The 72,089-nt window shown below is 36.4% G+C and overlaps 1 protein-coding gene across 2 annotated transcripts; it reads right to left on the minus strand.

Moving 5' to 3' along the window:
* Positions 1-17,421: 17,421 nt before the first annotated feature.
* LOC131063446 (pyruvate dehydrogenase E1 component subunit alpha-3, chloroplastic) lies at positions 17,422-21,559 on the minus strand. 2 transcript variants are annotated; one of them, XM_057997250.2, is made up of 3 exons: positions 20,926-21,559; positions 19,014-19,794; positions 17,422-17,994 (listed from the first exon to the last, which is right to left on the minus strand). In XM_057997250.2, the coding sequence occupies exons 1-3, from the start codon at positions 21,178-21,180 to the stop codon at positions 17,717-17,719; spliced, it is 1,314 nt and encodes a 437-aa protein (XP_057853233.1). In that variant the 5' UTR covers positions 21,181-21,559; the 3' UTR covers positions 17,422-17,716. The 2 variants fall into 2 exon arrangements, with proteins under 2 accessions (XP_057853233.1, XP_057853234.1); XM_057997251.2 differs by lacking the exon at positions 20,926-21,559 and adding an exon at positions 20,011-20,140.
* Positions 21,560-72,089: the final 50,530 nt, after the last annotated feature.

Consider the following 72,089-nt stretch of genomic DNA (forward strand, 5'->3'; position numbering starts at 1 on the left):
TTTATGAAAATGTTTCAAGAGAAACTAGTTTATGAGTACATAATGCATACACATAGAGCTCGATGGTTAGATGAGCAATTCAAGTTGTGTAAGGACACATTTCCTCTTGGCACCATTGTCTCTATCATTGATTTCACTGAATATTATACTCTACAACCTCAAAATGAAGTGCAATCCATGTATTATCACTCTACACAAGTTTCTATTTTTGTACACATAGCATTCATGCATGCAGATGATAGCACAGAGGAGGATAGAAAGGTTGTAAGAGAGTATCACTTCTACATAAGTGATGATCGTACTCATTCATCGGAGTTTGTACAAGGATGCTTTAAAGTTTTCTATGATAGTTTAAGGGAAAGGAACATACGATACAACCGACACTTAATATGGTTAGATAATTGTACCGCACAATTCAAGAATGCAAGGATGTTTTATTGGCTGACAAGGATGCATGTGACAAGCGGTGTACAACATTTTTGGAATTTCACTGAGGCTGGACATGGTAAGGGAGAGCACGATGGTGCAGGAGCATGTGTGAAAAGAGCCCTAGCCAGGGAAGAATTGAAGTACGAAGGTGGTGCTGAGTTGGTAGATGCAGAAACAATTGTGCGATGGTGTAAGTCTACGATAGGTCTAGGTAATCTAGGTACGTCATTGGTTCGTAGATATTTTTGGTTGATTACTGAATCTAACATTGAAAACTATCTAGATTGTTGTACAGTTGCAGAATCGAGTGACATGCACTCATTTATGAGTTCAAATTCAAGTTCACTGGTAATTTATATGAGACAGATGGTATGTTTTTGCTCTTCATGCATGTATTATTTGTGAGAAGAATGTGAATCACAAGAGTGGGTTGACAAATGGTCTTGTAGATTGTTGGTTCCCGTTGATTCATATCAAATTCCCAAAGCACTATGATTGAGCCAGATGGAGACATTAGTGGATTTTGACCATGTATCCGACCTAGTGGATTCAGGTGATTTTTTGAGTTAATTTTTTTGCAAGTATTCTTTTTGGTTCATTTTGTTGTACATCATACTTTATTTTTGGTATTAATTAACACTTTATAAAATGCAGGTCATGTGTATGCAGTTGTTGCAGAAGAGAACAATGAAGAAGGAACAGATTACTATTTGTGTCATTGTGTTGAGCCTAAAAGAAAATTGACAACCATAATCATTGACGGAGAGGGTATTGAATACCTAATAGGGTCTATTGTCATGACAGGAACATGGCTTCGGAGATACCCTATCAAGAATTTTGATGTTTGGTTGTTCGAGGAATTTGAAACACACAGACATATTCTTCATTTCTCTAACCTTGTTGTTGCAACAAATATTCATTTGATGAAGTATCGTGGTAGAACTCATAACAAGATTTTATGCAAAGTTCGTGAATTTGACCAAGAGGCAATACTTGACACAATACGGGTTAGAGCCGATCCTGAAGGCTCACTTGATTGATTATACAGTTCAGAGTAGAATGATTTTGAGAATTTTGTATAAATCGTCGACGAATTGTTCTATATTCGTTTTTTGTATATATAAATTCCCATGAGCTGATTTTTACATGTTTAGGGGCATAATTTTGTATATTTAAGTGGCAATGAGCTGATTTGTACATATGTACATGCCAAATTTTGTATATTAAAATGGCGATGAGCTGAATCGCACATATTGTAATGCCAAATTTTGTATAAAAGCCCATGAGATGATTTGTATATTAAAATGGCGATGAGCTGAATTGCATAAATTGTAATGCCAAATTTTGTATAAAATCCCATGAGATTATTTGTAAGACAATTTTTTGTATAATCAAATAGCCAAGAGCTAATTTGAATAATATGTGACAATGTTTTGTGACTATTTTGTGTGTCAATGTTTTGTGACTATGTTTTGAGTATATGTGATGTGTCCCTGGTCAATCATGAGCATTCTTGATTCTTGTATAATCATGGATAATTATTTGAGTTATTATCGAGTCATAGGGGTGATAGATTGAGACTAGATACAATTTGAGCAAAAATTGTCATTGTTGTCAAAAAAATTGTCAAAAAAGTTGTCAAGCAACTTCTACATTGCGTCGGTAGGGTATGACTCTAGACATTCTGGTGCTTTGGGATGCACAACAGAGGCATGCCTAGCATAAACATGCCCACCCAGATGCGCTCATGATGTCGGTTTGTGCACACGAGGAACATAATCAATTCTAGCCAATCTTGCAACTTTTCCTTGCAAGCAACTGACAATTTTTTGAGCAAGTGAAAAAATGCTACTAATTGAAAATGGCTTCAAGTCGTCAAAAACCGAGATAGGCCATTGTAGAGGAGCCTCACGCAACCCCACAGGATCAAATAGATCGACTGTATGTGTCGTGGATTGGAAGAAACATTCCATCAAATTTTGACAATTTTTTAGACTCAAGGCACTTGAGAGATCTCATTAGTAAGGTTTTACTCTCGACGTTCTAGTGCATTGGGATGCACAACAGGGGCATGCCTAGCATAAACATGCCCACCCGGACACGCTCGCGATGTCGGTTTGTGCACACGAGGAACATAATCAATTCTAGCCAATCTTGGAACTTTTCCTTGCAAGCAATTGACGGTTTTCTGAGCAGGCGAAAAAATGCTACTAATTGAAAATGGCTTCGAGTCATCAAAAACCGAGATAGACCATTGTAGAGGAGCCTCACGCAACCCCACGGGATCAAACAGATCGACCGTATGAGTCATGGATTGGAAGAAACAGTCCGTCAAATTTTGACAATTTTTTGGACTCAGGGTACTTAAGAGATCTCACCGGTAGGGTATGACTCTCGATGTTTTGGTGCTTTGGGATGCATGACAGGGGCATGCATAGCGTAAACATGCCCACCCAGACGCGCTCACAATGTCGGTTTGTGCACACGAGGAACATAATCAATTCTAGCCAATCTTGCAACTTTTCCTTGCAAGCAACTGACGATTTTTTGAGCAGGCGAAAAAATGCTACTAATTGAAAATGGCTTCGAGTCGTCAAAAACCAAGATAGGCCATTGTAGACGAGCCTCACGCGACCCCACGAGATCAAACAGATCGACCGTATGTGTCGTGGATTGGAAGAAACAGTCCGTCAAATTTTGACATTTTTTTGGACTAAGGGCACTTGAGAGATCTCACCGGGAGGGTATGACTCTTGACGTTTTGGTGCTTTGGGATGCACGACAGGGGCATGCCTAGCGTAAACATGCCCACCCGGACACGCTCGCGATGTCGGTTTGTGCACACGAGGAACATAATCAATTCTAGTCAATCTTGCAACTTTTCCTCGCAAGCAACTGACGGTTTTTTGAGCAGGCAAAAAAATGCTACTAATTGAAAATGGCTTCGAGTCGTCGAAAACCGAGATAGGCCATTGTAGAGGAGCCTCACGCAACTCCATGGGATCAAACAGATCAACCATATGTGTCGTGGATTGGAAGAAACAGTCCATCAACTTTTGACAATTTTTTGGACTTAGGGCACTTGAGAGATCTCATCGGTAGGGTATGAGTCTCGACGTTTTGGTGCTTTGGGATGCACGACAGGGGCATGCCTAGCGTAAACATGCCCACCCGGATGCGCTCGTGATGTCGGTTTGTATACACGAGGAATAAAATTTGACCATTGCGAGCGTGAGGGTGCTCTCGCACCAAACACATTGTTGTTTAAATTCATATTGTCGATTTTTGTTGTTTATATTCATATTGTTAATTGCATATGCAAATATTCATTTAAATTTATAAAAGGGCAGACACCAAATACAACGAATACACAATAATGAACTGAATACAAGGAGTTTTGTAGGGTTAATTCAACATTTTAGAAATTTTATCAAATCATATTCCACGATTGCAATGCTTTATATCATATATTTTTGTTGTTTATATTCATATTGTTGATTACATATGCAAATATTCATTTAAATTTATAAAAGGACAACCACAAAATACAACGAATACAAAATAATGAACTCATTACACATTTATTGGATCGAATATCGATATTTATATATATAAAAAAAGGCATGTCTGCCAAGTCAATACAAGTATTACAAAAATGTGGCATATGCCATGTCCAAATCGATATACAATAAAAATGTAGAATATATCTACATGTATTGGTCACTCTATGACCAAAACTAACACTATATGATCCTAAACTTGTGGTGGATCATCAAAATCAAAATTACCTCATAACTATGCATTTAACTTTAATTCCTTTGCAATTGAAATGTAGATTACCTCATCGGTTGATCCAGGAGCTAATGTCTTTGCTCTCCTCTCCTTGTCACTCTTAGGAGTTTTCTTGAAGACATACTTAAATTGATCCACGTTATGGCCGTACCGCGGAGTCTATTGTAGATTAAATGTACAATTAATACAATGTACTAACATAAATATATCAAAAACACTTAAAAGCTATAATATAGAGAACAATGACGTACCTGTGCCTGAGATGCTTCTCCAATGGACTGAGGATGGCTCACCATCGATGTAGAAACTGACGCTATTACCTATACAAAAAATGTACAAAGATTAAATACAATTAATATAATGATAAGTATTGAAGGTTGAAAACAAATAATTTTACATATCAAACAAAAGTGTACCGGATCATGAGATGCTTCTCCAGTGCAAGGAGGAAGGTTCGCCATTGACGAAATAGGTATGGATATTTCCTATATGAAAAAATTATAAGATTATAATATATCACAAGTTCACATGTACGTGTGCATATAATCATGAAATCAAGAAAATAAAGTAGAGATACATACCTCCGCCCTCTTTTGATCCGCGGGCGAATCAGGTGCATTCAACATATCCACAAAGCTCAATGGCCGTTGTACATGTAAAATAGACAAAAAACACTAATCAATCTACAAACCCCAACTAATACTTGATTTCAACATTTTCAAACAATTGTACAACTAAAAATGTGTTCAATTACCTTCTTCACACGTTTTGGCATCTTCGAGATATTCTTTTTCTTCAGACGAGCCCTAGACGCGGAGGGGGTGCCCTAAAAACAGAAAATTAACATGAGATATTAGTACAGATAATAAATTAAACATAATTTTAAAAATCTAAAATGAAATGACTTGCATATTCCATCAAAACAATACATAAAAAGAGTTGTACAAAATATGATACCGTATAGCCTTGTAGGCCAAAATCGATCACCGACAGCGTGATGTCATCAATCTGGGACATTTCGTCCCCTGTCAACACCTACAAACTAGAAATTGGACCAAGCATTAAAGATAGTTAGTATATCTTGTATTTTTTTGAATTCAAAGTGTACTATTCTATTTTAACATGTTACAAAATTTATACCTCGGGCGTCGAAGTTGCAGTTGTGGTAACTGGGGGAGGTGTATGGGATACCGTTGCTGCATCCTGAAATGCATATTATTTGTCTCAATTTAAATCGATGTATAAATGAAAATTCATTTATGTAATTACAAAATTAAAGTGACTGATAAATAAAATGTTATGAATTCAAATCAACACACCTATGTCTGTGGCTCATGGGCAAACACCATGTCCATCAACTCATCTGTCAGCGTGACATCCTCAACCGTGTGAGCCTGACATCTACAACCACAATCGTGCATAGATGATATGAGTATCCATCTGCACCATCTGCATCATCTATCCCCGAGCAACTGACACACATATGCTCGATGGGCTCTCTGTCACCCTCTAACGGCTCATCATCCAATACAATAGGGTGTGCTAATGATGTCCCATGCTGGATGATGGCACCAGTCAATGTTGTGGTTGCCTGAAGAGTCTGTAGCTCCATCGACTCTTTCAGCTCTAATGGGACAGCCTGATGCACCTTGGGTTTGGGTGCTAGGGGGCGGCAACTCTCCGCGGCTAATTGCCTACGGGCTCCAGGTCTATCTTGGGCAGAGCCACCACCTCTACCATGAAACTCTCTCATGTCAAAATAATTTGGGCGCACATTGAGCACAAACTCACAATATATTTTTCTCAAAAAATATAATGGCACCTCATAATTATTACAAGGTGGATCATCAAAGACCATCCACCACCTTTGCCAAAAAAGATTCTTCATCTACACATTGGTACACCAATGTATGGGAAACCTCTTTGCATTAGGAGGTAATGACTGACCAGTTTTGGGGTCAACATAAAGGGCACATATTTTTTGTTTAGAAATATTTTTGTTTTTAACTCCATCGTATGATAGCCCATTGGCATAGAATTGATGACACCTATCCCTAAAGCTTCCCCATTTGGTAATTTCAGTGGAAACAGCTATGGCACCACTAGCTAATGTTTCTAGGCTAGTGGCGAGGGATTGATGATGGTCAAGTTTAGAAGTTTTCAATTTTACAATCAGTCTATTGATTTTGGATGTATTTTGCCCTAACTGATTAATTAATTCTTCCTATGTTTCGGTTGTGCGGTCAAAAGGAGGAATTGGGGGTTGTTCTTGTGTGTTTTCAGGAGGTGCATTTGGTTGTTCTTGTGGGTTTTGAGGAGGTGGATTTGGTTGTTCTTGTTCTGGATTAGAAGAATCTGGTTTTTGAAACAAAAAATGAAAAAACCTAATCAAAATTAATGAAATTAAATTCAAAACATAAAACAAATTGCATAAACCAGAAAGAAAGACAAAAAAACCAAAAAACTAACCTTGATCCATAGCCTGAGGACAAATTTCGTACCCCATTCGTGGTTTAGCTTTAAAAATGGGGAAAAAAGAAAGTAAAAAATGCGTTTTTCGGGTAAATGAGGACCCAATTTTTTTTAAAAACTTTTTTCATCAGGCACCGCGTACGCGGTTTTACTAGGATTATTAGCGCGTACGCGCTCATTTTCCTATAAGCAACACGCATGCGCTAATTTTCCTAGGCGTAGCGCGTACGCGCTCAGTTTCCTAAGCTTAGTCCGTACGCGCTACCTTTTCTAAGCTCGGGAAGAACAAACCTAAGCACGTACGCGGGAATTTGAAATTTTAAAACCACGTACGCACTGCCTGTTTTTCCAAGTTTTTTTTGGGTGGTGTCCACTTTTCTGACCACCATCTTTGTGCACATGCCCATAACTGTAAAGTATGCACACATTCAATTAGTTGAACTTCGGGTACAAATGCCTTAGGAAGCATGGCCTTAGCAAGTAAAGCTAAAACTTACATACCTGGTGATTCCACTAATGGAACTCTTCTATATCATCCTCCAAGTGTATAATTGTGTCAACGTGCTAAGCAAGTGAATCTTACGGAGTTGCATTACTTACCACCACTTTTCACTCTTCTTTCCTCCTTTATATTAATGTTGTTGGGAAAAAAGGTGTCTTAACCTTGCAATTACAAAAGGTTAGTAGTTATAGTAAGATTACAAATGAACATAAATGAGTCCATATTTTTTTCGAAGCTATGGAATTATCAAATAAACATGCTGGTAAATTTTAAGTCTACAAATGAACACAAATGAGTCCATTTTTTTTTCAAAGCTATGGAATTATCAAATAAACATGCTAGTAAATTTTCAACCAATATGGCTTCTTCCCATAGTGTGTTGATTAAGTGATGTTGTTGTTGTTGTAGCCACCAATGTTCAAACCCCCATTGGCCATTGTGATCACAGGCTTCTGTCATCACTAATCCAATGGACTCATAGGTTTGAGCTTTTGCATTGTTGTATGGGTATGAAGTCCCTTGTTTGTGACCTCACTTGTTCATAGCTCTAGGTCAAAAATGTTCCATGTGGAGCTAGAGGACATGTTGTGCCAACATCATTGGTCATGTTAAAAAGTTTACACAACACTTAGAAAACAAAATCGATCCAAGATCATGTTAAAAGTTTCAAAGTCAAGTTTGAAGTATTTAGTGGTCATTTTTGGGCCAGAAAGTGGTCATAATTGATGAAGTTGGTTATATCTATATTGATAGAGCACTTCACAAGATTTCAAAAAATTCAAAAGGTTTGTCAATCAACCTTATGGATCAAAAGTTATGTACTTCAAAAGTAGGATCGCCCAAATTGAAAAATGTGAAAATGTGTTGAACACAAAAATGAGTTGTAAGGAGTTACATGTGTTGATGTGTCTTTAACTCATCATAGAGCATCTTTAGTTAGAGATAAGTTGGGAACCTATTTTTTTTTACTCATGGTTTTGTAAATATAATTGATCGTTTTATGTACCGTATCTCTCCTATATAATAGATGCTTGAGATGGAGGTTATTTGTGATAGTCTTATTGGTATTGAGTTGTCTTTGGATATCTAGTTGGTGATACTCTTTGAAAGCTTAGTCTACAATTATATTGTAATTTGGTTAATTTTTTAATAACGTATTGGATAGCTTTTAGGGTGAAGGGTTTTCTCCCAAAAGAATTTTCCACATATAAGCTACTATGTTGTGGGATGTGATATTTATGTTTAATTTTTGTAACTGATGTAAAAATCTTTTTTTTTTTTCAAGATTAGTACGGGAAGTTCAACTACCTTAACTTCCTTACAACAATCAATTAGAAAGTTATAATACCACCCTACCATCATTGAAATCATGGTACACACCATGAATACTCCACGTCACCTTATCAATTACATAAGATTCTTAGAGAGATTGGTGAAGAGGATAACAATCAATTCCTTTCACTCATTTCCTTGGAGGAGGTTTGTTTGGCAGTCTTTGCGATGGGTGCTTACAAGACCCCAGGTCCAGATGGCTTCCCTCTGGCCTTTTTCCAGGAATTTCTGAGACATTGTCAGCTTTGATGTCACCGGAGCTGTGAAGGATTTCTTTAGGACTGGTAAATTTTTGAAAAAGTTGAATAGCGCCTACATTGTTCTCGTTCCCAAGTCTCAGGACCCTAAATGCATGATGGATTTTTGGCCTATAAACCTCTGCAATACTATTTATAAGATCATCTCTAAGGTTTTAGTGAACAGAATCAAACCGTTGCTTCCTATGTTTATCAGCCCTTCTCAAAAAGGCTTTGTCCTAGGTCCTCAAATCTTGGATGTGGCCATTGCCACTCACAAAATTATCCATTCCATGAACAAGAGCAGATCCCCAGGAATGGATTTTAATCCGGACATCTCAAAACCTTATGATAAAGTCAATTGGTGTTTCTTGTTTAAAACTCTCTCAAAACTAGGCTTTAATCCAAAAATTGTTGATATGATACGAGAGTGTGTGTCTATTGTTTAGTTTTTTGTCTTGATCAATGGGGTTCCTAGGGGTTACTTCAAAGATGAAAAGGGTATCAGACAAGGGGACCCCCTGTCCCCATATATTTTTATTATGATTGCAGAGGTTTTGGGCAGGAATTTCCTGGATATGATGGTCAATGGGAGATTACAGGGTGTCAAAGTTGCTTCTACTATCCCCCTTTTGTGATCCAGCAATTTGTGGATGACACCTTCCTGTTTGGTAAATCCTCTGTGATAGAAGCTAAACATTGGAAGAACCTACTTTTTGACTAAGCCTCTGCTTCAAGTCAATGTATCAACTATAATAAAAGTAATCTTTACTTTTTCAACACCCCTATTGACTTACAAACTAAAATTTTTAATATTCTTGGGTGTCATTCTGCCAATTTACCTAGGACTTACTTGGGTCTCCCTCTCACTGTCAAAGAGGTGACTCCAATGTTCTAGAATACTATCATTGAAAGAATACATAAGAAACTTGCGGGATGGAAGGGTAAATTCCTTAGTAGTGCGGGGAAGCTCCAGCTCCTTGCTGCTTCCCTTCAGGGTATCCCTGTTTATTTCCTTTCCCTGTTCAAAATTTCGAGCTCTATGGGGGAGAAGCTTAAGAAGATTCAAATATCTTTCCTCTAGATGGGTATGGAAGAAAAGAAACGCCTCTCACTGGTTAATTGGGATGTTGTATGCTTGCCTAAGACTATGGGTGGTCTAGGTATTAGAAAGATAAATATCTTGAACACGGCCTTAATTGCCAAAGTGGGTTGGAACTTAGCTGAAGGGGAGGCAAATTGGTGTAACATTATCAGGGCTAAGTACCTGGAAAGGGAACAGTTTTGTTTCAACTTGAATTCCTTTGGCCTACCTCCTGGATCTAAATTATGGAACAACATACTCAAGCTTAGACCTACTATCAGAGAGGGACTGAAGTGGCAGATTGGAAATGGAAGAAAGATAAGATTTTAGGAGGATACATGGCTGGAAGATAAACCTCTAGCTGAAACCCGCTTCTTCCAATTAATAAACATCCTAAAGGACCATTTTGGTGATTATATTGTTGACTACATTATGTCAGGAAGAGGAAAGTGGAAAAAAATCTCTTTAATCTTCATTGATTGGTCTGACCTATTGCCTAATGCCCTAGAACTCCAGGACCTCATGCACACATCGCGGATACCTCTGTCTTCCCATGAGGATAAATTTATCTAGAAGGGGACTCAATTTGGGGAGTTCTCGGTCAGGTCTTCTTATAGACAACTCTTGAGATTCAATGGGGATATGGAATGCTGGAAAAAGATTTGGAACCCGCAACTTATACCAAAGATGATTTTTTTATGTTGGACCCTCATGCATGGAAAAGTATTAACTTGAGATAACTTGAGAAGAAGGGGCTTCCAATTACCTAACAGGTGTATCCTTTGTAAATTAGAGGAGGAATCTATCAACCATATTTTTATCCGTTGCCCTTTTGCTAGACACTTGTGGACCATTACCCTTGAAAAATGTGGTCTCCAATGGGTTTTCCATGGTGACATACACCAGTTTGTGAATGATTGGTCATCACATTCCCACCACCCCCTAGTTATACAGTTGTGGAAGCAGATCCCTCCTCATATATGCTGGAGTGTTTGGAAAGAAAGAAATAACAAAATCTTAAGGGATGCTGAAAACTCCAGAAATATGACCAAATGGGAAGCCCCAAGTCCCTCAAGGCACAAATTAAACTTTGATGGGGCAGCCCACAATAATTGGCAAGTGGGAGGTGGTGTTATAAGAGATCATTAGGGTGGTCTTATCGCCACCTTTGCTAGAAGCCTGAGGAATCATATTGTCAACCAAGCCAAGGGAATGGCCCTTTTATGGGGAATGAAGTTCGCCATTGCTATAGGTATCAGACAACTTGAAATTGAAGGTGATTCAAAAATAATTGTGGAGGTTGTCAGTGGAAGAACTGCGGCGGGTTGGGAAGTGGAAGTGATATTGAGGGATGTAAGAATGCTTCTAGATAACCTTGATAGTTTCACTATTTGCCACATTTACAGAGAAGGGAATGTGGTTGCCGACTCCATGGCTATTGTCGACATGCTGCAAGAAGGCTTACGGTGTTGGAGGAATACTAATCCGCTATCAATGATCACCAAGGAGATCTTGGAGAAAGAAAAGACTAAGTTCTAATTATGACTCCCCTCCCTCTATTTTACCTTTTAATCAGTTGTAATCCAATGAGGATCATAAATTACCAAATTTGGAATCTGAAGTTGGAGCCCGCCAATTGTGGGGTGGATATGCCACGTAGCTGCATATGGCCTAGTTATCATTCCCAAAATAATTTAAGGGGGTTAAATAATGATTTTATCTACTTGCGGAGTACCGATATCGGGAAAGGCAGTATTTTTTTAATCATCTAGACGAATGACATTGGTGGTGATGAGGGCAACAACTTGTCTCGACTAAGAAACATTGGGTGGATTGATGGTTCACATGAGCGGAATAGATCTCAGTCCTAGGAGATTTGTTTAAACACGACTTGCAATAATCACAGCGATTATTGCATTGATTTATATCAGAATTTGCTAGGTCTGTTTCTAGACTGCTTTGAGCGGCTCTGTATTTCCATTGCACTGCTTCTCATTACTACCGCTAAGCTGGTGGAAGTGATTATTGGGGGTGACAGACTGAGACTTGAACCAGATAAAACGGATGATTTCAAAGCCAGACCGACGGTTTGGTTTGTGTGCATGGAAGGAGGAATAGATAAGTTCATGGAGAGTATGAAAGGTAATGACAAGAGATTGTCTAAATAGTTTGTGGCTTCTTGGGAAGATAGAAGGGTCACTATGGGTGGCATTTCGTTTGAAGTGAATGAGGAGGTTATTGCTCAGGCGATGGGCCTTTCCATGGAAGGCCAAAAATGGAAAAAGCAGAGTCATATCTCGAACACCACTAGTCTAAATCAATTCTTCCACAGTGGTGAGTACCCTATGAAGTGGGCTGGTGGATTCAATCATGAGGAGTTTCCGCCGCCATGGGACGAGGTGTGCTACATCATTATGAAATATTTTACTCTCGAAGGGCGGTATGGGGTTTTCTATTACTACCACCTCCCTTTTCTTAATTATCTTAGGTATAGGGATCTTATTTCTATTTCGCTTTATCTATTGCATTCTATGGCTACTAATGTGAGAGATGTTGTTGAAGATAAGAAGAAAAATAAGGATTATACTATTCTCCATCAAGGCCTTATCTTTCACCTGTATAATTTCCACCTGGCTCTTTTCCCTCCCTGCACGAGTACGGGCCAAAATGTGCCTAAAAACCAGTCCCCGTCCATGGCCACTACCAACCCTGAAGAAAACTGTACTCTTCTGCTCAAACCTGGCTCCTCCAGCAAGAAAAACAAAAAGCGTGTCTACCATTCGGAAGACTCAAAACCCTTCGAGTCCAAGAAAGTGAAAATCCAGCAAATTGACTCTGATGTGGATATCACTGATGAACCTCCCTGTCGCTCTGTGAGACTAGTGTCCAAACCCCCTGAAAAAGAGAAACCCTTAAAGGACCCCTCCTCATCCCATGACACGAGTGATTTTGAGGATGCGAAGGAGGATACCAACCCCTCGGGTAAAGTGGCCCCGTCTCATTCCACCTCGGCCACTCATCCTGGTAGCTCTACCCATGTCTCTGAAAGGCCTAACAACTCTGTGAACCCGGATTTTGAACCCAAGTCTCGGGCCAATTCTCCGTCCCCTACCCTTAGGTTTGAGAAAATGGTTATTATGGATTATGGAGGAAGCTAGCAGTATTAAGGAGGAAGCGAAGGGCAAGCTGCTGGATTTGGAGAAGTGGATGCCTTGAACGAGAAAATGCGAGAAATTGTTAGTAGAGTGAATTTCACCAAAAAAAGGTTGCATGAGGTCACCAGGTTCTCGTTGAAAGCCATGCACAGCTCTGCGACCACCCTGTGTCTTTTGCAGGAGAACACCCATAAAGGAAAACAGAAGGAGGAAGAGGACTACAAAGACCTCTTTAAATTTCTCACCAAAGATTGGGCTAGGAGGCTCCTACCCAAGATGAGTCATGGTAAAAAGAAGTAGGGATGTTAGCTACTTGGTGTTTTTTTGAGTTTTTGGATGGCCTTGGTGGCCTTACTGTTTCTAGTTATAATTATAATCCTTGCTGGTTAATCTTGGACTTGGTTATCTTTAGCCTTGTGTTGCATATTTTACTGTTTACTATGACTCTTTTAAACTCTATTAATATGGGTAGTATGTTTAAAATTTTCGATAGAGGAAAGTTTTAGGAGGCTATGATTTTGTTGTTTTTCAGCTAACAGTTGTTCTTCTGTTGTTAATGTGAGTTGTATCTGAGTCAGCCCCCTAGTTTTGGCTGCTTTTAATATCAAAAACATGAATTTTTATCTTCTTGTTATCATAAAATGAATCTCTAAGCAATTAATAGATTCTTCTTATGAAAGTTGTTTTATAGCAATCTCTCTATATCGATGAAGTGAAAGTTGTTTTATGGCAATTACAATTTTTTTTTATCCTTGTTGAGAGTGTTGAGAGGGTGGTCATTAATGCTTCTATGGGCTTTTTATTATTCCCTTAAAATATTTAAGCAAAATGTTGATGGTTCGCCCTCATTTTCAACTCCCAAAATCTTTTTTTTTTTTTAAATGCTTGGCAATTTGGTATACATCTTCAAAATTGGGTTCATGGAGATTGTATGACTTCTCCATCAACAAAGCAACAACTTGCTTCATACTTTCATGATCAAACTTCTCCCTCCCAAACCATTGCCTAAGAAGACACTCCTCACTCTTTCCGATCCTCTTGAGAAGGGTGAGGGATGTTCATAGGTTGGTCTTCCCAACACCTTACAAGCTCTCTAGCCAAGGCACCTCAAAAAGGTAAAAGAGAATAGGCAAGAGCAAAGTCACTCATAAGGAAGGTTGTCTAACCTAAGTAAGATCCTCAAAAGTTGAAATTCGACTATCTTGAAAAACTCAACTTTTGGGGTGACTAAACAATCCCTAGGGAGTGGACACATGGCTAAAATTGACCTTCATTAATAGGTACATTGGATACATCATATGGCCCATTAAAAATGCCCTAACTTGACCTTAGGAGTTAGTTTAACCTTATAAAAACTCACCCAAAGTTTACCTACAGGTCAACCCTAAGTTGACCTTACTAATGGCTCCCTATCCAAGACTTTCTTGGGACCATACTAGGAGATTTGAAAAATACATTGGTAAAACAATTTCCTTCCAAAGGACATGTCACTGCCAACTCACTTTACAACATGTGTCAAATGACACCACAAAATTACACATCACTTGAATACACATGGCAATGTCCCTTTTTTTAGAATTAATAAATTAAACACACATCCAAGCATAAACATTTACAAATTAAAACACATTTACAAACGAGGTGTTATCTCTCCAAATAGACAACTCTTGGCTTCACAAACACACATAAATTTAAGCTTGATTCTCCGAATAGTTTCCATGGTCACATGGATTAGTTTTCCTCCAAATCTTCATCTTACTTTTACTTTTACTTTTATACTTGTGGCTTTGCATTTTAACTTAGGTTTCTCCTAGCCTTATAAAGTATTGTCTTTTTATTACTTGTGGCTTTGCATTTTAACTTAGGTTTCTCCTGGCCTTATAAAGTATTGTCTTTTTATTACTTGTGGCTTTGCATTTTAACTTAGGTTTCTCCTGGCCTTATAAAGTATTGTCTTTTTATTCAGTTTTGACCTAATGATCTAAAGTTAATATAAAAAGTTTATATAAAGTTTATATGTTGCTTAACTTAGGTTTCTCCTAGCCTTGGGCTTATAAAGTATTGTCTTTTTATTTAGTTTTGACCTAATGATCTAAAGTTAATATAAAAAGTTTATATAAAATTTATATGTTGCTTAACTTAGGTTTTTCCTAGCCTTATAAAGTATTGTCTTTTTATTCAGTTTTGACCTAATGGTTAACTTAGGTTTCTCCTAGCCTTATAAAGTATTGTCTTTTTATTTAGTTTTGACCTAATGATCTAAAGTTAATATAAAAAGTTTATATAAAATTTATATGTTGCTTAACTTAGGTTTCTCCTAGCCTTATAAAGTATTGTCTTTTTATTCAGTTTTGACCTAATGGTTAACTTAGGTTTCTCCTAGCCTTATAAAGTATTGTCTTTTTATTTAGTTTTGACCTAATGATCTAAAGTTAATATAAAAAGTTTATATAAAATTTATATGTTGCTTAACTTAGGTTTCTCCTAGCCTTATAAAGTATTGTCTTTTTATTCAGTTTTGACCAGGTTTCTCCTAGCCTTATAAAGTATTGTCTTTTTATTCAGTTTTGACCTAATGGTCTAAAGTTAATATAAAAAGTTTATATAGTTAATATAAAAAGTTTATATAAAATTTATATGTTGCTTAACTTAGGTTTATTGTCTTTTTATTACTTACTTAGGTTTCTCCTAGCCTTAAAAAGTATTGTCTTTTTATTACCCTATGGCTTTGCATTTTAACTTAGGTTTCTATTGGCCTTATAAAGTATTGTCTTTTTATTCAGTTTTGACCTAAAGTTAATATAAAAAGTTTATATAAAGTTTATATGTTGCTTAGTGTTTGTGGTTTAAGGCTGGTCCAAAAATCAAAATCAAAATCAAAACTTAGTGTGTCCTAGCCTTAAAAAGTATTGTCTTTTTATTACCCTATGGCTTTGCATTTTAACTTAGGTTTCTATTGGCCTTATAAAGTATTGTCTTTTTATTCAGTTTTGACCTAAAGTTAATATAAAAAGTTTATATAAAGTTTATATGTTGCTTAGTGTTTGTGGTTTAAGGCTGGTCCAAAAATCAAAATCAAAATCAAAACTTAGTGTGATATTTAAGCCATCTGCTCTAGGGTAGTGACTTAGTGTGATATTTAAGCCATCTGCTCTAGGGTAGTGCATAGTTAATAAAAATCAAATTAGTGTGATATTTAAGCCATCTGCTCTAGGGTAGTGCATAGTTAATAAAAATCAAAACTTAGTGTGTGATATTTAAGCCATCTGCACTACCTTTTAAGGCTGGCCTAAAAATCAAAACTTAGTGTGATATTTAAGTCATCTGCTCTAGGGTAGTGCATAGTTAATAAAAATCAAAACTTAAGTGTGTGATATTTAAGCCATCTGCTCTAGGATAGTGCATAGTTATATAGCGCATAGTCAATACAAGATCTCTTTGTTCAAACAACTAATTGCCTAACATGCTTGCGAACACTCATAAGAAACAAAGACTTTCACAGGAAAGCTCTGGACCATGTGCATTGTTCTCAGGTTGACTCGTTCAATTATAAAGTGGGTAAGTGGGTAATTGCTTGTTTGACCATACATGTTTTGCTTCATTGCCGGTATATACCAAATGAGCTGCCCAGGGGCCTTATAGATCATTTTCTAGATTGTAAAGGCTGGGGCCTTATAAATCATTTTCTAGATTGTGCTGTAGCTTTAAGCTCTTTCGAGCATGCGACAGTGCTTTTATGATTTGCACAATATGTATCTACATAGAATAAGGCTCTCAACCTGCTGAGATGTGAACTCCCAATACATGTAGGGAACTAATGGTTTTATATAATCATTTTTAACATACTGGGAGATATGTTGGAAGAAATATTTTATGGAGTTGGCAATGTTTTTCATTTTTTGTAGATTTAAAAATTTGTTAAAATTAGGGCTACAAAAACTTAAAAAATCATTTTTGAAATCAGTTTACATCGGGAGAAATGTTGGAAGAAATATTTTATGGAGTTGCTAATGTTTTCAATTTTTATAGATTTAAAATTTTGTTGATTTCTAATATACCAATATATACAGTACTCTTTGTATAAGGTGAAAGGACTGCAACATCAAGGTCAATTTTAGAAATGACAATTCATTAACCAGACAATGAAAAAAAGAGGAAAGAAAAGTATTGCAACATCAATAACCATTAAAAAAAGAAACTTATTTTAGGTGTCTAAAAGATATGAAAGTCCAATTATGATTCGAGAACACTCCGAAACCAGTTTATTAAATCTGAAGTTAGTTGAAGGAATATAGATTACATGATAATGATCATAGAGCTTGATTAATATAAATAAATGTTGCATGCGAATCTATTCAGATTAAACCATCCCATATCTCAAGAATGAAATATTTGGTACACATTAAAAAGCATAAACCGTTGATAAAATAATGCAATACTGCTATTTATTCTGGAACAGAGCTAGAACTATTGAATAACTTAATTTTTGTTAGAGCTGCATGTCTACAATGTCATATTGTCACTCCAAACTTAAGCTAAAAACAAAATCAATCAAAAAAATGCTGTTCGAACAGATAACAACCATCATTTAGCTCATGGAGAAAGTTCATTTACATACCAATGATCATTGAGATCACCATTTAAGTATTGAAAGTCTCCATCCTGAACAATCTTTATGCTTAATCAAATAATTAAAAAACATAGTCATCCAAATTTAAACCTGAGCTGTGCCTTGAGTAAACCCTGGTTCCTCACATCTATACCTCCCATCTGGGCCAATCCCAAATCCTTTGGGATCTGCAAACACATTTTCCAGAAGCTGACCACGCTCGGGGAGAGGACTTGCATCTGCAAATTCAACAGCCTCTTCAACCAGCTCATCAATTTTCTTTTCAATTGACTTAAGATCTGATTCATTGGCAAGATTGTTCTCAATTAGGTAACTCTTCAAAGCCACAATTGGGTCTCTTGCTGCATAGTGAGCCTTCTCCGCTGCAAATACAAGACATAAATAATCATTTGTCGATAGTCTTAACCAGACAAAAAAGATACACAATTGCAAAAACTCGTATCTAACAATTAGTAGCAAAACCTAACTTGAGCTTCAACACTGCATCTTACATCTGAAAGGAGCTTCTAACTTAATACTTGTGGATATGAACTCTTAAGGCTCAAGCTGGTTATGAGTCAGTCTTTAACAAGAACAACAAACCAGAGTCATTGTTCAGGTGCCCAATTTCCTTGTTACTCATATTTGACTTGGGATGAACTTGCCACAGTTAATTTTTGTGATGATGAACATCACATGCATATATACAAGTTACAACTAATTAATCCTGGGAATTGTGTTGATAGTTTGAAAAAGCTAGAAAATCTCAGTAGACTTGCAACACACATCTACTCACCCTATTCATTAATACTCATTTGTCAACAGCCTTAACCAGACAAAAAAACTAACTTGAGCTGCAATATTGTCTCTCGCATCTGAAAGAAATTCATAATTTCATAGTTCTAACTTACATGAACTCTCAAGGCCCAAGTTGGTCACCAGTTCTCAACAAAAAGACTAAATCAGAGACTTTATTAAGGTACCTACTTACCTTATTCACACGCAGACTTGGGATGGACAAGTAAACACTTTTGTGATGAGTTGCGTGTATACAATCAATTGATCCTAGGAACGATGCTACGAGTTTAAAGCAGCTAGAATGTGTAGATCCACAACTGATAACAGATGCGATCCATTGCAAAACGAGTGCATAAAAAAGCAAAAGGAATAATGTTTGTGTGCTGACACCCAGAATCCTAACTTTCTAATTAGAACAAGTGTTCAAATATGTGGGATTAAAATCCAACTAGACTGTTAGAAATACCCAGACAGTAAAACACTTTTACATTCTGTTCTTGTGCATCTTTATGGCCTACCATCTTATGTAACAAACAAAGAATGGACATGGATTTGTGCAGATAGAAAGTGCATATCATCCACAGAAGACTGCTAAATTCCTTACCAGGATTACGAAGCTCATCTGGATCGGCAAGAGAATGTCCTCTAAACCTATATGTCTCGCATTCAACCAGAGTAGGTCCATCACCCCTTCTTGCTCTGGCTATAGCCTCCTTGGCTACCTCTCTAACTTTCAACACATCCATACCATCCACATGAATTCCTGGCATCCCAAATGCTGGTCCTTTCTTCCAGATTTCTGGATCAGAAGTAGCTCTAATATGAGACATTCCAATAGCCCATAGATTGTTCTCCACCACAAAAATAATAGGAAGCTTCCAAAGGGCAGCCATATTCAAGCATTCAAAGAACTGGCCATTGTTACAGGTACCATCTCCAAAAAATGCAACAGTGACATTATCAGATTTATCATCCTTCATAACTTCTCTTTTATACTTTGACATAAAAGCAGCTCCAGTGGCAACAGGAATTCCTTCGCCAATAAATGCAAAACCACCCAATACACCATGTTCTTTAGAGAACATATGCATAGAGCCTCCTTGCCCTCTACAGCAACCAGTAGTCTTGCCAAAAAGCTCACTCATTACTGCACGTGCAGATACGCCCTTGCTGAGAGCGTGCACATGATCTCTGTAAGTACTGCAAACAAAGTCATGGGATTCAAGAGCCTTAATAAATCCAGTGGAGACTGCCTCCTGCCCATTGTAAAGATGTACGAACCCAAACATCTTTCCTCTGTAATACATTTGAGCACACATGTCTTCAAATGATCTTCCCAAAATCATATCCTCGTACAGCACCAAGCCCTCCTCCCTCGTGATTAACTGTATTAAAAGCAATAAACTTAATAAGCACTCTCTTCTGGCAATTAACTTGAATTGTATTCAGCAAGTATACTGTAACTTTTTATTTTCCAGGCATATACTTGATTCAATGCTGTGCATAACTTATGAAGACAATGATTATGAATCATCCCGTGAATAATAGAAATTGGAACAACGTGCCTAAGAAGCCACAATAAATAGATAAATAGCCCATACAAATGGAAGGTTATTTTTCCCAGAAGATGAGGACATCCAGATCTTTGCCCTGCTTTGCCTGAAAATGGCTTGCAAAGAAGTACAGATCTTCACCATGACTTGCATAAACATGACACTACTGTGCATGAAGATCTGTAGCAAAGAAACCAAGATCAGCTTCTAATGCTTGCCATCGAGAGGCCAGATCTTCAATATGATTTGCACAAAATGTCAGCTGAGGCATGAGCATATATTTTCTATGACAAATAAAAACATATAGGGCATAGAACTTTTTCCAGCTACACTGTACAACAGGCAGGCAAAAGATTCGAACTAAGATATCAACTTGGGCATGGCGATTGGCAACACAGATATACAAATATATTGGAACATGAATCCCCACAATCTCCATAGCCCAAAAAGTAAAACAAAAAAAGCATCACGATTTTGGCCATTGGCTAATAAGGAATTATGTTCATCTTTTAGCTCCAGAGCAGAAATCGCACTTGAAGACAACGGTAGAAATTCAAATCCAAGCAGCACAGAGGATTATGAATCTACGATGCAGAGTATCAACAAAAAGCACGAATGGCAAGAAAAAATATCCTATATTCTACACAAGGTGAAATATATATGTGAAGAAAGTTCAGAAAGAGGATCTGTAATAGAGAACCCAAATCTATGAAATGCCCACATACATATAATCATATCAATCTACCATTCGAGACCTACAAACGCATATTACAGATCCAAATCAAATAAGGCAATATATAACACACTGCCTAAAAAGCCACTTGAGTACATATTCAAATGCCATACAAGCCCAAATGCCATTTAAAATTCCAACAGAGATTTTTCCTTTTTTTCACTAGAAATACCTAACATCAAAACGCAACAAAACTATTCAAATCCGGAAAACTGAAATATGGAGCTTACCGGGTCTGACTTGCTTTGCACCTTCTCAACAACCGCTGAGGCAGATGCCACTGCAGCGACAGGGGCACGAGGTTTCCTCTTGGCAGAACAAGAAGCCCTCTGCAAAACGCTTTTGGAAACACTCTTAGAAAAATGTGGATTGGAGACATTAAAATCCTTACGAAGCAACCCCACTTTTGGGGACTGTTCCAGCAGCCCACAAGGAGCCTGAGGAGCCCCGATTCTGCAAGCTGCAAATGTAGACATTGTAGACATACTGTAATCAAGTGGGTATGTGTTTAATCCTTCTCCTTACTCTGAAAAATGGAAATGCAGAAGAATTAATAGAGAAGAAGGCGGAGATCACAAATGTGAAGGCCCTGGAAGAGGCCGTCTGCGTGTTGGCTGCATTCAACACTCTTCAACTGCCTTCTCCTCACAATAATCGTCGAAAACAATAAGAATGGGACCCTTTCGACCTCCCTCGCCTATTACAACTCCCTGGCGGAGGGATCAAAGATGAACAATATATTCAAAAAAAGAATTGTTGTTAAATTTTTAAAAAACTACGGCATGCAGATGACATGGGGCGAAATAGTGCGAGGGGAGATCGTTGGCAGGGGAAAAAGCAGGCTCCACGTGGTATGATTCAGCTTTGTTGGCATTTAAGCAGAGCGTGTTGGAACTTTGGCAAATTGGCAGATTACCTAACATCTAATGCAGGGAAATGAGAATTGAAGGCGGCAGCGATGTAAATGGCGGCATTAACTTTTATGTGATGATATAGTTGAGTATGCTACAAAAGTTTGTTGCCATATTAATTTCCTTAGCAGTTCAACTCACCGAAAGGTTAGGTGCTTCTAATTAGTAGCTTGATATATTCAGTTGTTGAAGGTTGAAAATATGGGTGGAGGAATGGAGATAAGTAAGTTTACTAAGACAAGGCTAGACAACCATTGACATTAGTCAACAACATATTAATGAAGTAGTTGGTTCATTTTCTAGTGGATGAAAATTGGGTTGCATAGGGATGTGTCTATTTTGGTTTCAAAACTTTTAATTCTTATTGCATGTTGTTGACAACTTAAAAAATCATGGTCATTTTTTTAAAAATCAACGGTGTATAACGATTAATAACTTGCATGTTATTGACTTCGTATTGCGGTTTTGGAACTAGAATAGCTGCACGCAAATAGAAGAGGGGTGGGGGTTTGTCTGTGACATCATTCCAAACCCTTTTGATGTATGGGGTAAATCAAATGATTGGGATTTCTTTTGTCTTATGTTTATGTTGCTCTCATTGTTTAGTGGTTGTTATTGTTATGGTTGTTTATTTGTTTTTTGGAAACTGCTTGTATGACTCTAAGGAGTGACCTTGTGTCCTACCTTTTTTTTGTGAATGTGTATATTTTATAATCAATAGAATCAAACACACACATTCATCCAAAAGAAAAAATTGCATATCTATTTTTTCTTAATTAATGTTGAGACATATTCTACAATGATAGCAAGGGTTGGCATCATGTAATAGCGTGTGTGTGTTAACAAAAATTCTTATCTTGTCGAAGGGTGCTTGGTGTGATGGTAGAGTCGTGTTGTGGGCACCTATATGACCCTGAGTTTGATTCTCCTCAATACAAAATACATCACAAAAATTACAACCTCGTCTTTTTGTTTAAATTTGACAGTCATTTATATGTCAAAATAGTAATATTTAATAATACACATAATATTTTGAAAATAACTTCAAATTTATGTCTTTTAAGTACTTTTTTAGATAGATGTATTTAAAATATCTAAACTAATTTCGATAGAGTATTTCATATAATAATAAATTCATAAATGAAATATTTTTGCATAAAATATAGTTTATGTCTATTTTATTTCTTCTTTTTTTTAGAAATTGATTTGGATTCTTAGATTCCTTGTTTACAATTTTAGATTAAATATAGATGTTTAGAATTGAGCAAAGTCATTTTTATTATTGGCCTGTTAATGGGCTCCAAAGGGTTAATCCTTCACAACAGAATGTTAGCCAAACAAGACGGATGTCACCAGAGCAGGGATGGATCAAGGTCAATTTTGACGATACGGTGAGAGGCAATCTCAGATCTCGAGCCATCGAGTGTTGGTTGTATTGCAAGAAATTGACAATGTCATATTATTGCTAGGTGCAATCAATGCTTAGGAGTGGAATCTAATAATGATATTGAAGCCAAGGTTGCCCTTCTGGCAGTTCAAATGATTGGAAGGTTGGGAGTGGAAAATTTACATCTTGAAGGAGATTCCTAGATTATTATTCATTATATCCTTAGGGGCAAGGCAGAAAATTGGAAGCTTGATTGTGAAATTTAGTGTATTAAAAATCTTCTCACCATATTCCAAAGATTTAAAGTATTCCATGTTCTAAGAAATAGCAACAAAGAAGCAGATGAATGCGCAAATCAAGCCTTCGATCTCCATGAAGGCGAAATCAACGTGTGCATCCCCCATCCAAACGATCAAATCATTGAACTCTTCTGAAGGCTATGTTGGTTGACATCCATCTGTCGTGGATTGTGGTGGCAGGTGGCAGGTGATGTCAAAATATGTGATGACTAGATTCAAATTCGAATTTGCCGAAGGAGAGGATACATATTCCTTTCAGATGTTATTAATGTTGGGAGTTATCTAAAAGGAGTCTTTTAAATAAGTGTATCCTAGCAAGGTGATCATGTCGTACAGTCGAAAAATGAAGGTGCAATGGTTCGTTGTGGTGGCGGCGGCCATCTCAGGCTCCGTACCAAACTTAACAAGGATCCTGATTAACTGAAGACAATCTCTTTGTTCATTCCCCGAAAAGCTAGGTGCATTTAAAGAAACTCTATCAATTGGAGATTTCGATCATGGGTGAGTTGGTGCGGTCATGTTTATTAGATACAATTTGCTTGCATTTATGTCTTCAGATGACAAAGTGTCCTTTGTGGACGGAAGCTTATGTTCGGTGAATAGAACCCCAAGGCTATTTGTTTTATTTGGAGAAAGATTGATTTTCACTCAGAGGGGAAGGTATTAACTATAGGTATAATGAAAGAAAATTTCTCACTACTAGTGACAAAGCCCATGGTAGCCTTTTGGGGATATATCTTTGACGAGCGCCTATCAAACGTCTTCAAGTTCACAGATAGATATTTCTTGAATCTTGTCAAAATCATCCTTGGAGATGAAGGCACATTTCTGATACGGAACCAATGTTGATAGAGTCTCCATGTTTGTAGCATGGTGTTTCGAATTGGAGTCCAAAGAAATGGTGAAATGGGTGATTAGCAATTGTATCCGAGAGGAATGGTGTGGGGGTTTGGAGAGTTTTATAGGAATGGCGAGGGAAAGTAAAGGCTTTGTTTGTCCCATTGGAAATTGGTTCAATGTGAGTGAGTGAGTTCCTCCTCTGCGACCTTTCCTCTTATGGAGTGTCAACTACAATAAAGAGGTGCACAGAGCTTCAACACAAATAGGAATGAATGGTGTGGAATACTATTTGAGAGCCAAGCAGGAACACAGCATTAGGGAGGAACTAAAAAAAATGGGGACCATATGCAAAGCGTTCAACACCATTATCAACGGCTTCGTCTCCAAAACGCAAATAAGTTAGGCTACGAGGGTCGATAAAGAAGAACAAAACACAAAGACGTCGTAGGTGGTACATATGATATGGCTGGATGAGAGGATGCAACGGGTGACAAAGGCAAAGAAATCATGGTAGTTAATCATGGTAGTGTAGTTGCTTTGTATATTTTGTATGGTTTTAGCAGGATGGGGGTAGTGTGGCATTTTTGTATGACTGTATGGTTTTTGCAGGATGGGGGTGATGTCGTTGTTTTGTATGTTTTTTAAGATCTTAGTAGGATGGGGTTGTGTGTGGATCATATGCATATTTCTTGTAATTTCTATTGATAAAAAAAAGTAATTTTTATTATTACATGAATAAATCATAAACATTAAAAATTCAAATTTCAAATTTAAATTCGAGCTAACTTTTTCTTTATTGTGAGCTAGCTTTGTTGAATTGGTGGTCAAAACCTCCTTCGGGACTTGTGACATGGCTTAACCACCTCTCGTGGGTCGGGTTAAATTTGGCATTTGTATCGAGCGTTGATAGCTCGATCTTTTGGTGCAACGACAAACAGTTCCAACAATTGGTATCATAGTCTTGGGTCATGGGCTTGAGTCTCCCTTCAATGGGAGTTGAAGGCTTAGTTGGTGCTAAATAGGAGTTTGTTGACTTGGTGGTCAGCACCTCCTTAGGGACTCATGACATGGCTTAACCGCCTCTTGTAGGCCGGGTTAAATCTAGCATTTGTATTGAGCATTGATAGCTCGAGCTTTTGGTGCAATGACAAATGATTCCAACAAGCTTAGCACATATTTGTGGATATTTGTGTGTTAAACCCTTGTTTTTTCATTGTTAATAACTGATATGAGAGATCTTTGTGGGTAGTTAGGTCAATTGATCTTCTTTGTTGCCTTCCCTTTGCTTTTCCTTATCCAAAAATAGATTGTAAAATTCTCAAAATTGGTGAAGTACTTGAATATTCTAAGTCTTTCATTTGATATAAAAGTCAAATGGGTGTCTAAAAATGTAAACTTTTACTAAATTTGGATGAAAATTAGCCAAGTTATGGTTGGTCATAGCTTTTGATAGTTCTTGGAACTAGCATCAATGTCCACAACAATTCTAGGAGCTACAAGAACTATCAATGGTTCCTAGTTCCTCACCTTGCCTTGACTACCAACTTAAAAGCATGATTGTGCAAATGGAGAAAGGCGAAAGGGATGACAAAGCAAGTAAATTTTTTCCTAAGGAAAAAGGGAGAAAATGGATAAAAGAAATAAGCTAAGTGTTTTATTGGTGGTTCCCTTGGTTCATAGAACCATGTGATTGCTCAATTTATTTTTGGTTCCTTCTTGGGAACCAACTCCTAATCAAAGAAGTCAAGTAAAGGTTGGAAAGGGTAGAAAATACTAAGTATAAAGATCAAGGGTTTTAGCAGTTCTCAAAACCACCAAAGTTGCAATAATCACCAATAGATTTTGAAGTTGCCCATTTGAGACAAATTAAGGAAATAAAACTACTTTGGAGGCTCCAAATTTCCTTGGACCCCTCAATCCCTAATTAAATCTCTTTAAGAAAAAAAGGAAAAAGGAGATGGGTTTGAGGTTGATAAGGAAGTAAGGAAATTCACAATTAAATTAGACTAAGTATTAAAGGTCAAACGTTTTGGTGGTTCCGAGAACCACTAGAACCCCCAACTGGGTTACGAGTTCCCTTGAAATAGTCGATTGCCAACCAAAAGGGCAAGGTAGACATGGCGGAGGTCAAGCCAAAAGAAGGAAAAGGTAAGGGGAGAAAGAAGGTGAGCCGAGCAAAATTTTATGTTATGATAAATCTATCGAGGCCATTTTGGTCGCCAATAACTATAATAACTTCATTTTTTGTGTATTTTCTCCAGTGACATCTCACTACAACATTTATTGCTTATCGACCTTTCTTCCAATTGCTAAATTAAATCCTTGGTAGCTCTAGGATGATTTAATACCATTTTAATGTAATATTTAGGGAAAGTAGTGCCTGTTGGTATTATGGATGTGTTGCATTGGTTTTGCCATTGATGTCAACACTTATCCTTCTGGAGATCTATATTGTTGATTTGGCACTATGGTTATATTGGCTTACTGTTGAATCAGCACATTGTGTTCACCGGCAAGGTTAATGACTTATGCACAGTCACCGGTATATGCTCACTGACAGGTTATATGGTTCACTGGCACTGATGATGACTTGTTATCACTTGGAGATCGATTGATTATGTCAAAGACATGGTTTGGATACTTGGTTTTGGTGTTTTGGTTATTGGTCTAATCGGGTTCACATATTTGTTGTTACCGGTAGATTGGTCTAGGTTATGGACCGGTATACGTTATCTATTCCAGATCAGCACGACACATTATGGAGATGATTTATTGATTGGATATTATTGCAAATGTATTGAGTCGACATGCTGTATCGCATCAAGACTTATTTGTAATTGATTTAATTGTAATATTCTTAGTGAGCCAACCTACACATTTGGTCTTAGGTTTTGTATAAATGTAAGATCTCATTTGTGAGATGAAGTGTGGAATTATGGTATGATCATGGTATGTGTGAATATTGAAGATCATATGAGCAGATCAAAGAGTGAATCAAGAAGACATCATTTGAAGGTTAAAGAAAGGTTTGAAGGTGTTTATCAGATCTTAACCGATACTGAATCCAGCATTTGAGATGCTATTCTGAGAAGTACATTATTCTAGGATTTAACCATCCTATTGTAGTCATCGCGACTCCCATTTGAGCAGTGTGCTCTAGGTGGTTGGCCTTTCTGCATGTGCAAACCCCATTTGTATACACATACTATCTGCAATAGTATCATCTGATTGTGGGTAAGGTTTCCCATCGTGGTTTTCCCCCTTACAGGATATCCATGTCAAAAATATTTGTGTTATGTGTTGTGGATGTTGTTTCTCTTTCTATTTCATGCATTAAGTTTCATCGGTATTAATATTAATTGCTAATCTATTAACCGACATTAAGTTTGGTTTACCGTTATTAAGTATTAAGTTATAATTGGGTTGAAATTAATTGACAACTAATTCACACCCCCCCCCCACTCTCAGTTGTCCTTCTGGTTCCTAACAGTGTCATGCCTCCATTTATTATTGTAGAGCTTCTTTTCTAGCATCCCTTACCTCACAAGTGTAGTTTTATTGGGTTTCTTGAGCAAATATGATATATTGGTGGACCTTAAATGAAGTTATTTTCTTATGCCTCTTAGTGATTAAATTTTATTGACACATCAATGCTTATTTAGGTGAGTTAATTGCTAGGGTTTCTTCTTAGTTCACCATAATTTCTCCTTTCTAGGTTTCCTTTTTTAGAATAAAATATGATTCATTTCTTATTGTACAAGTTCTTTTTTTTTTATAGAGACATTCTTTTGCAATTTTGATATCATAACATGTTGCATACCTCTAAATCAATGATATTATTGTTCTTTCACCTCTTCTCACACTTTCATATTGTGCAAATATTCTTGTCTCTATGATTATATGGTTGTTTTCAATTTTCAATGCATGTATGTTGTATAGAATCTATTTACATGGATTGTTTATGGATGATTTCTTCTCGTAAAATATTTGTCAAACTCCTCCGGGTAAGTGCACAAAGATGGTGGTCAAAAAAGTGGACACACCAAAAAAAACACATGCAAAACACCAAAATGCGTACGGGGTATTTCAAATTTAAAGAACCCCGTACGCGTTTAGGCTCGTTTTGCCGAGCCTAACCAAAGCTAAACTGCATGCGCGGTTTAAAACATACTAACCGCGTACGCGGTATAAAGAAAACTAAAACCACGTACACGGTTCAAGTAAAAACTAAAACCACGTACGCGGTTCTGTCTGTCAATAAAATGCAATTCACCTAGCATTCCATTAGGTTTTTCAGTAGGATATATACATAAAATATAACATTTAAGTATAAGTGACATTTCTCTTTGTCTTTTATCTTTCTTATACTTTCAGGATGTTTGAGAGTGGTTCCAGATCTCTCAGAGTTATAATGGAGATTCTAGTTTTTTGAGTATTCTTATAAATTTCAGACAATCAAATTTTAGTAATCAGCATGCTCATATCAACATTATGTCTCTCATCTTTTCCCTACATTCCCCCTCTCTCTTCCTTAACCCCTACCTTTTTGTCTCTTAGGCATCTCCCTCTCTACTTTCTTCCCTCTCTCGGGTATCTCTCTGTCTCTTTCTCATCTCCCTCACCCTCTTTCTCTCTTTCATATATCCCTCTCTTTCTTTCCCTCTCTCAAATATCTCTCCTCTTCTATCAAGTCTCTCTCTCTCTCTCTCTCTCTCTCTCTCTCTCTCTCTCTCTCTCTCTCTCTCTCTCTCTCTCTCTCTCTCTCTCTCTATCCATACCCCTTCTTCTCTCCCATTCTTTCTCTCTTAAGTCTCTCTCCCTATCTGCCTCTCTATCTATCTATCTCACTCTCCTCCTCTGTCAAGTGTATCTCTCTCTCTCTCTCTCTCTCTCTCTCTCTCTCTCTCTCTCTCTCTCTCTCTCTCTCTCTCTCTCTCTCTCTCTCTCTCCCTCCCATTCTTTATCTCTTAAGTATCTCCCTCTCATCCTCATTCTCTCTATCTTACTCTCTCCTTCTCTCAAGTGTCTCTCTCTCATTCTCTCCCTCTCCCCTCTCCCTCCCTCTCTCCCTTTCTCATTACCTCTCTTTCTCACTCTCTCCCTCTCTCCCTCTCTTCGCACCTCTCTCTCTCTAGTCTCTTGTAATATCCTTCCACCCCTTCCTCCCTCTCACTCAAACTCTCTCTATCTCTCACCCCCTCTTTCTCTCTCTCTCACCTTTCTCCCCTTCACCTCTTAGGTCTCTCTTTCTCTCCCTATCCCTCTATCCACCTCTCTCTCTCTCTCTCTCTCTCTCTCTCTCTCTCTCTCTCTCTCTCTCTCTCTCTCTCTCTCTCTCTCTCTCTCTCTCACATTTATCTCTTGTCTCTCCCTCTCAGTCTCTATCTCTCTATATCACTCTCCTCCTCTCTTAGGTGTATCTCTCTCCCATTGCCTCCCTCTCCTCCCCCTCTCTCCCTCTCTAGGGTCAAAAGGTATTCTCAGGCGTCATATGGTATCCTAGGGATCCATGCATGTGTCCTAAGGGGTCATAGGACACCATATGACTCCTTAGGACACCATATGACCCATAACGACACATAAGAGGTCATATGGAGTCCTAAGGGTCATAAGATGCCATATGACCCCTTAGCACACCATACGACCCATAATGACACCAAATGGTATCCTAGGGGGTCATAAAACCCTATATGACCTCTTAGGACACCATACAACCGATAACAACACCATATGGAGTCTTAAGGGGTCAAATAGTGTCCTAAGGGGTTGTAGGAGACCATATGACCCCTTAGGACACCATATGACCCCTAATGACACCATATGGTGTCCTAAGTGGTCATAAGGTGTCCTAGGGGTCATACGACACCATAAGACACATAACGATACCATATGGTGTCCAATGGGTCATTGGACACCATATGACCCTTAGAATGCAATACGACCACTAACAACATCTAAGGGGTCATAAGACACTATATGATCCCTTAGAATACCATAGGACCTATAATGATGCCAAATAGTGTCCTAAGGGGTCATAGAACACCATATGACCCTTTTGGGCACCATATGGTGGTGTTATGGGTCGTATGGTACCCTGAGGGGTCATATGGCATCGCATGACCCCTTAGGACACCATATGATGTCGTTATGGGCCGTATGGTGTCTTAAGGGGTCATATGGTGTCCTAAAGGGTCATAGGACACCATATGACCTCTTAGGAAACAATATGACCTCTAATGACACCTAAGGGATCACATCATGTTCTAGGAGGTCATAGAATACCATATGACCCTTTAGGACACCATACGACCCATAATGACACCATATGGAGTCCTAAGGGATCATATGGTGTCCTAAGGGATCATAGAACACCATATGACCCATAATGACACGTAAGAGGTCATATGGAGTCCTAAAGAGTTATAAGAAACCATATGACCCCTTAGCACACCATACAACCCATAATGACACCAAATGGTGTCCCAAGGGGTCATAAAGCACTATATGACCTCTTAGGACACCATACGACCCATAATGACACCATATGGAGTCCTAAGGGGTCAAATAGTGTCCTAAGGGGTCGTAGGAGACCATATGACCCCTTAGGACACCATATGACCCCTAATGACACCATATGGTGTCCTAAGTGGTCATAAGGTGTCCTAGGGGTCATACGACAACATAAGACACATAACGATACCATATGGTGTCCTAATGGCTCATAGGACACCATGTGACCCTTAGAACACAATACGACCCCCCACAACATCTAAGGGGTTATATGGTATCCTAAGGGGTCATATGACACTATATGATCCATTAGAACACCATAGGACCTATAATGATTCCAAATAGTATCCTAAGGGGTCATAGAACACCATATGACCCTTTAGGGCACCATACAGTGTTGTTATGGGTTGCATGGTATCTTGAGGGGTCATATGGCATCCTATGACCCCTTAGGACACCATATGATGTCGTTATAGGTCGTATGGTGTCCTAAGAGGTCATATGGTGTCCTAAGGGGTCATAGGACACCATATGACCTCTCAGGAAATAATATGACCTCTAATGACACCTAAGGGATCATATGGTATCCTAAGAGGTCATAGAATACCATATGACCCTTTAGGACACCATACAACCCATAACGACACCATATGGAGTCCTAAGGGATCATATGGTGTCCTAAGGGATCAAAGAATACCATATGACCCGTTAGGACACCATATGACCCATAATGACACGTAAGAGGTTATATGGAGTCCTAAGGGGTCATAAGACACCATATGACCCCTTAGCACACCATACAACCTATAATGACACCAAATGGTGTCCTAAGGGGTCATAAAACACTATATGACCTCTTAGGACACCATACGACCCATAATGACACCATATGGAGTCCTAAGGGGTCAAATAGTGTCTTAAGGGGTCGTAGGAGACCATATGACCCCTTAGGACACCATATGACCCCTAATGACACCATATGGTGTCCTAAGTGGTCATAAGGTGTCCTAGGGGTCATACGACAACATAAGACACATAACGATACCATATGGTGTCCTAATGGCTCATAGGACACCATATGACCCTTAGAACACAATGCGACCCCTAACAACATTTAAGGGGTCATTTGGTATCCTAAGGGATCATAGGACACTATATGATCCCTTAGCACACCATAGGACCTATAATGATGCCAAATAGTGTCCTAAGGGGTCATAAAACACCAAATGACCCTTTAGGACACCATATGGTGTTGTTATGGGTTGTATGGTGTCCTGAGGGGTCATATGGCATCCTATGACCCCTTATGACACCATATGGTTTCGTTATGGGTCGTATGGTGTGTTAAGGGGTCATATGGTGTTCTAAAGGGTCATAGGACACCATATGACCTCTTAGGAAACAATATGACCTTTAATGACATGTAAGGGATCATATGGTATCCTAAGGGGTCATAGAATACCATATGCCCCTTTAGGACACCATATGACCTAGAACGACACCATATGGAGTCCTAAGGGGTCATATGGTGTCCTAAGGGATCATAGAACACCATATGACCCATAACGACATCTGAGGGGTCATAATACACCATATGACCCCTTAGTACACCATATGGCCCATAAATATTATCCAACCAATACGTTCATTTTCTTCAAATGTTCTACTTTATATCCTATCTTCTTTAAAAAAAACAAAAACCGACCACCTTGTCAATCTTCTTATCACCTTATATATATGCAAACAAAAAGAAGATATATTGGAGGGAGAGAGAGAGAGAGAGAGAGGCACCTTGTACGCTCTTGAGAGGGGGAGAGAGGGAGACAATACACATACATACACACATATGTGTGTATATATATTTAATATATTATATATTATTAAATATACATACATATATATATATAAATATTATATATTTTTTATTTTTTATATTATATATAAATTATATATTATATGTATATACACATATTATATATATATATATATATATACAATAGCATATTATACACACTCCCAAAATTTAAACAAACTTAGCCCGTACGCGCTATTTATAGTAAAAATAGCGCATACGCGCTATTTATAGTAAAAATAGCGCATACACGCTTTTTATAGTACAAATAGCGTGTACACGCTTTTTATAGTACAAATAGCGTGTACACGCTTTTTATAGTACAAATAGTGTGTACGCGCTTTTTATAGTACAAATAGCGTGTACGCGTTTTTTATAGTAAAAATAGCGCGTACGCGCTTTTTATAGTTAACATAGAATGTACGCACTTCTTACACCATAAGTACCCTCGTACGCGCTTTTTATACCATAGGTACCCCCGTACGCGCTTTTGTCTGTTTAGGCTTGGAAATAGGCCTAGATGACAAAGCTACGGTTTGGAAGTTTGATTTCCCTCCACTTCCCTCCTTTTTGGCATGTTTTATTTTATCAATTTGGTTTCTCGACTTTGTCATCATCAGGTTTACACATCATCAAGTGGGTATTTCTAAAATTTCCCCCATATTTTCACCCATATTTTCAGCTTTCTAACCATATATATTTTTTTAAATTTGAACAACAATAACATTATTATTGAATTTCTTTTACCAGTGTCTCCATAGTTCTCACAGACATACGTGCACCATTTTTTTAATAGCTTTTGATATATTTATCCAAATTTTTAAAAAATTATATATTATTGTAGTGAACTTGATTCTTTACAATTTAAAAAAAAAAATTTGCATTTTCAATTTTTTTAGCGCAACTTATGCTTCGTGCACGAACAAGAACCTAATTTTCAGGATGTTCTCTATTGGAAAAATCATAAAAATAAAATACTCAACAAAAAATTACAAAAAAATACACATCTTCTAGTGCTCACTCTTGACTATCTTTTTGCTGAAGGATTTGTCAAAATACTAAATCTAAATATGACTTTTTTGATGCGCACGTCAGACACTATGTTATGTTTTTCTAAAAAAATCAGGGTCTGTTTTTCATGCGCGAAGGATTTGACCCCCTTAATCTTATCCAATTTTGAAAAAGTTTAGTAGTTTGGAAACTAGATTCAAAGTACTACAATATTTGTTCTTTGATTATCTTCATATCTTGAGTGGATGACTTTCAAATTTTGCCTCCAAGTTCAAGTTCACCTGATTTCAGAAAAAAAGTGTCCACTTATACCCCCCTTTTTGACCACCATCTTTGTGCACTTACCCCTCCACATCTATATTTGTTTGCAAAATCCAAGAATAGAGACTTGTGTGAGCTTCCCTTGAATAATTTGATTGATTATCTATGTTGTAGTGGGTATTCCAAGACATCATTTTAATCTAGGTGCATCATGCGCCTTTTCTTTTCATATATTCCTTCTAACAATTTTCCCTGACAATCATTAGAATAGGAGTATTTTGTAGGTTTATTCAATGTTGGCTTGTACCAATGTCATTGCATCTAGGTTAGAGAGGAACCCAACCTTATCTAGAGGTTTGATCTCATCTGCAAGGTCCCACACCTTGAGATCGTCCCCATGTTTCAATAGAATACTAAACAACAAGTTTAGTTGGGTGTGATTCTAATTGACAATAGTTTTTGGCATGCCTAGTAGGACCTACATGATGATCTTTATATCATTTTTCTAAGAGTTGATATGATCTTAGTGGTTGCAGTCGTTAAAAAAATCAACCAAGCACCTGGTGACTCTTCAAGTTCAAATTCTAGTGACTTTATTAGTATGTTCTTAGTTTCTTTACTACTTTTGTTCAATCTTGGTAATGGAAATGGTAGAAGAATTGATAGAGAAGAAGGTGGAGATCAAAAAAACTAAGACCCTAGAAGAGTGTTGGATTATTGGGCAGATTGTTGGATTTGGTTATTCATTGTTGCTGCTAGGATATGTTGTTGTCATTAATGTTAACATATTCTTATGAGTTATTCCGATGAGTTTGGGAAAGATTTTCTGATCCGATTTGCAGTTTTTTTTGTTCACCAGTTCCTGTTAGAATTTCTATCGGTATTTCCTCCAATATATTTTGGTGTGATTAGATCTTCTGCTGAGATTTTGGATTATTGTTTGGGATGATCTTGTGTATCTTCATATCAGATGGTTCATGATTTGGCGTACCACAAGTTATCTTTCTTCGTGATAGTTGTTGATTGGTTGTGTTCTTGAGCTTTGAGACATTGACCGATGAAGATTTGAAAAGAGATGATTGTGCAACTATTCTAGATGATTTTGTTAACAAGTTTTGATTCCAACTAATATAGTGAACCAGAGGAAAACTGAGAGGGGGGGGGTGAATCAGTTTTCCATAAGTTAAACAATTATTACAAACTATAAACCTTCTACCCGAACACAATGAAAACAACATAGTGAAAGATAAAGCATGAAAGTATAGAACACATAACACCAATATTTTTGACGTGGAAAACCCGGTTAAGGGAAAAACCACGATGGGAAACCCTACCCACAATTAGATAATACTTTTGCAGAAGTATGTGAAATATTACAATGGAGATTTCACTTGCAATCAGGCCAACCGCCTAGAGTGCACTGCTCAACACAAAAGGGAAGTCTCACTGACTTACATAAACATCAGATTGCAATCCAGAGGAAATGAACTATGGAAATAAAATCTCCTAATACTTGATACAATTCTAGTTAAGCACAGATGTCTTCCCTACAATACCAAACTCTCCTCAAACCTTTGTTGAATGATATAACCTTGTTCACACACCATACCATACAAATTACATGAATATATCACCTATATATATACATATCATCAACCTTGATAAGCAAGGTCGGCTAAACCCTAAACCCATAACTCATAATTATAAAAAATTACATCACACGATACCACCAGACCAATATTATGATTTACATTACATGGCATGAACCTAATTCAAATTCTCAAACAATTATATCCACCGGAAATTCCGCTAAGACCAAATGCAACACGTTATGGCAACCGGTAGAAGCCCTCAGTGTCAATAACACATAATAACCAACCGGATCCAAATAGGATCACCAAATCATCACGCCTACCAACGTGAAGCCACCAAACAATTAGGACATGATCAAGAACACCTTCAACATGTTATGAACCATTTTTAAAAGCCAGACCAAAACCAATTAACCAATTCATCAAATATCACCAACCGGTACCAAGAATATCAATTGGCAAACAAAAACATAAACGATAGCTTTCAGAGCACCAAATCATGAACCAACTGAATATGACAAGAATATAATCATCCTGAATAACCATCCCAAACCAAATCCAACAATCTGATCATACCAGATTAGAATCTCTGAAAACCTCAGCCAAAACCATGTCCAATTGGAACAGGTCAACAACCAACCAAACTAGTGTTGACATCAATGACAACACATAATCAATTCTTGCATAATGCCAACAGATTCTAACGTTCTTGATGGTGTTTTCTAGTCATGTCCTATTTGTTTGGTGATCCGCATTGATCGTTGAGCGAGTTTTTGGTGATTTCTATGAACCGATTATAATTTGTGTGTTATGTAGTATTTTCGGTGGTGTAACATGTTGCAGTTGATCTTGGCAGGATTTTCAATGGATGTAATCATTTGGGAATTTGAATTAGGTCCATGCTATGTAATGTGAATAATAATATTGGTTCGGTGATTGATCTTTGTATCGTGTAATGTAATTTTTGTAATTATGAGTTAAGGGTTGAGGGTTTAGCCAACCTTGTTATCAAGGTTGATGATTTGTATATATAGGTGAGATGCTTATGTAATTTTGGTATCGATATTGTGTTTGCATTATTAGAAAGAGGTAAATATGTGAACAAGGATAGATCATTCAATGAAGTGTTGTGATGAGTTTGGTGTTGAAGGGCAGACAACTGTGCTTAACCAAAACCGTCATCAGGCATTTGTAGATGATATTATTGCAGTTCATTCCTTCCGGATTGTAGTCCAGATCATTTTTGTAAGTCAGTGAGACTTCCCTGAGGGTTGTAGCCTTCTAGGAGCATATCTTTTAAGTAGTGAGCTCTAGGCAGTGAGCCTGAATGCATGTGCATTCCCCATTGTAATATTTTCACATACTACTACAGAGTATCATCTTATTGTGGGTAGGTTCCCACCATGGTTTTTCCCTTTATCGGGTTTTCCACATCAAAATCTTGGTGTTGTGTGTTGTGTTGTTTATTTGGTTATCTGTTATCGTTGTGGTTTATCAATTAATGTTTTGGACATTTAATTTGTTGTGTATCTAGTGAAGACTGATTCACCCCCCCTCCCGCCCCCTTCTTAGTCTTCCTTCTTGATTGTTGCTAATAGAAGAGGTTGTTTGCATGTTGGCTACATCAAATACTCTTCAAGTGCCTTATCCTCACAATAATTATAAAAAAATAATGGGACCATTTCAACCTCTCTCACCTATTACAATTCTCTAGTAAAGGGATAAAAAATAAGTCATATAATTAGATAATATTATTGTTAAATTTTTAAAAAACTATTGCATTCAAGTGACATGGGCTGAAAATATTATGAGTGGGGATTGTTAGCAACAAAAATAGTAAGCTCCTTATATGGATGATATAGATTTTTTGGCATTTAGACAAAGTGTGTTGGAACTTTGGCGAATTGGAATAGACTACCTAACATCTAATGAAGGGGAAAGTGGAATTGAAGGAAGAAAAAATGTGAATGGTGTTATTAAATTTTATGTGATGATATAGTTGAGTATGCTACAAATATTTGTTGTCATATTAATTTTCCTAGCAGTTCAACTCACCAAAAAGTTAAGTGCTTCTAATCTAGTAGCTTGGTATATTCAAATGAGACAAGGTTCGACATTCATTGACATTAATAAGAAATACTTAGCAACATATTAATTCAAGTGGTTGGTTCATTTGGTAGTGGGTGAAAATTGTATATCTATTTTTGGATAATCAATGTCCAAAGACAAAGTGTATTGGTGTGACCATGTTAACAAAAAATATTTATATTTCATCTTAAATTAACGACTATTACATATAAAAAAATTAATATTTAATAATAAACATAATATTTTCAAAATAAGAAACATATAAACTTTGTCTCCAAGCATATATTCAATAAAATTGTTTAGAAGTAAAACAAAATAACCAAGTTGATATCTCTTAGCATTTTTTAGATATACGTATTTATGTTATTGTAATGGTGAGTAAATGCAATCCAATAGTCTATTTATACAAACTAGGAATCAAACTCACTCACCTCATCAATACATTTAGAGAAATAATCAACATGCCCTACTTCAAACCTATTGAAAGAGGTTGGGCCCTATTGATTGATTAATTTCCTTTTAGTTGAATTTGAATTGATTTGATCATGATGACTTGACTAGGTATAATGAAGGAAAATTGCTAGTAATCAACACGAAAAAAGAGTTTCAAAATAGAAATGCAAACATCAATTATAGATCTGTAAATGGGAAGTGGAGAGGAACCCATGGCTAAAATTTGAGCTTAAAAATGAGTCAATGATGCTAGACAATCTTGACCCGAAAGTGTCAGATGCAAATATTCAAAATAATTTCAAAATTAGGATGTTTCTCTAAGTATCTCCCTAAAATTTGTCGAGAAAGTGCAAGTCACCGATGCTAGGTGACCTTGACCTAGTCTTTTCACTTCTTCAAAATTTGGTTATGTGCATCTTAGCCTACTCTTTCAGATCTATATTTGTTGTCTCTAGAATCTATCACTTGCACACACAAGAGGGAAAAAGGTGTTGGGTTGATAGTGGTTTGTCTAAGTCAAACATTGAGTTTGGAATTAACCCTTAATGAAATAAATGAAAGGAAATCTTTGAAGTAAAATGTTGGATCTGCAATATTATAGCTCAAGCTCTTTGATGTTGATAATGGTGATGATGTAATTCTCTTTGTGTTGGCCATTTGGTGAAATTGATTATGTGTTGCATTGATGTTTTGTCATTGATGCCAACACTAGTTGTTTGGATTCTTTACCGACACCCTTATGGTCCCGGTAGGTTAAGTGGTTTCTGGTTAACTTGGATCCGGCATGATCTGGTAGGCTTCGGTATTGTCTGATGATGGAATCAACTTGTTCATGATACTCATACTCATATTTGGTCAGTTGGTTTTGGTCTGGAGATCGGATGCTATCCTGCTTGCTTAGAAGATTGATTTTTGGTTTCGGCGAGGGTTTCACCGACAGAGCTTTTGATGGAGATCTTTGATGAATTGCATAAGTGGTGTTGGTGCAGCTTCTGATGGAGTTTCAGGATGTTGTTGGTGATCATGTTCGAGACTTGGCAGATGGAGATCATTGCTGAAGCCTATGGACCTATACTTGGTCCCAGTTGATCTAGGTTATGGACCGACTTTAATGTAACATGTGGATAGGACCTATTGATGTATTTCCAGGATGTCTTATGTGTTGATATTATTTGTTTGGTCTAAGGCTGACATGGTTTGTAATTATGTAATCAGTTTATTGTCTGGTGGCCGACCTAATTGTTTATGGTCAAGGGTTTGTATATATAGATATAAGATCTCATTGTAGATCATCATGGCTAATATTAGAGGTCATGGTCAAGGAATGTAATGTGCGAATAATGTAAAATCATTCAGGAAGAGGAGTTGGTCAAACATTGGAGATTGAATTGGGTTTATGTAAGAGGATTTAGTCCTCTGATATTGATCTTAACCGAAAATGTACTCAGGCATTGGAGATGCTATCTTTTGCAGTTCAACTCTTCTCCAGATTGTAGTATGGATTTATATGTAGTCAGTGAGGCTCCTTTTGTGATGAGTAGTGTTCTCTAGGCTGTTGGCCTTCCTGCAAGTGCAGGCCCCTCAATTTTAATTCACATACTTACTGCAAAAGTATTATCTGACCGTGGGTAGGCTTCCCACCATGGTTTTTCCCTTTACCAGTTTTTCCATGTACAAATCTTGGTGTTATGTGGATGGATTTTATTATGTGATTATTGTTTATGCTTAATTGGTTTATCTGCTATTCTGGTATTAATGTTTTGGGTTCCGGTATTCAAGTTTGAATTCTTGATGGTTCTTGTAATCTGTGACAACTGATTCACCCCCCCCTCTCAATTATCTTCTGGTTATTTGAACTATCTAACACTTTGAATATGACCCACAAGTGTTGATACAATAACATGAAACAAAAATACATAAAAAGGATCAATCATGAAAACATGCTTGCATGAATATTGTTGCAACTTGCTTCTCTGTAATGCTTAGATCTGAAAGAATTCAACAATAATGCTTATTGTTGAATAATGCAGGATATGGTGAGATGAAATATTATGTGAGGTCTCTCCAAAATGAATTGAAAAGATGCTTTTATATAGGTTTCCCAAGGTATTTCATAAATTATCTTGACCTCTAACTATCATATTAAAATATCAGGATTTGGAATCAAATGGCGGGAACTACAACATATTTAAAAATAGGCTTATTCTAGAGGGGCAAGTGTGCCTAGCACCCTAGACCTCTAGGCAAGGATACTTAGCACTCTTTACCACCCAAAAAGTGGTAAAACAAAGGTGGCTCAGGTGCACTCAAGCTTAGGACAGAGACCTAGATCACCATATTGATCATATGACTTCAGTTTTATAGTGTAAAGGCCAGAAATAGGCTTGGAAAAGAGCTAGGAGGAAATATACTAAGGCAATGGCACAAAAAGGAGTATAAAATTGTAAGGGGTTACAATTTATGAACACAATTATCTATATTAGTCTTAGTAATGTGGAGAGGAATTCTATAATGGCAACAAGGGGTGGAGTGTAATAGTTGTGTTCACAAAAAACTCCTATTTTAAAAAAATTTAATAGCCATTTACACATTAAAATAGTAATATTTAATGCTACACAATTTTTTTAAATAGTTTGTCATTTTTTAATAGATGTATTTTAGATATTTGTATTAGTTTTGATAGAGCATTTTATACAATAATAGATTTATAAGTGATATTATTTTGTAAAATATGGTTTGTCTTTATTTTATTTTTATTTTGTAATTTTTAGAAATTGATTTGGATTCTTAATTTTTTATTTACAACATTAGATTAAGTTTGGATGTCGATTTGAGAAGCGTGTTGGATTGTAAGTTGGATAAATGCATAAGTGAGACAGATTGTGGATTGTTATGTAAATGTGTACAACTCTCGTGATGTTTTGGTTCGGACTGCACCTTGTTCAATATATTCCAGAAAGCATTCGATACTGGGGGATGTTTTGTGGCACTCGGTATTCTGGACATTACAAGATATTGTATTTTTTGGCATGTTTGAGATTTAAGTCTCGCAACCTTTCTATGTATTTTAGAGAAAGGATCGAAGTTTTTCTTACTGGTTCTTTTCTCCGGGAGCTCTTTGAATCAACTTTATATAAATAAAATATATTAAGTGGCACTGCCACCTTATATATACATATACATATATACATATATATATATATATATATGTATGTATATAGATATATATACATATATATATATATATATACATATATCTATATATATATGTATGTATATGTATATATATATGTATATATATCTATATACATACATATATATATATATGTATATATATGTATATATATGTATATATATGTATGTATATATATATATATGTATGTATATATATATATATATATATATGTATGTATATATATATATATATATATATATATATATATATATATATATATATATATATATATATATATATATATATATATATATATATATATAAGTTTAGAGGTGTAGAATTGAGCTAAGTCCTTTTTATTATTACACAAACAAATCTTAAACTTTAAAAATTCAAAATTCAAATTTAAATCTAGGCTAAGTTTTCACTAGTCATTGTGAGCTTGCTTAACACAAATTTGTAGAGGTTTATATGATAACATTATTCAATTTAAGGTCATTTGATAAAATTCAATTGGAAAGTCTAATGAAAGACTATATAATCATTAAACAAATGATAACACTTAATATAATTGTACAATAGATAGTAAATTTTAATAAGGAACAAAGGTAGAACAATGAACGTTCTACACTATTCTTGAGAGGAGTATACAATATTTTTAAAAAAATCATCTAAACCATTACAAAATGTATATAGAAACATGGAAAACCATAAACAATACAATATAATACATAACACTAGTATTATATGGAGAAAACCCTCTCAAGGGAAAATCCCACACCTCAAAACCTACTCAATGCTTTATCAAACTAGACAAAAGATACAACACACTTGCAAAGAAAGATTTTGCAATAGCTTCACTAGCATCAAATTATCGATTAATTTGGGCAATATTTTGATATCTACAAATTCATACAATATGATATTGCAATTGTAAGCACCCAATTTATAAGCAAATGAACAAAATGGAAACCATGAAAGGTGTTGCAAACTATGTATTATATCCACTAGAGGCATGACACCAATTTTTTTATTGAAAATTCCAACTTCCATCTTGAGATTTCTATATACAAATTATAAATAATAAATAGGAATTGCCTCTAAGAAATGTTATAATCTATAATAAACATCCCCCAACATGGGCACCCAATTTGTAACTCCCACTACCCCAAAAAAGTGCTCCTTGATAAGTGTCCAGACTTATCATGTTTCTAAGTAACTCTCTCTTATTAGCTCTTATATGTCACAATAATTATCATATAATTATAATAGGATCTCATACAAGTAGTGTATAATGTTCCAAGCCACATATTTAGGATATTAACAACCAATATATGACAACATGTTGCACTGCACAACATGTAAACAAGTGTTTTGTGAACACAAGGACACAACCCGACAATAACAAAATGAATGACCTCACCCTTGCTACAAGCAAGGTTGCACCAAAAAAAGACTTACCAATTATGAAATGAATTCACTATAATGGACATACGAGAGAGTGGCATGGCACCCAAACAATAATTAAACACTAATCGAATATCATGGTACCTCACAAACACAAGAGAAGGGTAGTATGAGGGATTCGTCAACCTAAAAATTATACTAAAACACACTCCAATGAACTAGCAACAACAAAGTAAACCTATACCAATTGTAGAATGACTAAGAGATATCACATCTCACGTAAATAACTCGACCACTCGTTTCCTAAACGAGGAGGAGGATAAGGGTAGTAACCTCCTCCAATCCACTCAAGAATGACTCATCAACACCCAAATATAAGGTCAAACATATGTAAGATCTTTTCTTACTAGGAGGTATAATCCCTCCACCAGCTAGAACAATAATCAAGTAATGATATGCTTCCTAATGCAAAAGATTCCATAACTATAAGAGTAGGAAACTTTTCAAGAAAGTGACAAGATGGGAAGACTTTCAAGCTAAGAGTAAAAACTTTCATGTAAAAATTTTCCCCAAGAAACAATCAAAATGTCTTGTTATCCAATGAAATAGGGGACAACGGTGGCTAGAGGACGACAACACCTAAAAAGGATGCTAGCATGCCATAGGGACACTAGCACACCCCTTTTAAGTGTCCAAAAGATGTCTTTGGATCATATAACTATGAAAGTAACCAAAAAATGCATTGGAGTCTAGGATTTATGTTGTAGTCTCGTTTTTTAATTAGAGTCCTAATCACATGTTGTATTCCTAGACATACATTGAACAATTGATTGTATCTAGGTCTCATGCCTAGTGGCAACACTTAAGACTCAAAAAATAAGAATATAATACATGACAACTCCAAGATGGTTGAAAATCACCATGAGACTAAGAGGGACAACCCTATCCAATCTTTACACTTACTAACAAAATATATTCTTCATATATAATGGGAGGCATGCAAGGGACTCCAACACAACTAACAAATAAAAGACAAGGAAAATATTCCCAACACATGCTACTAGTACTTCAAGCAAGAGGAGAAGAAAAATGACATCACCCCATTACAAGTTCTCATACATACACAACCCAAAATTAGGAGACAACCATACAAGAATCCAAAGCCAAGATCAAACATTTTCTAATGCAATTAATTATAATCCCAAATATAAACGTTCTCTAAGTCTAATTTACCAACTTAACTAAAATGATAAAAGGAATATAAGGAATGTAAATATAATTCGACAACAACATTGAGATAACATACAATAAGATAGATCCTTCATCACTTATGTGGGAGGATTATATTCCATCCAATAGGAGATTACATTACACTATATTAAATCTTCACAAAAGTAAGAAACTAAAGGTAAGGGGTTGCATGCTAAGGATAGATCTTCCAAGATGAAGCCTCTAAGAAATTTGATCCCATTGTAATAAGTAAATAAATCATAATTATAATACATATAAATAATTTTTCATTATAGGAATGACAGTCTTAAACTTCATATTTGATGATGAATAGGTGGATGTTGGATATTTAACATTAGGATCTATCGTGGGAGTGCTCATACAATTTTCACTCTATTAAGCTCAACTATTTTTAATCATTATATTTTTGAGTGATATTAGGTAGGTTTTAGTAAAACAATGTTGTTCTGTTTATAGTTAGTGACATCAATTCATACTTATCCCACTATTGATGTCATAATAGAGGTGGGAATTTTTATGATAATTTTGTCTTCAATGCCTTTGACATAGGTATGTGTTGATTGAAAATTTTGTAAACTAGAAAAGTTTACAAAATGTGAGTTCCAACCATAGTGTGTGAGATTAAATCTCTCCTCACAAAGGGGAGATTGCCTTATTATCGCCTTTCCACTTAAGGAATTAGTATCTATTCTAAAATCAACTATCTATTCTATCCAAAGGTATTACAATCATTCAATTCTGTAGATTTCAGAATGAATGTTTTGTTATTCTCTTTTTCAAGAATACAAGGTTTACTTCTCAAAAAACATGAAACTTTCAAGACACTATGTGATAAATAACAACTGATAAAGAGTTAAGCTGAGCTAAAAAACAATCTAACAATGTACCAATGCAATTAATGTTAGATTCAGGGATCACTGAGAGGGGGGTGAATCAGTGATCTACCGGATTTTAAATCCACAAACTTATTTTTTATCCACTGGTTAGAAATGAATAGCAGAAAGGAACATAAACATGCAACAAAGAATTCACAAATCCACAACACCAAAATTTTTACGTGGAAACCCGGAAAGGGAAAAACCACACCGGGGTTGTAACCCACAATATTCATATACTATGGCCAGGAGTACATAAATATTACATAGATGGGGAATGCACTTGCATTCAGGCTCACTGCTTAATCACAATTATCCAAAAGGCTACAACCTTCAGGGAAGTCTCACTGACCTATAATTTGATTACAATGAAGTAGCATCTGACTATGCAAGAATGAGTTCCAATTAAGCATTGAATCTCTAACTGTCTTTGCACTGTTGAATACTCTATTTTTGTCTCAGTCAGCTATCGATTGGTCTGAAAGCAAAGTGCGCATGTAAAACTGCACTCAATTGCACCAAAAAGGATCACCACACCAATAACACACCGAAAACCAATCACCAAATCAATCTTATATATCCAGTCTTAACACAAAAAATAGTCTCCTTCAAGTCAGCTTCGAGAAGTGTAACATGTAGCTTCAAGTCAACTTCAATCTCGAATAAAACATAGCATCAGACCAAAAAAGTTCTTTCACATGTTTCCTAAAGATCTTCCCATTCACCAAGAACATGAATTCAACCACCAAAATTACCGCAATCATCAAAAATTATTCCAGATCAAAATATTGTAGAAATACTTTGTTTTACCGGTTACCTCCTTCTAGATAAGATGAATCACGACTGTCAGATCAAATGATCAAGAAGAGTTGCCATCAATGACAACCTTAAACAAATAAGCAACTATCGAAAGTCACCAACAATCTCCCCCTTTGACATTGATGGCAACACTTGTGAAAAATGGCTAAGTGTTGAAACCTATACATCGGATGAAAGAATGAAAGAATTCTAAGGATCCCCTTAGATCAAAAATCCAAAAATCTACATCATCAAGCTGTACACTCTATACACAATTAGTCTGTACATTTTTCATCTCATCTCTCTCCCTTTGACAACAATACCAAAGATGGGGTGCTACCCAAAATTGATATATAGATGATATATATTTTATAAAATAGTTGAAGATGTCAAGATAAGTAGTCTTCAAAAATCCCAGGTGAGTATCCCACCCACTCTTTAGGTTATCCAAAACTATGATAAATGCATTAAATACGGTAGCATGAATTTCTAATTCTCTCAAATTTGATGGTACATGTTGGGCCATTTCCTCCATACAGTCTGCCTTATTACTTAACATAGTATCTAACCAGATGTCAATCAAGTTCTAGAGCTCACCCACTTTCCTCAAAACTTTCTCCTTACCTACTTGAAGGCTTGAGATCTAATCATTAAGGCTATAATCTGTCCTTCAATATTTCTGGTCAATGTTACATTGGGGTCAAAAGGATGAGAAATACTAGCAAGCTTGCCCTGGATGACTCCTATCTGATTATCAATATCAATAGCGAACTTAGGCAAAATAAGACAAGATTTATACAATCTACCGGCTTCTGACAATGTGTCAGAAATAGTCTGCAATCTCTTATTCAGTGTTGCCTTGTCATCTTCAATCATTTTTAGGAAAGTTTGTTTTCTAACTTCCTTAAACCTGTCCAAAAATTTCTGAGTAGCTGTCTTCTCCTTCGAATCTAACTATACATTGGAAGCCACCTTCTGCAAAACATCTATAGACATCAAAATTAGCTTTTTGTCTTCATTCTCTGATTTCACCAGATCTTGACTGGCTTGTGCCTGAAGAGCACCACCATCTATCATCCTTTCTGTCAGAGACATCTGACTGAAGGGTTTATCAAAACTAATATTGAACTTCGGAAAACTCCATTGGCTTTGAATTTTGGTTGTGTCAATCGTCAGAAGTATCGGAGTCTCAATTGCCTTACCCTTTCCTCTATCTGGTTCTTCCTATTCCTCCTCTTCCCTCATCTTAGTCTCCACCAGTCTGGATTTGACTTATTTAGGTTCCTCCTTTGCACCAGTGTCACCACCTGGTCCACCATCCTCTGCCTCTGCTAATTTATCATTTTCTTTAGTAGGCTCAACTTCTACAATATCCAAAACTTGTTTCTCCGCAACATCTTGAGCATCCTTCTCCTTATTTACATCATTTGTCAAAGGATTTTCTGATTGAGATGTCTTAAGTGCATCTTTGTATAGAGGATCATTTTGAATATTTTTTCTCCATATTTTTTCAGTCTCTTTCCTCACCTCCTCTACATTCCCAATCATTAATTTGTTGATTTGGTTTTTACTTCTAAATTCCTTTTTATTTGCTTCTTCAATTAACCTATTAACTTCATTGTGAGTAATACAGGTACATACATTTGCAAGCTCTCTTTCCTTCATTTCTTTGTTAATTTTTCTTGCATAGATTCTTCTAGCTTTTATTAAACTATACAAGTCCTTTGGAATGGACTTTTCTAATTCAATCAATGTTTTACTAAAATTGTGTAAATAAAGTACAACTACTTCCTCTACTTTTCTCTTGTCACCATCATCAAAATTTACATAACAAACTTCAACATTTTTCAAATTGTCATCTACTATTATTTCATCTATTTACCGATCTGTTGTCAATGAGAGAACAAATTCATATTTACCTTTTTTATCATCAGACTCTAATTGAGTCTTAACCCATCTTCCTCTTGTAGGTCTCCCGGTAGGGTCTGATTTAGCCTTCTTCTCCTTTTCCCTTTTCTTCTCCCACCGGATTAGGATTTCTGGATAACTCTAGCAAATTCTCCTTTCTTTGGTGCCTTGGGAATGCCTATATCTGATTTAGTATCAAGTTGCACCAGATAAACTACCACATATTCCTTTTGAGTCTTCTGCTTCTTCCTCTAAACACCTTTTCTCTTAGATGCATCAGAGGGTTCTGCTTCAACAAGAGGTGTCTTCGCTAGAGCAGGAGAAGGTCCTATCACCTTCACCTTAACTGGAGCAGGTGCAATCTTTTGTTTCTTTTCTTTATCAACTTCATCCCTCACAGCTCTACCAACTTTGACTTTCTCTCGAGGATGTCCTTCTTCAACAATAATGTCTTCTATAATCTTTGCAACTTTCTTCTTTCTTGTCGATTCGGTGAACTTGGGGTGCAACTCCATTGATTTCTCCTTGCAGGTTCTGAACCTTTCCTCCTTGGTGTCTATCAGAGCATTTAGCAAGTGTTGTACATAGGCATCCAAACTAGCTTCATCAACCTCATACCCCATAGGGATTATCCATATTGTCTGGGGTTGAATTGTTTCCATAAGACATTCATCTTTGTTCACCATAAAGAAGATTGTTCCCTCATATTTCCTTACAATTTCTTTGCGGATTTTGATTCTCTGTTTCATTTTGTCCTGAAAAGTTTTAAAGAAAGCCCACAAAGAAGCATTTTGATTATCTTGGTTACCAAGTCTATCAAGTCCCTTCTTTATTTGTTGAGCAACCGGTTTGTCATAAGCCCAGTGTACTCTTCCGGTTCTGAGGATTTGATTCATGAAATAGAGCGCCAGATAGATAATCAAAGAACCAAATTTAAAGATAGGTTTTTTATCTTTCTTGATTTTCTTTAGATTTATCATTAACTCCTCCAATAGCACACTACACAGGTCATAGTGACCATCTTGTAAGTTGCATGGATAGCATTGTTGGATACAGAATTCAGTCTGTTAGACTAATATACCTTGTAGCCAATTACCATTGCAACAAATTTGACATCATCCTCTTTTATTGTGTTCATTGATCACCCATCAAACTCTGCAGCAGTTGATTTGTTCACAGTAGGGTTTGTGACCTTTTGCAACCCTGGCTTTTCACCGGTTTGATTCAAACAGGTTACTACCCTAATCACATTAGTAGTGATCTTGTATGGTTGGTCTAAGCACATAAATTCAATATATTTCCTTATTAGCACATACCTCACCCATTCCTTCTCATCAAATGTCAGAACATTTACAAATTGTGTGAAACCCTTTCTATGCAGCTACTCAAATTCCAGCTTGGGATTGCCAATCTCATCCATGATGATGTCAATATACAAGTCCAAGATATCCTTAGAGTTAGTTTCATTAATTTTATAGTGAATGTAGGCTCGAACATCATCAATGTGCAAAAATCCATGCATAATGAAAGAAAAAGCTCCAATCGGGTTGACTTCCATAGATTTGTAGGGGTGTTTCTTGAATATAGGATGGGTCATGTCCTTGACCTCAACTACCAGTGGAGTAGCAATGGAAGATGCATATGCCATTTCAAATTCTCAAAAAATTGAACTCAGAAAACACTCTTTGAAAAGTACCTCAACCAACTGACGAATGCCCTAGATCGTTCGCCAAATCACTTTTTCTATTTGATCGCTTGAAAACCTTGATTGCCTTATTCTTCAGCTTGAAAAGACTATTCACAAAGTGAAGAATGATTCTCGTATTTTCCCTTTTAACTTTGCAAACCCTAATTTTACTTCAAAATAAATGCACCTCAAGTATTCAACCGGATGTCGAAATCAGTCGTCTGAATTTCAGATATCAATTGAAGCTCAATTCCTAGCATCTGTAATTCATCAAGAGTAACTGCAAGATTTGTATTGGTTTGCCTCCTCCTAAGGCCAAAAGCCCTAGTTACCAGATGAAGATTCTGCATTGGATTCAGGTACAGATCCATTATCTTCCTTGGATTCATCCTTCTTTACCATTTTCTTATGCTGGTCTTTGATCTCATCTAATTTTTCCTTTCCCTTTTCATCTGATTTGTTCTTGTCAACCAGAGCAGTGTTTTTGCTTTTGCAGAATTTTGCAATATGACCAATTTTGTTGCATGCTCGGCAAACACCATTATTCTTCATAGGTCTGAAGTTCATCTAATTCTATCTTGTCCTGCACTGTTTAGAAATATGTCCAAACATTCCAGAAGAATAACATCTTCTGTGTTGAAAGTTATTTATTACTGCTCTACACACATTTGACTTGTGTCCAAAATTATTTCATATGAAACATTGACTGGTAAAGGTAGGGACATTATTCATGTTGTTCATCATATTATTATTGTTCATCATTCCCTTATTCATCATACTTCTACATTGACTCACCATATGACCAAACTTGTTGCAAGTAAAACATCTACCATTGAATTTATGAGCATTGGGTTGTCTTATTGAAGGATTCTTGCTCTTCTTCTAATCAGGTTGTGCATTTCCTTGTCCGAATCTAGAGGATTCACCTTTCTCAAATCCTAGACCTCGCATGTCCTTTCCATGTCTCTGACTTTCCAACATCTCATCAAGCCTTGATGAACTAGCTTTGAATTTGTCTTTGTATTCATCAGCAATAGCAAGTTCATCCCTTAAGGTAGCATTATGTCTTTCAAGTTCTTGACCATTATTCCTTGATTGTGTCAACTCAAGCTTCAACTGATCATTCGCATAGGTAAGCCTGAAGAATTCACCAGCTCTTTCCTTCAATGATTATGCCAGATTCTCTTCATTCTTTTTCCAATCCTTAATTTCCTTAGTTAGTCTCATCACAGTGGATTGCATCTCATTCTTCAAAGAAACATTCTCTCTCTCAAGCTTGTTAGCCTCATCAGCTTTGTCCTGGTATTCCATGATCAGGGATCCCTGATTGGGGGGGTGAATTAGTGATCTACCGGATTTTAAATCCACAAACATTTTTTATCCACCAGTTAGCAATGCATAGCAGAAAGGAACATAAACATGCAACAAAGAATACACAAATCCACAACATCACAAATTTTACGTGGAAACCCAGAAAGGGAAAAACTACGATGGGGCTGGAACCCACAATATTCATATACTATGGCCAGGAGTACATAAATATTACATATATGGGGAATGCACTTGCATTCAGGTTTACTTCCTAGAGCTCACTTCTCAGTCACAATTGCCCAGAAGGCTATTGTTGGCATATGCACACTCCAATGAGACATTGTAGGTGATTGAAGGTTTTTTCATTGATGGCAACCTTACAATCCTATGACACCAGCAAGACATTCCACCGGCACTAGCAAGATCAGACTCTACACTGACACTCAGACTACCGACACCGGTAGTGAAAGGAAGCATACCAACAAAGAGGTCGACAAAATTCTTGTTGTAATATATTTTGTTTATTATTGTAAAATCTTTATAAGCCAACTTGGCAACATTGTAAAATGACTCATATATATAAGAGATCATTGTAGAATATTTAAAAGAAGGAAATTAGGTGAAATAAGGCAGACCTATTATGCGAATTATAGGTTAAGGGTTTATGTAAGAAGCAGAGCAGAAACCGGTACTGGATTTGGCATTATAGATGCTATTCTAAAGCAGTACAAGAAACTGGATTTACATAATCCATTTTGTAAGTCAGTGAGACTTCTATTTTGAGCAGTGTGCTCTAGGCACTTGGCCTTCCTGCATGTGCAGGCCCCTCTTGTAGCAGTAATATTCTCTTATTGGCCAGTAAGTGAATATTGTGGGTCACAAATCCCACCGAGGTTTTTCCCACACCGGGTTTCCTCGTTAAATCTTTGTGTTATGGTGTGTTTTTTATGTGGTTATTTCTATCTTTGTTTATTGCATTAATTTTTGCTTACCGGTACATAGTTTTAATTTGCTCTACATATTTTAAGTTAAGAAATTTAATATACCAGTTAGATACTGATTCACCCCCCCTCTCAGTATATGTGGTAATCCTAACAATTGGTATCAGAGCCTGGTCCTCTATTTTCAGAAGCCTAACATCTTGAGGAAGATCTTGACATCGGTAGAGATGGAAAATCTGATGAAGCAACTAGAAGCATCTCTCTCAGACTATGATACAGAAAAATTGAAAAACATCAAACTTGAAGATGATCTAAAGGCAGCTTAGGATATCATTCAAGCACTTCAAGAAAATCTTACCATTGCAAGAAAAAAGAGAAGAGAACTCTGTGAAAAAATGCAAATTGAGGATGATGAAAAAGAAACTCTTAATGATATGATAAACAAGCTAAAGCTAGAGAACATAACAACAAGGAATGAGATGCAAGATATGACCATGAGATTCTGTAAGGAAATTGAAGATAGGAAGAAGAATGAAGAAGATTTGACTAAAAGACTAAGTGATGCAGCAAATGAGAACACAAGACTTAGCTATGAAAATGACTTATTGAAGACAGATCTAATGCATACACAGAATGACTCCAATGAACTGATGAGACAGAAAGAGATCTTAGAAAGAGAATTGGATATTGCAAATCAACACAAAGAAAAATTCAAGAAAAGCTCAAAAGAACTTGGTGACTTGTTGAATATTCAAAAACCTAATGGTGACACTTGTCGAATTGGCTTTAAGGCAGGAGAATGCTCCAGTACTACAAACACACAGGATCATATAAAACCGGTAACACATGATCATATAAAACCGGTAAGACAACCTACTGCTTACAAATTTAATGGAAAATGCTTTAACTTTAATAAGTACGGTCATAGAGAAAATCAATGTAGATCTAGAAATTATCAAAATATCAACACACCCACTGGTCAATGTTCAAAATGCAACAAAGTTGGTCATAACTCTGAAAATTGCAGAATGAATGTGAGATGTTATGTTTGTGGAAGATTTGGACACCTATCTAATCAATGTAGAACACAAACCAGCATAGGTTATGGGAAAGCTATTTAGAAGAATAATGTGACTTCTTGTGCATGTAACAAGATTGGGCATATTGCAAAATTCTGCAGAAGTAAAGGATCACCGACAGACAACAAAAGTTCTAATTTGAAAGGAAAAGAAAAAGTTGAAGAGGTTAAGCAAGAATTCTCAAAACAATGGATTAGAAAGTCAGACCTAAATAATGTTGGAAATACTCCTCCACCAGTAGAACCAATCAACACTCCACCGGTAGAACAGAGTAGCACTCCACCGGCAGGAAGCTCTTCATCAAATTGAAGAAAGTTTCTTTGAGGGTTTGGCAATCAATGTGAATTATGCTATTATCCCCTTGGTTGATGGTGAAAAGTAGAAACTACTTCTATATCGGCAGACAAAGTTAAGTACTTAACCGACATGCATTAAATGTGGTAGTTGGTGAATTGACATTATAAATTTGTGATTTTGGCTCCATTTTACCTCACTGAGCATTCAAACATTCGAAGAGCGCGAAATCTCCAGAGCTAAGGCAATTCAAGCAAATCATTTTAGCATTCAATCTTTTCAAAGGTAGAAAAAGGTATTTATAATCATGGCATCCTCCTCTGTAGCTGAATTCATACAAAAAACCTACTGTAGTCAAGGTAATCAAACGCCCTAGGCCCATATTTCAGCTAGTTCCTGAGATAGCTAAAAAGGATGACAATATTGGTGCATTCTCCCAAATTCCCAAAGGAGTTATTTTTGTAGAAGATCCTAGAATATACATCCATTACCACATAGAAGAACTAGGAGATGAAGAAATGAAAAACATGTACAAAACTGTTATCTGTGATGATTCTGGTAAAGTAAAACCTAAACACCAAATTATTGAAACCCTAGGATTCACTGAGATCCTTAGCATTCTGGACTTTCCTAAGGAAGTTATTAGGATAGTGTTAAGTAGAGTACATTGTGCATTCTTTTGGCTTGACTTCGTCCATAAAATTACCAAGGAAGCTATGAAAGCTGTAACAGGGTTACCCTCCACTGGTAGCAGACCAGACAAAACAAAGAAGTTCTCAAATGACCTAGTAATGAACTTAACTGGTGCAACATCTGACAAAAGGTCTCTAAGGGTTAATGATGTGACCAACATAAATGTGAGATTTGTTAGCATGATTTTAGGATACAAAGCAACTCATGCAAACAGACTTAACTCAGTTTCCAGTTTATGCATAAAAAGTGCACATGATATGGTTAAGGATTATGTGAAAATTGATGTATGTGAATGGTTAAAGGATGAGTTGATTGATAATTTAGGAAAATTCAAGAAGGATAAGAAAGGGACTTTTAGGTTTGGTAATTTACTTTTATGATTGATGCTACACATAACCAAACAGGTGCCTGGTATAGGCAACAAGAACCTTGGATTTGACATACCGGTAGGGAAACAGTTATCAGACCTATTCAACAACATGGGTGAAAACAAGGAAAAGAATATCAATGAGTATTTTCAAGCACTAAAGGCCAGAATGAACAAAAGAATAAGACTTTCACAGAAAATTGTTAACAAATACAAGGATGATATATGCTTTGTAATTAAAAAGGATGAGATTTGGATGGAAGCAGTTATCCTAAGAACAATTTGGGTTACTAAAATGGGCTATGAGACTAATGACCACATCATTGAGACAAATGCTAAAGCCCTTCTGGAAGCACTGAAGGAACCCAAGGAACAAGTATTTGGTAGTGCAAAAATGATTGAAAGTCAAATTCAATCTAAGAAGAGAGTAAAGAAAGTAGAAGCAACTGTAAGAAGGGGTTCAAGATAGGCAAAGGCCATCAAAGAAGATGTACTAAAACAAACCAACATCACTGAAGATGAGTTGGAAGCATTACAACCTGAAACTCACCTTTCACCGATAGCTACTTCTTCTGAAAGTGATATGTCTACAACATTTAAAAGAGTTGTAAGGAAAAGGGAACCTTCACCGGTATCCACTCCTTCACCGAGAAGAACCGGGCAAAAACAACAGGCAGTGAGGTCTTCTATCAAGAAGACAACCCCAAAGAAAAAGCTAACACCTAAGAAGAAAAGGACTCAACAAAACATTGCCCCAATTGACAGACTGTTAGATGAGATCACAGAAGAAGAAAAACTCAAGAACATAGAAAAATTATATGATACACTATCAGTAGATGAGAAAGAGCAAGTTGAAAACAGTATCATTTTACACTTGGATATCTATAAGAAGTTCTTAATGCAAGTGGTAGATGAACTACCAGATGAATTATTCAAGAGACTGGAAGCAAGAAGACAAGCTGTGGTAGAGCTTGACAAGAAAATCAAAATTGAAAAATTACTTGCTGTTTACCCAGTAAACTCACCAAAAGAAATAAATGACTTAATTGCAGAAGCCAAACCGGTCAGTATTCTCTACTGCACACCAACATATTGCACTAATGGAAGGAAGAGTAAATGAGGTAACAGAAGAAATAGGAAATGGATGGGATATATTCCTTGTGGAGAAGGAAAAGTAGGAAGAGTACAGGAACCCCAAACCTATCAAAGTCTATCAAAAGGACAAAGATAAGGGTAAAGGCAAGGTTGGTGGTCCCCCAAGCTTAAAGACAACTGACAATTTACCCCCACCACCTCAAGATACTCCACCGGTACAAATAACTAAAGACCAACTGGCTGATGACAGTAGGATGTATCACAAGAGGATACTAATCCTAATTTAGAGGTACTAGACATAGTGGATGTTGATACTTAAAAGGTCAATATTGTGGTAGATAAAGACACAACCGGTAAGACTGACATGGCTAGTAAGCCACCGACAACTAACAACATTGATAACACTGAAGGAAAAGTGGAAGATGATAGCACAGGGAAATAGACAGAGACTTAGACAGAGACTAAAATAGATCAATAGATAGAGAGACAAGCAGAGCAACAGGCTCTAGAACAGGAATAGGTTCATATGGAAACAGTGCCACCGGCAACAAGAGAGAAACAATAACCCTTGCTTAAGGAAATGGAAACATAGACTGGCCTACCAGAGGTCACTACAAGCATGGTTACTTCCTCCACTGACAAAATTCAGAATGTTGGTTCCTCCTCAGCAGGTTACAAATCAACCAATGTAATTGAAGTTCTCTTAGATTCTTTGAAGAAAATAACTGATTGTAGTTCACAAGCTTATAAAGCTATAGATGACACAATCCCAATTTTGAAGATCATAGCTCCAAAATGCAACATAGATAATAAGGATTCTTTGAGCCAAATCGATACTTTGTCTAAGTACATTACTAACAACACAGTGACAGCTGAGCAAATAAAGGAAGAGGCATTCAAAGAGAAGTTAGAAAATGAGAAACATAAACTCTTTGAGGATCAAATAAAGAAGTGTACAAGGGAATTTGACACACTTCTACCAGAACTATGCAGCTCATTGAAGGAATTTAAAACTCTATACAGAGACATTTGCATGACAAACTTTCTAACAGTTGACATAGATAAGAAAATGAGCAAGGTACATGATGACATCAATAAACTTGCTGACAATTTTGTTAACTCACCTGATACATTATCAGTTTTTGAACAAAAGATAACAGGTTTTGAGGAAGAATTACTTAAGTTAGAAAGAGAAAAGGAGAGAATAATAAACAAGGCTAAGAATCTAAGACTAAGACTAAGTCCAAGACTGGACTATCTAGCATCCTTGAGGAAGGAAATATCTGAGGCATTAGTACAAGGACAGAAAACACTAGCAGAGCATATGCAGCACCTCACCGATACAGTTCAAAGAACAGAGGCAGCAATAAAAGATAGTAAGAAGTTTATGGAAAGCATAAATTTGGTTTTGGCAGATCTTTTTCAAATTGTAACCACCCAGTTATAAGGTTGAGCCAGAAAACTACAACTCTATTGACACTTTGACAACCTTTGTCATTGATGCCAAAGGGGGAGTAGTAGTATGAGAAAATAATCAGCAAAAGACTTATCTTCTCAGGGGGAGCTCATATATTTTTGGTACACATTTTTGGAAACAATTTTTGGATTACAAGTTTTGGATACACTTTTGAAATTTTCTCATGAGTGTTGCCATCAATGCCAAAGGGGGAGATTGTTGGCATATGCACAATCCAATGAGACATTGTAGGTGATTGAAGGTTTTGTCATTGATGGAAACCTTACAATCCTATGACACCGACAAGACATTCCATCGGCACTAGCAATATCAGACTCTACACCGGCACTCAGACTACCGACACAGGCAGTGAAAGGAAGCATACCGACAAAGTGGCCGACATGATTTTTGTTGTAATATATTTTGTTTATTATTGTAAAATCTTTATAAGCCGACTTGGAAACATTGTAAAATGACTCATATATATAAGAGATCATTGTAGAATATTTAAAAGAAGAAATTAGGTGAAATAAGGAAGACCTATTATGCGAATTATAGGTTAAGGGTTTATGTAAGAAGCAGAGTAGAAACCGGTACTAGATCTTGCATTATAGATGCTATTCTAAAGTAGTACAAGACAGTGGATTTATATAATCCATTTTGTAAGTCAGTGAGACTTCTATTTTGAGCAGTGTGCTCTAGGCACTTGGCCTTCCTACATGTGCAGGTCCCTCTTGTAGTAGTAATATTCTCTTATTGGCCAGTAAGTGAACATTGTGGGTCACAAATCCCACCGAGATTTTTACCACACCGGGTTTCCTCGTTAAATCTTTGTGTTATGGTGTGTTTTTCATATGGTTGTTTCTATCTCTGTTTATTGCATTATTTTCTCCTTACCGGTACACAGTTTTAATTTGCTCTATATATTTTAAGTTAAGAAATTTAATATACTGGTTAGATATTGATTCACCCCCCCTCTCAATATCTGTGGGAATCCTGACAGCTACAACCTTCAGGGAAGTCTCATTGACTTACAATTTGATTATAATGATGAAATACAATGAAATGAACTCTCAAGTAGCATCTGAATATGCAAGAATGAGTTCCGATTAAGCATTGAATCTCTGACTGTCGTTTCTCTGCTGAATACTCTATTTTTGTCTCAGTCAGCTACCAGTTGGTCTGAAAGCAAAGTGCACACGTGAAACTGCGCTCAATCACACCAAAACGGATCACCACACCACTAACACACCGAAAACCAATTGCCAAATCAATCTTATATATCCGATCTTAACACAAAGGCAGTCTCCTTCAAGTCGGCTTCAAGAAGTGTAACATGTAGCTCCAAGTTAGCTTAAATCTTGAATAAAACATAGCACCAGACCAAAAAAGTGTTTTCACGTGTTTCCTAAAGATCTTCCCATTCACCAAGAACACAAATCCGACCATCAAAATTATCGCAATCATCGTAAATTATTTAGGATCAAAACATTATAGAAATACCCTGTTTTACCGGTTACCTCCTTCTTCCGGTTAAGATGAATCATGACTACTAGATCAAATCATCAAGAAGAGTTGCCATCAACAACAACCCTAAACAAATAAGCAACTATCAAAAGTCACTTGAAATCATCGGATGAGTGTCAATTGCCAACAATTAATATAATTTGGAAACTTGTGTAGCACAAAGACTTTCACAATTTCTTATCTAATTCTAATAACAAATATAATACTATATTGAAGCATAAATACTTTTAGATATAATATCACCTAAAACATATGAGAGAGAAATTTTATAGCTCAAAGACTTATTATAATTTTCTATCTCTTGACTCTAACTTCTAATTTCTAAACCTGATATTGTAGCTCAAAGACTTGCAGCTATCAATTTCAAACTTCTTTTAAAACTCGCAACAATAACACTTACTTCAAATAAATTTAAGGTCATTTAATTGCATTGACATAAGAAAATTGCACTCATATGAAATGATGCTTCAACACAAACTTTGAAAGAACAACTACTCCTTTATTCACTTGAAATTTTTTTCACATAATAAGCACAAAGTCTCAAGATGCTATGTAACTCGACAAAGTTTTGTTGCAATGCTAAAAGATCAATATTTACAAAGAGCTCCCTCCTATATTTAGGTGAGGGTCTATGAGAAAAAGGGTGGGAGATTTTTAACTAACTTTGACTTATTCAACATTACAAGTCCTAAACTATTTTGACTTGTAATGTGATTACATGTAATTATAAATTCTAAGTTTACATGTAATATATCAAAACATAACTTCAAAATTACTTCCTATAAAGCATGGAAAAATGACTAAGTACTATGCGATACTTCATCTCAATCTTTATTCTTAGTCATAAGCTCTACAAATTTACATAATGAGGCTTGTATCTCATCATCATTTGGCCCAGAGGTGTGGCTTTCTACAACTGTGACTCTAGTAACATCTTTGTAACTAGTGAAAGACACCTTGTATTTCCTTAGAACATCTTGCATTTTACTCAAGAATACCTAGAGACTTATAAAATTATCAACATAGGTTAAGGAAAAATGACCAGTCTCAATTTATGTATGAACCAATGAATTGAATTTTGAAAGCACTTTATCTTCAGACATCAACTTCTTGTTTTCATCTATTAATCCCTAGGAAACTTTTTCAAATCTGGCAAGAATATCTTGCTCATCTTTAGCACATAACTCAAGGGCTGATTCCATATCTTTAATCAAAACTTTAGTATCCTCAACTATATTTTCCATTAGTTATTTATAATCGACATATTACTTTCTAGAGGATAAGACACCATAGTCACACAATATATCCAATTTGAAGTTTGTAAATTTGAGCCAAGTTTTCAGATCTTCTTTTTGAGATTGCAAGTCTTGAGGCAAAGCCTCATGTGTGTGTTTTAAGATGGATTTAAGTTCTTCCAAATCCCTCAACATTTGAGGAGTTGTCTTCATGACTTGAGCATTTTGTTGCAATAGCTTGTCTACCCAACAATCTGTTGTCTTTGCTTTATTTTCAACACTTTCAGCCTTCTTGATAGATTCCTTGACAATGAAATATGACAATGGATCAACTGTTTCAATGGATTTAGTGATTTTCAAAAGCACTGAAACAAGTTGTTCATTTTGTTCCTTCAATTTATCTTCCTTCTCCTTAAGCACATCATACCTTTGAATCAATGAAGCCATAAACTCTTGTGTGTCATGCTTGGTACTATCACATGTCTATTTACCAAGTTCAACTCTTGTGATTTTATAGTCTATAAGTTGCATCTCCTCATCAGGCTAATCTAAAGTCAACTCTGCCACATCAACATATTTCATCTTATTTTTATCTACCCTGACCCTTGAGATGGTCTTGGCCCTCTTGGTTACCTTAGACTTGGTAAGAACAAGCTGTTTGAAATTAAAATTATCTGGTGAAATCTCTTGCTTCTTCCTTTTAGGAGCGATTGTCCTTAACCATGAAGGAATATTGGAGGAATTAACTTGAGTATATTCAAGTATAGTTTGTGAAGGGGAAAACTATGTTTGCATTATAGTTGACACTATGGGTGGGGCATCAATTTGTACTATAGTAGGGATATGTTTTGTTGATACATGAGACATGAATTTAGTCATGAACTTGTCAAAGTCAATGATAGTGCAATTAGATATATCAACAAAGTTTGGATATGAGATGTAGGAATCAAACACTATCCAAATTATCTTGTGGAGTCTCTAGGATGGACTTGGTGGTTGAGGAAGAAACAATATGAGTAGATACAATAGGTGCTACAAGAGTCACCATTACTATAGAACAAGTATTAACATTGGTATCCAAAGGGAATGCAGGAACACTTACAAGAGAAGAAACTTGAGAAACATCACTGGGGGTAGGTCTTGAACTCAATGCAATTGGAGATTATTGTACTTTTTCTTCTTGATTGTGTTCACCTTGACCATCATATTGTTCTTCAATCTATTCTTTTCCTTTAATAAGTGTTCATTTTTGGGATCTATTCTTGGCTTTTCGAATATTGATCTTAATCTTGGTCCCCTTGGAAGAAGAGGCATCTTCCTTGTTCTTTGTTCTCGATTCAAATTTCTAACCAACTGCCTTGTTGTATCATCCTTTGACCCAGTTTCAAACTTATTCAATTTAATTCCTTTGATTTTCACCTAGGCATTAGTATTGTTCAAAATTGGTTGAAACCTTTCTTTGATAGATATGCACTACTTTTGAGACCTGTGAATAGGAGGAAGAGGATTTTCCACAATCTTTTTGTTGTTCATAGACTAGATCAGCCACCTCTTCATAATATACCATGCCTTCTAGGATATTAGCCAAATCTAGATTAACAATTTTCTCTAAAGTGAGCCTACTATAATCCATTCCTCTGATACCCTCTTGTTGGTAAAGATCAATCTAGATGTCTTCAATGCGGTGCACATGAGTGAAAGCCCTTTTTATCTTACCTTTCATACTTGTGTAGTCAAAATCTCTTCTGATTTTGATTTTTCTCAATTTGATCTCCTGAAGTTCTATTTCCATAGCTTTAGATCTAGTAGCTCGGTTGTCAATGAATACCTCCCAATGACAAGAGGATTTTGAGTAGATATGATAAAACCTGCTTTATGGGCAATCGATTGATTTGCATGAACAACCATTATCTGCCTTCATAGCTCCACCAATATAATCTTCTTGTGGAGTATGTTGGAAGCATACATGGGTGATCATCAATGCAGCCTAATCTCATATAGGTAAAGGTAGGAAACTATAAAAAAAGACACCCATACTCGTTGACCTTCTTCCATGCGTCTTCTAACACTCTTCTCTTCTTAAGTGTTTTGTCAAAGGAACACATGTACAAACCATAGAAGGCATCCCAAACCCTTCTATAATGATGTCAACTTGTATTCATGATTAATTGGTCATAATATGTCCATACCAGTACTTTTGTTCTGTCACCCTCAGTGGTGAGATCGAGAAACTGTTTGAATAAAGTTGCAATACAGATCAAGTATGAACTCATATAAAAGGCGAGAGTAGTGGGCACCTACGAAAGTTTTTCACAAAAGGATTCACTGATCTGTTCACCTCAAAATATCTATTGAACAACCTTTTTCATAATGGATATGTACTTGTACATCCATGTCTCAAATATATTGGATTTCTTCAATCCTTTGATCATACTGAGGAGAGTGATCATATCATTAATATCCTCTTTAAAATCACTCTGGTAGAGATTAGGCCACTTGGTTGTTGTGGTTATTGACTTCAAAAGACAAGTGGTATTGATGTTTCCTTTTAAAGGATTCCTCGTTCTGATTATAGTGAGTTTTAGCTTTCTCTATGGTGATGTTGGCATGTATAGGAGGAGATGGAACCTTGAAAATCTTATCAATAGTTTTTAGATCCAACCTAATAATCATTTTACCAGCATCATCCTTGATGGTTCTTGTTTCTTTATCAAAATGAGATGCGCAAGAAAGAAACAATTCTAGTTCAATAGTAGCCATTGGAAAAGATGACACCAAGTGAATGTGACTATTGAGAAGTTGTTGCATGCTTGGTGATGACAATTGCTCTTCAATTCTCTTAATAAATTTGGACATATCAATATGTCCCATCTCTGTATCCTTGATCTCCTCAATGTTAGAAGCCATTGAAGAAGGTTGGATGATATTTTGGTAATTTTGGTACTTGTATTTCATCTTCTTATCAGGGGTGGAATCTATCTCTTCTGACATTGAAACTAGATCTACAAAGCCATGGTGGAAAGACCATAGTATTAAAACACCTTCACGTGACAAGAAAAGATCCATGACAAATTTTCTAGAATGGGGTTGTTACAACATCAAGACCAACACCTTGATCTATTGAATTTGATAGACCATGTGTGCAAATGTAGATGGTTTACAAAGAGATGAGATTGACAAGTAGGGTCATAGGTTAGGTCTAGGGCTGATGTCATCATCACAAGCAAAAAAGGAAATGTAAGGCTAATGAATAATTTTGGAAAAAACCAATAGAGGCTTGCAATCAGGTTCTTGAAACCTGATTGAGAGTCAGGGGATGTGCACTAATAAAGCAAAGTTTGATATACAAATACAAGGAGGAAAGATACAAATACATTTAATTGGGTCTTTAAGACTTGATCCAATATATATGGAGTGGTACTACCAATTGTAATTGGGTCTTAAATACCCAATTACAAGTAAACTATGTTTGGAAGGACTTCAAAACCTGATTGCAAGGTGGAAAGATGGGCAACTACAAAACTTGTAGTCAGGTTTTGAAGGCCCAACTACAAGGTCATTGTCTCTTATAGTTGGGTATTCAAAACTTGACTATAAGGAAACAAGAGCAAAGGTATCAATAGATTGCAGTCAAAGCTTAGAACCAGACCACAAGGGTTTCTAAATTGTGGTTGGATCTCCGAGATCTTACCACAAGAGAATGTAGCTTTTGATAACACGATGTTGGCCAGGCGAAAAGCTCTGGCCACCGTCAAAGAATAACTTAGAACATTCAAATAAAAAATGTTGGTTGGGGTTTTGGATCCGACCAACATAAAGAAGACACAAAGAAAAGATAAATCGATTATAAAGAGAAATATTAATACAAAACATGGATGAAAAAAAACCCTAATGAAAATAAAAAAGGAAAAATGACATACTTGTACAAAGAAATGCAAAAATCTGAAAGCAATAATCCCAAAATCGAATATGTGATCTTCAAAACACCAACAAAGCTAAATTCATTTGCAAAGGTAATAATGAAGTTGGAAATCTCAAAAATGGGTTAAAAAGTAATAAGAAGAAGATTAAAACCTAATCAACTTCCAACTCTTCAAGGCAATTAATGTTTCTAAAGATGCAATCGGGTCTTTAAACCTCAATGACAAATAAAAGCATCACAAAAATGTAACTCGGGTCTTAAGGACCAAATTACAAATAAAGGAGAAACAAAAATGTAATATAGGGTTTTTTGACTTCAATTACATGTAAAACCAATACGTAGACAAATAAGTGATAAGATTGAAAAAGATAGCCCATTGAATTCACTTAGGCTAAAAACATCTTAGAGGTGAAACCATGCTTAAATATTTATCATTAATATCTTGATAAGCATACCCCAAAACAAAAAGGGTTAGGAATTGGTAAAAAATTCATAGGGGTTCCCATTTTTATCAAAAGTAAAAATGGAGATAATAGTTGGCTCTAATTGGGGAATTTTCTTTAGTCATTCTTTGAAATGAGTGAAGAGAGTAGAATCCAGAGCTCTAAGTTCCTTTATCCACCCATTGCGCATATAGTTAGGCGACTGAAAGACACAAAAGAGATAAAGACCAAAATAGAAATGACTCAAAACATTAAAACTGTACATGTATTACAATGTCATTTGGAACTTCATTGAGTAAAATGCTTCAATTTGTTAGGTCCCGAAGACAACTGAGAGGGGGGGGGGTGAATCAGTTGTCAAATAAATTCAAACCAAAAACCAATTAACCAACTTAATGCTTAATACCAATAAACCAGTTAAGTATGCCGGTAGACAGTGTTAACAGTAAATTGCTATATCGGTAAGGATTAATGCATGAAACATAAACATAGAGTCATCCACAACACATAACACCAATATTTGTACGTGGAAACCCCGTAAGGGGAAAACCATGGTGGGAAACCTTACCCACAATCAGATGATACTACTGCAGATAGTAAGTGTACATAATGGGGTCTGCACATGCAGAAAGGCCAACAGGATGGTTAAATCCAATAAGAATGTACTGCACAAAATAACATCTTCATATGTTGGATTCAGTACCGGTGTAATGCTAATATGCTTCTACAAAAACCTAACTTCACCTTCAAATGATGTCTTCATGTATACCTCTGCTTAATCTCACATATACCTTCACACAATTCTTTTTTGCATTCCACACATTCGATCTTACAAATAAGATCTTACATTTATACCATACCCTAAGACTAATTTTAGTAGGTCGGCTCTACAAGATATTACAATAAAAACATTTTATATACAATATAATATCCGATGCAATAACCGATTGAACATGTTGGCTTAATGCATTTACAACAACAATAAATCATCTCCATAGCGTGCCATGCTGATCTGGAAAAGATAAACCTGCCGGTGTAACCCTAGATAACCCTGGACCTATTTGTTGGTAAAAGAAAATATGCAAATATGAATATACCAATGATTAATTCTTCAAAACAAAGTGTCCACATGATGTATTCGACATTACCAAGTGTCTTACATATCATTCCAGGTACCGGTGGACATTATATCCTGTCGGTGAACCATATACCGGTAACTATGCAATAGTTACTTGCTTGCCGGTGAATGTTGCTGGATCTCCAAAGTGCTAGTTTTCTGTAGGTGTTGACATCAATGACAAAACCATACCAAAATACCAACAATCTCCCCCTTTGGCATTGATGGCAACACAAGATGGAAAAACCATCAAAGTGCCAAAACATAAATGCCAAATACCAAAAACCAACAATCTCCTTTAAACAACAAATGCCAAATACCAAAAACCAACAATCTCCTTTAAACAACAATCTCTCCTCCGGGGAGCAACATATGTTATTCAAAGTTTTATTTTCAATACCAATCTCCCCTCAAAAGATAATGTGTTTTTCCATAGATATCTCTCCCCCTTTGACATCAAATGCCAAAGTTACAAAAATCAAGTTCATATACAAAATACCAATCAATTCAAATATACCAACTACTCCCCCTGAGAAGTAGCTTCCTCATCAAAGACCGGAGTAAAATTTATCTTCACATGCTTCATTGATAGATGATGGTTCAACTTGAGAAATAAAACATACCTCTTCATTTTCCAATCTTCCTCTTGTCATAACTCCCTTAAATTTGTTTCCAATTATCTGATCTTCAGAATGATTCAATCTTACATACCGAGGTGTCTTAGTTTGCTATTGTTCTTCAATTATTATGGAATCCTCTGATGATACCAGAGTAACTGGATCTTCATTCTGTACCAGTGGATTTAGTGTAGGTTCATTTGTCACAATTTCTGTTGTCGGTTTAGAGTCTATATACCTTGAAGTTCCTCTGAATTGTTCATCAATCTTTACATTTGTAATCTCAACAATTTTCTACAATCTCTTATTAAAACATCTATATGCCTTGCTCTTAGATGAATAACCAAAAAATATTCCTTCATCACTTCTAGGATCAAATTTGCCAATATACTCATCTCTTCTAATATAACATTTACTTCCAAAAATTCTAAAATACTTCAGAGTAGGAGTATTACCAAACCATAGGTCATGAGGGGTCTTACTGGTTTCACCTTTGATGTGAACTTTGTTGAATGTATAGACAGCAATGCTAACTGCCTCTCTCCAATACACATGTGGTAGATTTGCTTCTGATAACATACTTCTTGCTGCATCCAAGATAGTTCTGTTTTCCCTTTCAACAACTCCATTCTGCTGTGGTGTCCTAGGCGCTGATAATTGTCTTCTGATTCCTTTCACTTCACAAAATGTATTAAAGTCCTTAGATGTGAATTCTCCTCCTTGATCTGATCTTAAACATTTGATTTTCTTACCGGTTTCATTTTCAACCATTGCTTTGAACAGTTTGAACTTCCCAAGTGCTTCTGATTTTTCTTTAAGAAAAGTAACCCAACACATTCTAGAATAATCATCAATAATTAGCATGAAATATCTATCACCTTGTAAGCTTTTAGTTCTAGTTGGACCACATAAATCAGTGTGAATCAAATCAAGAGTATTATTGGATTTTTCTAGAATACTTTTGAAACTAGCTCTAACTTGTTTTCCAAACTGACATTCCTTACAAATTGTATTATGAGGTTTCACAATTTTAGGTACATCTCTAACTGCCTTAGAAGTACTGATTTTTACCATACAATCAAAGTTTAGATGACATAGTCTCTTATGCCATAACTAGCTTTATATGTGCAATCAAGCATGCCTTTTCACTGTTATTAAAATGAAAGATATTACCTGTAGTCTGATTACCGGTTGCAATTTCTGAACCAGTTCTATTCATGATTTTGCATTTTCCATTTTTAAATTGTAACTGAAATCCTTTCTCAACTAATTGACCAACACTTAAAAGATTATGCTTTAATCCTTCAACATAGTAGACATTGTCAGTGTTATGCTTACCATCAAGAGATATTGAACCCTTATCTTTGATTGAATAGGCTTTGTCATCTCCAAATATTACTAAACCTCCATTGTATTCTTGAAAGTTCAAGAATTTACCTTTGTCTCTTGTCATGTGATGTGAGCATCCTGAGTCAATGATCCATTCATCCTTTAATTCAACTTTAGCTGAGAGGGCTTGTTCTACCGGTTGAGTAGTAGGTGTCGGTTGATCTTCTGTTATAGCAACAAAAACCCATCCATTGTCTGCTAGATCCTCATTAGAATCATCAGTCACACCTTCATCAGCAATGTAACAAGATTTGTCTTTGTTCTTCTTAAATCCGTATCTCTGATATTCAGGATTAGGCTTGTATGTTCTTCTAGCTTCTTCTCTTAGTCTAGCATGTCTATCAGGGCATCTCGAAGCCATATGACCAATCTTATTGCAGTTAAAACATTTAAAGGGTGCTTTACCTTCATACTTACTTCCAACTGGACCTCCTTGCATTTTTCTTGCAAATAGTGCTTCAAGTTCTTCAAGCTCTTCATTCTCTTTCCTGGTTTCTTCAAGTTCTCTTGCATAAAAAGTTTTCCAGTCTGATTTGTCAAATGATGGAGCAGATGATGTTGATGCTTTAAAGGCTAAATCAGTCTTTATATTAGCAACATGACCAAATTCCTCAATTTCAAAGGCTGAAAGTTTTCCAATAAATGTATCCCTAGTTACTGATGTATTAGGCATTGTTCTCAACTCATTTATAGTAGTAACCTTCATTTTATATGCCGGTGGCAAACCTCTTAAGATTTTTGAATCAATTTCATCCTCACTCAAGGTTCCTCCACAACATTTAATACCCAAAACAATTTCATTTACTCTTTCCATAAAAGCAGAAATCCTTTCATCTTCTTCCATTTTCAGATGTTCATACCTGACTTGGAAGGTTTCATGTTTTGCAATCTTGACTGTGGAATCTCCTTCATTTAGTGTTTCCAAATGATCCCAAATAGCTTTAGCAGTAGACCTATTTGATAATCCCATGATTTGTTGATCTGATAATGCGCTCAAAAGTGCTTCTCTTGCTTTGCATTCATTCTCTTCATCTTTGGCTAAGGTAGTTGGAGCAGTCTGACCAGCTACATCAGTAGTATAACCATTCTTTGTAACTTCCCAGATGTCTTTACCGATGCAATTTAGATGTGTCTCCATCCTGATCTTCCATATCCCATAGTTGGTTCCATCAAGTTTAGGACTGTCCTTCCTGAAATAATTAGTAGACATTGGATCTCCTCAAGTTGTTAAACTTCTACAAAAGAGGACTAAGCTTTAATACCAGTTGTTAGGTCCCGGAGACAACTGAGAGGGGGGGGGGGTGAATCAGTTGTCAAATAAATTCAAACCAAAAACCAATTAACCAACTTAATGCTTAATACCGGTAAACCAGTTAAGTATGCCGGTAGACAGTGTTAACAGTAAATTGCTATACCGGTAAGGATTAATGCATGAAACATAAACGTAGAGTCATCCGCAACACATAACACCAATATTTGTACATGGGAACCCTGTAAGGGGAAAAACCACGGTGGGAAACCTTACCCATAATTAGATGATACTACTGCAGATAGTAAGTGTACATAATGGGGTCTGCACATGCAGAAAGGCCAATAGCCTAGAGCTCACTACTCAAAAATTGGAGTCACACTGACTATAGTTGGATGGTTAAATCCAATAAGAATGTACTGCACAAAATAACATCTTCATATGTTGGATTCAGTACCGGTGTAATGTTGATATGCTTCTACAAAAACCTAACTTCACCTTCAAATGATGTCTTCTTGTATACCTTTTCTTAATCTCGCATATACCTTCACACAATTCTTTTTTGCATTCCACACATTCGATCTTACAAATAAGATCTTACATTTATACCATACCCTAAGACTAATTTTAGTAGGTCGGCTCTACAAGATATTACAATAAAAATATTTTACATACAATATAATATCCGATGCAATAACCAATTGAACATGTCGGCTTAATGCATTTACAACAATAATAAATCATCTCCATAGCATGCCATGCTGATCTAGAAAAGATAAACCTGCCGGTGTAACCCTAGATAACCCTGGACCTATTTACCGGTAAAAGCAAATATGCAAATATGAATATACCAATGATTAATTCTTCAAAACAAAGTGTCCACATGATGTATTCGACATTACCAAGTGTCTTCCATATCATTCCAGGTATCGGTGAACATTATATCTTGCCAGTGAACCATATACTGGTAACTATGCAATAGTTACTTGATTGTCGGTGAATGTTGCTGGATCTCCAAAGTGCTAGTTTTCAGTAGGTGTTGACATCAATGACAAAACCATACCAAAATACCAACACAATTACTGTCCACTGTGAGGGAGAAAAAAAGGATTGCCATCTTCATATGCCAACAAGAAAATATTTTCATCAATAACTTAATGAATTTTGAAAAGAATTTTCCATAGTGAATCAAACTTGTCATGCATCCCCTTTGGTTCCCTTTGCTTATCCCACAATAGAAGAAGATATCCGTCTTTGAAAGTTCTTTGCCTTGCCCTCTTATCAAAGAGAGACTTAACTTTTTGCTAATGATTTGTAATGCAATCTACCATGTGTATGTTTGTCTTCCAATTGGAAAACATACATGATGCACTTATACACAACATTCTCAAAGGTTTCATCTTCAATGGTCTTTGTCAATTTTAGAGCGAGCAATTCCAAAGTAATTGGAATATAAACATTTGAACCATATAACAATTGAAATTGTTATATACTAATGGCCCTCTTGGGGGTGATTTTGTCTACTCACAATGCATCATATAACGCCTCGTTTCATGAGCTTTGTTTCTCATCTGCTAGCTTGTGGATGATGGTGACCAAATTCTTATTGCTCGATTATGCTTGCCCATTACCTTGTGGGTAATAGTCAGAAGAGTGAGAAAGGGTAATGCCATATTCAAAAGAAAACTAAGTTACCTCATACAAGGAGAACATAGTCATATTATCAATTACTATCTTGTGAGTAACACCAAACGTGGTAATGATGTTTTCCTTAAGGAACCAACAAACTACTTTTGAGGTAGCATGTCTAATTGGAACAACATCCACCCATTTGGTGAAGTAATCCATTGTTATGAGAACATAATTATGCCCTACACTTGAGGGCATATTAGTGACACCAATAAAATCAAGACCCCACTATTGAAAAGGTTCCTCAATCATTACTAGCTTCAAAGGTAGAGCTGCTATTTTTTGCTTACCAACAAATTGCTGACATAGATCACATTTGCGGAACTATTTATATGCATCTTGGAAGAGCATGAGCCAATAGTATTTTTCCCTTAATATGTTTTGAGTTGTTACTGGAGCAAAAAAATGACCACCATAGGCCAAGTTATGAAATGATTCTTATAACCGTACATGTTGTGCATTGTCAACACAATGCAAGAATGTTCCATCTTAGCTCTTCTTGTATAAATAATTATTCCCAAAAAAATTTGCCACCTTGATCTTTATATTCCTTTTTTCCTTATATGAAAAATGTGTTGTACATTTACCATAGGTAAGGAAATAGGCAATATTGGAGCACCATTCATTTGTTGTACTTGTTATCACTGTTTAAAAAATGGGTATTCTTGTCCCATAATTGGCTAAGTCCATGAAAATTTTGAGTCTGGTATGGCCTTGTTACCCCTAATTGCTTTAAGTCCAGAGAGGGTTTAGGGTTTAAGTTTTAAATCGCCCTAGTGTCTGAGAAAAACCCTTTCTTTCTAATTCTGTGTTACTTTATTCACTTAAAGAAGGGTCCATTTATCATGGGAAGTGTCCCCCCCCTTCTTATTTTTTCCTAGGCGGGTCTAGCAGCGCATTATTTTTCTAAGCTTTTCCTAAAGTTCTTAATATTTAATCGGGTTTCCTAACCGATGAGCAGGTTCCTTTTAATCTAAAGGCGAACGTGATTTCACAGCCCTAGGATGTCCGTGAGTTACCATTCGTGAAGTGGCGAAAGGCAGAAGTGGGTCCGACATCTAGGCAAAGACTAAGGATAACTACCGATCAAGTTCCTTTTGATCAGACGGCCCGCGCGATTTTGCAAGACAAAAGTGCTTAGGTTTTAGACTTCGTGAAATGGTGAAAAGGAAAATGGAGCAGTAAAAACTGAAGGTAACTACCGATCAAGTTCCTTTTGATCGGATGATCGACGCTATTTCACAGCCCTAGGGTGCCTGAGATTTAACCTTCGCGAAGCAGTGAAGTGACATGGCAGCCACTAGGTTGGTGTCGTGGCAGGACAGGTGGATCAGGCCGCTGATGAAAAGACAAGTTGTCAGATACGTGTGGTGGACCTGAAGTGGATCCCGTGGAATTTGTTCAACGAATAAAAGATTGACACGTTGGTTTCTTTTGCCAGCCGATTGCTAGGGAGGATAGAGTTGAGTCAGAGGGCCCACTTATATTGGTTAAGTTTGTTAAAAGGTGGGTATCTCAAGGATGATCCGATGGTAGCCGCCATTTCGTAGCCCGAAGATGCAAGGTAATTACCATTCGTGAAACAACAAAAACCACTAGCCTTAAATGCTTAGAGAATGGTTAGTGGGGTAAGCTACCAGTCACAGGACATAATAAAAACTGATCAAGTTCTTTTTGATTGGATGGCCCGTGCGGTTTTGCTAGGTGAAAGTGCATGATGTTTAGCTTTCGCGAAATGGCGAAAGAGATCTGAGCCCATTGTCGAATGAAGAATAGTCAATAAGGTAAAGGTCGTGCAAGTTTCACTGGATCTAATGGTTGGCGTGTTTTCACTTGTTGAAGAAGCATGGATTTTAGGCTTCGCGAAATGGGGAAACAAGAAAGTGATAGAAACACAGACATTTTGTGATCCTTTGGAGCAAAATTTTCAAATTTATTCATGAATTCAATTCTGAGGTGATGGCCGAAGCATGTGGTATCAATGTCATAGTTAAGAGCTCAATTTCCATATATACGCTCACATCAATGAATGTAGGCATCATTTCAAAGAGTTGTTGCAGAAAAGCTAGTGCAGAGCAGAGTTCTTCAGGCCGAAAATAGGTTTTCTTGTATCTTGCTTACCAGTTACTTGAAAGATTGATTGAACTATGGTTTGTGTTTTGTTAAAGAATTGCTATGATTAGTAATTGAATATACTAGTATATCATTGAGATGGCACCCAGAAGGGACTTCACAGGGAAAGTTAATTACCAGGAGAGAGCAATTTGTGATGATTTCCTGGAACGGTTGTCTATGTCCACAAAGGTAGCAGCTAAGGTTATAGAATTAGTGCCCAAGGCTCCTCGCTTAAGAATAGGAGAAGGATTGTATGACAAGGGTAATTGGTTGAGAGACCCACATATAGGGTTGTCTAGTTTGGGTTTATTCAAGGTGGGATTCGACATGAGACACTCCCCAGCCCCAATGAATAGTATTTGGGAGTTGGATGTAGGTAAATTGGTGGTCCCCGGAGTGTTCGTGGATGTGGATCTCCTAACTCAGATTGCACACAACTATGACCCTATTACCAAAAGTGTCAGGGATATAAATGGAAAAACCCTCATTGAGATAAATGATGATGAGTTTAGAAATGTATTCGGGCTCAGTGAGGTGTCCAATTATATGG

This window comes from Cryptomeria japonica, chromosome 10, assembly GCF_030272615.1.
Source record: "Cryptomeria japonica chromosome 10, Sugi_1.0, whole genome shotgun sequence".
NCBI classification, from domain to species: domain Eukaryota; kingdom Viridiplantae; phylum Streptophyta; class Pinopsida; order Cupressales; family Cupressaceae; genus Cryptomeria; species Cryptomeria japonica.

What these genes read in the sequence shown, in the direction of transcription:
- LOC131063446 (XM_057997250.2), bottom strand. Translation starts at nt 21,180, where the DNA reads ATGTCTACAATGTCTACATTTGCAGCTTGCAGAATCGGGGCTCCTCAG. An exon ending in TGCAAAGCAAGTCAGACCCG is followed by an intron (nt 19,795 to 20,925) that starts GTAAGCTCCATA and finishes CTTTTAATACAG; the next exon opens with TTAATCACGAGGGAGGAGGG. An exon ending in AGATGAGCTTCGTAATCCTG is followed by an intron (nt 17,995 to 19,013) that starts GTAAGGAATTTA and finishes TTGTATTTGCAG; the next exon opens with CGGAGAAGGCTCACTATGCA.